Genomic DNA, 72,089 nt, shown 5'->3' with positions numbered 1-72,089 from the left:
AAATCAAAATTTGCATGGTGCATGTACCATTTACAAGTGAACAATACCACACCCTTCATCAAAGTCACTTAAAATGATCTTTTAAACACAATGGCAATGGTAGAAAGTCCATACAATGCACCATTTTTGAATTTTGCAATTTCCCTCCAAAAAAGTCATGGATATGCAAGTGATTATGTGATGAGATTTTATGTAATGTGATGCATGATTTGGAAATTAGAGGTCAAGAGAAGAATATTGCAAAAAGAACCACTCAATTTGGAGCTTTGGTTCAAAAGTTATGCTCATTTGAAGTTTCAAGTATACTTTGCCATGATTTGATCATAACTCCTTAACCATTCATTAGAAAATCATGATCTTGGACTTTTTGGAAATGGGAGAGAAATATCTTCAACTTTCATGTTGGACAAAATTTCATTTGAAGCAACTTTGATGTTGGAAAGTTGAGTTGAAGTTGGTCCAAAAACTTGCCATTTTTGGAAACTTTCAAATTACAGGTCACTTTCCATTTTGGGAAACTTTTGATCTGGCTTCAAAATCTTCAATGTAGATGTTTGACATGTTGAATAAACCTCTTTTGGACATGAATGAAGTGTCTCAAACCATTTCTCCATCTCCTAGCCCTCAATTGACTTGCAGTTGACTTTTATGGGCCTCAGATGACTTGGTCATGCACTGTGGACTTTGAGCCTTCAACACTTGGTCAAGTTGCTTCAAAATGAACCTTGGATCATGTAAGCTCTTTAGAACAACCATAGGGCCTATATCTCATGGAAAACCCCTTGCTCTCTTGCACAGATGGACTCTCTTGATCAGTTTTGACTGATGATATGCAATGGACTATGCAATGTGAATGCAATGTTAATGACCTAAAAATGAAATGAATGTACAAATGGGGGGTGAAAATTTGAGGTGCTACAGCTGCCCCTATTCAATCAACTGGGAACCTGAACGGATGAGAGCAACGGATGTCAGACCTTCAAGGTACACAGGGATTGAATACCAAAGAACCGTAGAAATTTGCACTCCGCGGTGATCCAAGAAAAGACTGTTCACCAATGGCAACTTCCACCGGGATCTGATATTTATCACCGAAACAGACAAGACGTTTACCAACGACTTCACTGGGGACTTTGATTTTTATCAATGAAAAGATACAGCCAGACGTCAACGGACGAATGGGAAAAATTCAACGTTTATCGATACCAACGGAGAGGTGACCAGACATCAACGGATGAATGGGAAGACTCGACCATACGTCAACAGACGAACGGGAGAAGCTCGACGTTTATCGACATCAACGGAGAGGTGACCAGACATCAACGGATGAATGGGAAGACTCGACCAGACATCAACGGACGAACGGGAGAAGCTCGATGTTTATCGACACCAACGGAGAGGTGACCGGACATCAACGGATGAATGGGAGAAAGAGATACAACCAAACGTCAACGGACGAATGGGAAAAACTCGACGTTTACCGAAACCAACGGAGAGGTGACCAGACATCAACGGATGAATGGGAATACTCGACCAGACGTCAACGGACGAACGGGAGAAGCTCGACGTTTATCGACACCAACAGAGAGGTGACCAGACATCAACAGATGAATGGGAAGACTCGACCAAACGTCAACGGACGAATGGGAGAAGCTCCACGTTTATCGACACCAACGGAGAGGTGACCAGACATCAACGGATGAATGGGAAATGATACAACTAGACGCCAACGGACGAATAGGAAAAACTCAACGTTTACCGACACCAACGGACAGGTGACCAAACATCAACGGATGAATGGGAATACTCGACCAGACGTCAATTGACGAACGGGAGAAGCTCGACGTTTATCGACACCAACGGAGAGGTGACTAGACATCAACGGATGAATGGGAAGTGATACAACTAGACGCCAACAGACGAATAGGAAAAACTTAACGTTTACCGACACCAACAGAGAGGTGACCAGACATCAACGGATGAATGGGAGAAGCTCGACGTTTATCGACACCAACGGAGAGGTGACCAGACATCAACGGATGAATGGGAAAAGAAAGGGGTGAGGTGTTATCGGTTAGTTGGTAACAAGATCGGGAAGAATGAATATCAAAGACCGGTGTACGTGCGAAATATATCAATCAACCAAAACATCTGAGAAAAACCTGAAGAGGCATATTTCGACTCAGGAAAATCTGACTCCACAGGGGACCAAGGTCGCAAAAGGGAGCAGGAAGGAAGGAACACCAAGGATACCGGGTTGTAGGCATAAAACAAGTGACCGACCAAAGCGTGAATTGGTTTGTGTTCCAAAACACTCATCATCCTGAAGAGAGCGAAAGCAATCTTATTAAAGGATGGACATTCGATTCCACAAGGAATACAAATCTTACTCAGTTGGGGAAACAAACAAAGGGTTCAACCAAAGAGCGCATGAGATATATTATCTATAGCCGTCAAAACGTAGATAATATACTCGCATGGAAGATCATCCATAACCGGGTTGTAGGTTGTCAAAGGATAAATCAACCGAAAAGAAAGGCATCAAGATACCAGACTAAGTATGTAAAGATGACCAATCAAAAGGGGAAACCACAAACATTACCGGCAAATGGTGAATGGAAGAGGACCCACCGAGGATAAAATGGCTTACTCAGAGCAATTATCCAAAAGAAAGGGGAAGACCCGCTGGGGATAAGATTACTTAATCAAAGCAAACATCCAAAAGGGAAAAGGACTATCAATATCGAAAACTGGATAATGATAACCGCAAAGAGGGGATTACATCTACCGGTTCGTAGGTAGAAAACCACGGAAAAGTAACCGTCATCGACTAGGATGAGCACAAGGGTTGACTCCACAAAGGGGAGAAAAGAGGGTTTACATCTACCGGGTAGTAGGTAGAAAACCACAAAGATAAGACTTACAACTACCGGTTAGTGGGTAGAAGCCAACAACTTCCGCTGAGGATAAGATGAATGAGTGCCGGTTAGTGAGCAACTATTCATTTATACCACAGGGAGGCACAAGAGACAGCCAATAGGAAGCCAATTTAGGATCGATCCAAAAAGGCAGACTGAATCAAGACTCATCCTAATGAGGAAAGAACTCAATAGGGAAAACCCATCCCATTATGTGCGTAGGGAGGGAACGGAAACAACCGTAATCCACGAGGATATAACTCAGTGGGGAGTGCAGAAGGAAATGGTAGACACTTTCTGCCTAAGGGGTCGACTCTATATGGAGAGATCAGACACACCCACATCTGCTTGCAAGATGCTACCAATCTTGTGGGGAGTAGCATTGTTGGGGATACCCACTCAACTAAGGAGTCACTTGTTGGGAAAACACCAACCTCTCTACCCTGCTGGGGAACCCAGTTCTGAAATCGATCCAATGGCACGATGCTAAACTCTTCCGACAACCCATTCTCGGATGGTCACCACGGCCTAGGGCTAACTTATGTTTGCAATGCTGATGCATGAGTTTTTTTTAGCGCAATGCTCCATGATCATTGAAATGCTACGCACTAATGTTTAATATGCTATGCTTATCTAAATGTTGAATGCATAAAAACACGTCTCCTCCAGAGACAACACCGGGGAGCTCAAGGAACTCTGCTGAGGATTTCAATACCACGTCAATTTCCACCCTGCTGGGGAAAGATAACCCTTGCTGGGGATGATCTCCATCGAACCCGCTCTGCCTGGGGACTACCCTGCTAAGGGAAGCGAACAATGCTTATCTCTACTGGGGATAATTTTCACCGAACCTGATCCGCTTGGGGACTTCGCTGGGGGAAAACCATCAATACAAACCTCCGCTAGGAAGACTACCCATCTCAGCCTTGGAAAACAAACACAACTCTGCTGGGGAAATGCGCTTAGAACCTGCTGGATGAGAAACAATCTACCCACAGACAACTCCGCTGGGGACATAGCAAACTTTCAAGCTCGTTGGGGAGACACCGATCTCGAATCTGCTGTGGAGATAACACTCCCAAATCCACTGGGGAGATACGACTTATTTGACACAGAACACCCTTCGATTCGACGAACACTGACCTTCACCATCCAACCACCGTGTCAACTTTCCACTTTTAAGAGCTCCCAGACTCATCTGGTCTTTTCTGATTCATCACTTAGTATTCTCGTCTTTTCTTTGCTTTGAGACGAATGATCTCCTCAGATCCGGGCTAACTCTCTAATCTTCAGACTTTGAAGAGTCTTCTTGATTACTCTCTAGGATCGTCGTCCTTCTTTCGCCGTCTTTTCACCGTTCTTCTATCCCTTGCCCCTGATTGGACTCTGCAGGGATCTTTTGTCAAAAGGTTTTCCATCACAAACTGCAAGTGAATGAAGATATCTAACAGCACCTGCACAAGAGATCGTTAGATAAAAGCGTGCCCCAGGCGTGCCAACATTTCAACACCTAGGTCACTCAAACTTCCGAATAAGATTTCCAGATTCCAATCTTATAAGCATGCATCGGAAGGGACCTCTATGTTTCAAAATGCAAATATTCTTATAAAAAATAAACAGATGTTTTCGCAATCAAAGCGGTAATGAAGACAAAATCAAAATTATTTGACTGAACATGCATTTATTGACTGAAAAAAGGTGGCTCAAAACCGAGCAACACACAGGAAGCAATCCCTGAAAAGAGGTGATCGCGCACAAAAGGAAAATCTATCCTAATGGCAATGTGAAACCGTGATCTCATCGGGTTTCAACTCGGTTACACCCCATATGTCCTCAAGACTTTCCGCACTTTCTGTCTTCTGAACAAGACGCTTCCGATCGATCTCTGTCGGAGATTATCCAAGTCATATCCCAAGCACAAACGATCATGTTGGACGCAGTTGTTCATTTCAATCCCTCTTTTGCCTGGACCGCCTTTTCGGGTTTTCAGTCCACCGGGATACCCTTTTTTGCCCAAGTCGCCCTTGTGGGGTTTTCGACTTGCCGGGTGTACGGTTTTTTCTTTTTTTATCCCTAACTTTTGCCCGAACCTTTTCCTTCTTTTTTTTTGGTTCGCCGGGATGCCCTTTTTTGCCTGGACTTTTTATTCTTTTCGTCCAGCGGGTCTCTTTTTTACGAAGTATCTTTTAACTGCGTCCGCATTCACAAGGGATGGAAAATCTTCGTCATCCATGGTCGTTGACAACAAAGCTCTGTCAAGGAACGCCTTCTTGACCACGGATGGACATTCATAACCGTATATCCACCGCCCCTACGATCGTTGAGGAGGAAGGATCCTTTTCAACAACGCGTCTCCCACATGATACGCACGAAGTTGCACTTTTCACCCACAAGTGTCGCATCCTGCGAAAAATCAACCGACGAAGCTCAAATAAAAACACAACACAGAGCCGCCACTGCGCGTTATTTATCCCAAGATAGGGAAAGGAAACGCTCAGAGAAACCTGGAAAGGAAATGGTCTTGCGACCAAAGAGAAAGGGTAAGGGAGTCGGTTACGCAAGGGGAAGGTATTAGCACCCCTCACGTCCGTCGTACTCGACGGGATCCACGTTCTAAAATAAGAATAGGTTGCTAAACATCACACACACACGGGGAACGCAGGTGGGGTTAGGAGAAGGGAGCTCGATAAGGTATCGCACCTTATGCCTACATATCTTGTCTGGAACAAGAATCAGAGCCACTGTAGTTCGGCTTACGCACGCCAAACAACACAAAACAACAAACAAGCAAGGGTGGCAAACATGGAGCCCGACTACCACTGGATGGAATTACGTCGGCATCCGAACCAAAACGCACATAAAACGGCAAACGTGGAGCCCGACAGCCAATTACTGGGCTTACGTCGGCATCCGAACCAAAACACAATCAGATAACAAGTAAACACACGCAAAAAAGAAAAAGGTTGCCCGGAGTGGTCTCGCACGACCACCTGCCTACATACCTTGTCTGGAACAAGGATCAGGGCGATGTAGTTCCCCTACGCAGGGAAAAAGGACTAGCCTAACCAGATAACAGAGGGAGACACAACACTAGGGAGACTACGACTCGAGCCTAGATGTTGTCATGCAAAGTCGCCCTAAGTTCAGGTTTCTATCCTACTTGCATAAGCAAGCCTATCCTAACCAGGAAATAAGCAAGCACACAAGTAAACAACATACAAGCATACATCAGATGAGAACAAGCATCTCAAACAAGCATGTCAATCAGATATCCACACAGCACACTCTATAACCAAACAAGGGGGCTCAATCAATAGGTTTGACTGCCTCAGCAAGTCGTCTGTACGGGCTGTGTTTGCTCTTAACCTTGCCATTACGAGGCTAAGGTGAAGCAGATGATGGGTGAAGTGAGGATCAGACCTCACAGCTCTTATCCCTAACCAGGGAGAGCTTCTGACAAATGAGCATGGGTCCAGAATAGGGGAACCCTTCTATACTCAGAGACTCTGACACAATGTGCACTGCACAAGATCTTGGGCTTGGATCTCAATGCTACAACCATGTAATGGGAGCAAGGAGAAGACTCACAGAATAGTGGGGGGTAGACTGCATACCCCTACCTTCCACCAATTGCCTTATTTAAAGGACTTTCACCTGCTTGGCACGAAAAATAAACAACCACAATCATTGCCTCTTAAGGAGGACTTCAGACATTTATTTGCCCGACCCGGTAACAGCCGGGTCTCCAGACTACATGAAGTTAGGAAGTTATACCTCAATGCAAGTTGCTTAAGCAAAGCAAAGCAAAAGTTCACAAGGAACTGAGCAACTAAAAGTACCTGGAAACAGTCAAACACAGTTAGTACCCAGACAGACAAAACTAAACAGCAAAAGTTTAATCAGTTAATCTATACAGATCAATGCACAACAAAGCAAGCTCAAAGTTCAAGCCCAAACTTCACAACCTACAAAACAATGTTATGTTAGTGTACAAACATCAAACAACATCAATTGCATTTAACTTGATTCATTCTCCATGTGCATTATGCTTTTGATCCTGAAAAATCAAGCAAACATTAGCAACAAGACCACTAGGCTAAGCCTAGGGTCCAAAGGCAAGAAAAATTCCTAAACAGCAAGGTATTTACCAACCAAAGTCAAATTAATATCAAACAAGAGCAAACACCATTAGTCTCATGTCCATATCATTCATTATGTTCATTTTATGCACAAAATAAGGCAAACTAGCTCAAATGAAGCACCAAACATGCAAACAGAACTATTGCATTCAAATCCATATCAAAACAAATCCAAAAATTCTCAAATAAATTACACCTAAACAGGACCTAATCCAAGTATGGCACACCAAATTTCAGCTTAATTGGGCAAATAGAACCATGTCAATGAAAATCAACAAAAACAGACACAATTATATGCTCCAAATCACAACATCAACACATGCTTCCACTTCAAAAATTCATAACTCAATGAAAACAAAAAAGAAATGGATGAGACCAAAACAGGGATGTCACATTATGTGTCTATTACAAGCATATCAAATTTCATGATCATCCAATACCATATGAGCATTTCACATTAAATCTACCAACATGTATCACATGAGCTTGTAAATTTGACCAACAGAAATGAAAAATCACAATCAATTTGAAAATGCAATGTAAAATTCCACAAAAATTCATATAGCATCTTAACATGTTAATGATTCACCATGCAAAATTTCATTTCATTCTACCAAGCCTAGGTCACTCAATTAAATCCAGCAAGTTGACACAATGAGGTGTGACACAAATTGTCACACCTAAGTTCAATAATTCATAACTCAATGATCAGGTATCAAAAATTCATGAAATTTACATGTGAATAAACATCAACCAGTCTACAATTGTCACAAAAATTGTCAAGAATTTATTTGTAACCATGAGCATTTCACATTGGATTTGGTAAAATGTATCAAAAATGAATACATGTGAAACAAGCCTATGTCAAACAATAATCCTACCATGCACAACTTTGACCAATAAGTCAAAAAAATCCTAAAGTCAACAAGGAAGTCAAAGAAACAATCCTCATATTTTTCTGAATTTTCTATAATTTTCTATGAATTTTTGAACATGATTATGATTTTTTTAGAATTTTTATGAATTAAATTAAAATGATTAAAAGTTCCAATGGCAGATCTGTAATTAGTTACAGGCGGGGGCGGTAAACGCCTTATTCAAAAATTCAAATGGAATTATGGATCAAACAGTAACAGGCCAGCAAACTCCATCGTCTTCCTCGCACAACTCAACCTCCAAGTCCAAAATCGGTTTTGCTCAAAACTCAACCAAATCTCACAAATGAATAACCGTTGGAAAGGTCTCACTCTCAGGATCTCAATTATGTCTATGATTTAACCTACAAGTTCCTAAATCTCACGGATCGATCGACTAAAGTTTCACATTCAAAGCTTCGAGTTCAGATTTCTCCACCTACGGTTATCCATTTCTAAAACCAACAGCACCACTACGATCTATGATAAACAAGCTACAAAACGCCTATAACCAATTGAAAAATCGTGTTACTCGAATACTAACCTCAATTCGAAGGCAGTCACGATCCGTGGAGTTTCGATGCTTAATTCCTTGAAACAGATGGCCTAGAAGCTACAAGAAGTTGCATACAAAGCTCAGGTTCGAGAGAGATTGCTCCTACCGCGCCAAATCTTGATTCACCATGGATGAGGCTATGTTGGACAGTCACGATTCCGAGCTTTTTCCAATCCAAACTCCACAAACAGTTTGAGAAGATGATGAGAGGAGTTCAATGCAAAAAGAATTCTCAAGATTGATCAAGAATTGATGATGAATTTTGGATTTGAAGTTTTGGTGTTCTTGAGGAAATTGAGAGAATTGGAAAGGTTTCAGATCTGGTTTTGGTGAATGTGAAAATCTGTTATGCTTAGAAAGTGATTAAGATTATATACCAATGCTTAATTACCACCTAAACATGTTTAATCAACCAAATGCATTTGTTAGTGAAAGTGGTTATTTCCAAGTGAGGGCAAAAAAGGAATTTCACATGCCAGCTCATTGCCACCTATTTGACAGCTCACACACTCTCTAAATGACATGTGTGAGCTGTTGCAACTTGGTGCACTCTCATTGGTTGTGTATTTTTGAAATTCACATGTGAATGCCACTTTGTCCATTTTTGCCATTTCATTTTTCAAGCCAATTCTCAAATTACAAGCCTTTACCATGAAATGATAATTCCAACAAATTTCAAATGCCATTTATAAGGTGTTGCAAAAATCCCCACTCAAAAATTCCAATTATTTCACAAGTTGGACAATATTGCCCTTGGTCCATTTAACTGTCCAGTTGAAATTTGACTTTTTGCATTGACCATTTTTGGAAAAATACAATTATGCACCATGAAAGTACATGTCAAATGGAGTTTGTGCATATAAAGAACTTGCAATTTGGACAAACCATGTGGAAGTTATGGCCTCCTGATTATGGGTCATTTTTGAATTTCACTGAGCCATAACTTTCCAACCATACATGGGATTTTCAAGTTCTTGGACTTTTTGGAAAGGTGAGAACAAGATCTACAACTTTCATGTTGAACAAATTTTCATTTGAAGCATTCTTGGACACGTGGTCTTGAGGTCAAAAACTTTCCATTTTTGGAAACTTCTATTACAAGTCACTTTCTATTTTTGGCAGTTTTTGTCTTGACTTGATTTTATTCATTCTTAAGCTTTGCAATGTCATTTAACACTTGTTCCAACATGAATGAAGTGTATCCAACTCATTTCCACCTCCAAATCCATCAAATCATGTACAGTTGACCACAGTTGACTTTTTCAACTGATAGATGAATTTGGCAATGCATAGATCAATCTGAGCTCCAATCTTCAACTGAAATGGCTCAAGGGTGACACCCTAGCCTCAATAAGCTCAATATAATCAAAGAATGAACCCCATAACCATCATAAACCCCATCTCCTGATTATGCCCTGATTGGCCCAATGCAACTGATTAGGGTTGACCAGTGGTCAAAACCCTAATCTCAAGGAATGAGCTTCAATCTCTTGCATCTTCTGATGATATCAAACCATGATGATGATGATGTATCATTGCAATCAAGATGAAGACCAACATCCTTTGAGAATCATGAAACCCTTATTTGAACTGCCCCATCCTCAGATGGCCAATGATCAGTCAATAAACCCTAGGCTTGCACTTTGACTTCCTCATCTTCTGAACAAGACTTGGGAGAATAGCTTGCACAATGTAACCACATGATATGCAATATGCAATGCCTAATGACCTAAAATGATATGTACAATGATAATGCTAGTCCCAAGAGAGGAGGGCAAATTTTGAGGTGTTACAGCTGCCCCTATTCAATCCACTGTGAACCTGTCGATACGAAATAGCCTCGGCTTTCGGATGATCAGGGTGAAGAGTGATTGAATATCAAGAACAGACGAACAATTTGCACTCTGATGGGATAATAATTAACAACGCCTGTCAGCATCGGCGAAGAAACAAATTCAAAACGTCGACCTGGATACCAAAATAAATGGTAACACAGGGATAACCATGGCCTGAACACCACATATCCGCTCGGGATTATTATTCTCTTCTTTTTTCCTTTTCTTGAACCCCAAGGTTTTCTCTATTTTTTTTCTATTATTATTTTTTTTTATTTTCTTGGACCCCGAAATTTTCTGCACTAACGATCCTCGGATCTCTGCATTTGAACCCCGCTCTCCTTTTTCATTTTCTTGAACCCCGGAATTTTCTCTTCTTTTTCATTTTCTTGGCCTGAACACCACTTTGGTTTGGACACCTCTTCGGTCTGGATACCACTTCGGTCTGGATACCGGGAAACTGGCCGGATTGCCGCAAGCTGCATCGATCTAATCATCATGAGCTTCTTCGATCTGGAAATCGGAAATTGGCCGGAGTGCCACAAGTTCTTCGTCCTGATGGTTGAGAACCTCTTCGATCTGGAAATCGGAAACTTCTTCGATCTGGAAATCGGAAACTGGCCGGAATGCCACAAGTTCTTCGTCCTGATTGTGGAGAACCTCTTCGATCTGGAAATCGGAAACTTCTTCGATCTGGAAATCGGAAACTTCTTCGATCTGGAAATCGGAAACTTCTTCGATCTGGAAATCGGAAACTTCTTCGATCTGGAAATCGGAAACTGGCCGGATTGCCGCAAGTTCTTCGTCCTGATTGTGGAGAACCTCTTCGATCTGGAAATCGGAAACTGGCCGGAGTGCCACAACGACCCATGCTGAGGATAACAAGCCCTGAGCCGACTGCTCTCTATTCAACCCTGGCAAACAAACACTTCGCGTTTAGCTGGGGATTATCTTCTTTCTTGTTTTTCTTTTTGGACCCCGAAACTTTCTTGATTAACATTCCCATCTCTGCTCGACAGAAACTTACCCTCCAGTATCGTACTACTGGGGAATATCCTTGATTAAAACCATGATGCTAGACTCCTCGGAGTAACACCTTCACTGTCTGATAAAACCAATCCTCAAGCGGTAACCACGGCTTGAATCGCGCTGATCGCGTAACGTCTTCTGATATTATTTCCATCTCTGTCCGACGGAAACATTTCCTCCAATATCGCACTACTGGGGAACATTGCTGATCTGACGTCATGATGCTGAACTCCTCGGAGTAACATCTTCGCTTTCTGGATGAAACCAAACCTTCAAGCGGTAACCACGGCTTGAATCGCGCTGATCGCGTAACCTTTCCATCTCTGCTCGACGGAAAAACTCCTCCAGTATCGCACTACTGGGGAAATACCTTTGATCAAATCATGAGGCCAAACTCCTCGGAGTAACACCTCTACTTCTGGTAAAACCACCTCTCAAACGGTAACCACGGCTTGAGACTAGCTTATGCTTGCAATGATGAATGATCGATTTTTCTCTGCGTAATGCTCCATAATTATGGAAATGCTACGCGATTTTATTTTTTCTATGCAATATGCTATGCTTATTTACATGATGAAGGCATAAAAATCATCCCCCTCAAGGGACTCTTCTGAGGAGCACGAGACACTCTGCTGAGGAACTCGTCAATACTCCGATTCCACCCTGCTGGGGAAATAACACTGCTGCTGGGAAAAAGGCAACCCTTGCTGGGGAAGAACCTCCTTTGCACCCAATCCGCTCGAGAACCTGCTGGGGATAAGCACCACCAACACTCTGTGGGGATACAATAGCTCTTGACTTGCTGGGGATATCAATCCCGACTCTGCTTGGAGAACCCTCACAGATACCTGTCGACTTTACTGGGAAAATGCTCACAGATACTCTGCTGGGAAAATAGCCACCTCCAGGCCTGGCAACTGGGGAAGCATCGATCTGACACCTGCTAGGGATAACCATCCTGACCCTGCTAGGGAATGCATACTACTCCGCTGGGGACAACCCACGCAATCCATAGGTAGAATCAGCTCAGCTGGGGTCGCTGATATCTGTCCACTACGGGCACTTACTCAATCCTCTGGTAGGATGAACACTGCTGGAGATATATTTCTTTGAAAAAGACCCGCTCCACTCGGGGATAACAACCTTCTGGCCTGGCTGCTGAGGAAACACCATTGTAAACCTGCCGGAGATAACCATCCTGACTCGGCTGGAGAAATCCACAGACCTTAGATCTGCTGGGGAGTTAGTCCTCATAACTCTGCTTGGGGACCTCGCTGGGAAATGAGAAAAGTAGGTACAGAACACCCATCGACTCGTCGAACCACGGTATCCACCTCCAATCTTGTATCAGCTTTCCACTTTTGAGAATTCCCAGACTCGTCTGGACATTTTCTGCTCCATCATCTTGTATTCCCAATCGCTCCGTGCTCGACGAGAAACGTACTCCTGGGATTTACACAAACTTTTCAATCTTCCGACTTTGAAGAGTCTTCTTGATTAATTCCAAAGGTCGTCGGACGTCTCGACGTCGCCTCTTCCTACCGTCCTTCATGCACTCGTCCCTGATCAGACTCTGCGGGGAATTACATACTTTCAAGTCTTCCGACTTTGAAGAGTCTTCTTGATTATCATCAAGGATCATCGTACGTCTCAACGTCTCTTCGTCATCCCTTCATTCATTCGTCCCTGAGCGAACTCTCTGGGGATCTGTTTTATCAACAGCTTTCACATCACAACCTGCAAGTGAGTGAAGAATACCTAACAGTACCTGCAAAACAGATCGTTAGATAAAACCGTGCCCCAGGCGTGTCAAGATTTCAACACTTGGGTCACTCAACCTTCCGAATAAGATTTCAAGCTTTCAATCTTATAAACATGCATTGGAAGGGACCTGTATGTCTTAAAATGCAAAATTCTTTATCAAAAATATCTGGATGTTTTTGCAATCAAAGCGGTAATGAAAACAAAAAACAAAATTATTTGACTGAATATGCATTTTATTGATTGGAAAAAGTGTGGCTCATATTGAGCAATACAAAGGAAGCAATTCCTGAAAAGAGGTAATTGCGCACAAAAGGAAAAATCTATCCTAATGGCAATGTGAAACCCGTGATCTCATCGAGTTCCAACTCGGTTACACCCCATATGTCCTCAGACTCTCCATGCTTTCTGCCTTCTGAACAAGACGTTTCTGACTGATCCCTACCGGGTATTATCCATGATGCTTTAATCAAAGCACAAACGATCATGCTAGACGCAGTTGTTCGTTTCAATCCCTCTTCTGCCTGGACCGCCCTTTCGGGTTTTCAATCCACCGGGATACCCCTTTTTGCCCAAGTCGCCTTTCCAGGTTTTCGACTTGCCGGGTGTACAATTTTTCATTTTATCCCTAATTTTTGCCCGAACCTTTCTTCTGTTTTTGGTTCGCCGGGATGCCCATTTTTGCCTGGACTATTTTGTTCTTTTCGTCCAGCGGGTCAATTTATACGAAGTATTTTTTAACTGCGTCCGCATTCACAGGGGATGGAAAATCTTCGCCATCCGTGGTCGTTAGCAACAAGGCTCCGCCAGAGAAAACCTTCTTGACCACGAACGGACCTTCATAATTCGGTGTCCATTTGCCCCTACAATCGTTTTGAGGAGGAAGGATCCTTTTCAGCACCATATCACCTACGTGATATACCCGAGGTCGCACCTTTCTGTCAAAAGCACGCTTCATCCGTTGCTGGTACCACTGCCCATGACAGATGGCTGCCAGCCTCCTTTCCTCAATCAGGCTCAACTCTTCGTACCGGGTCCTTACCCATTCAGCCTCTTGCAACTTCACGTCCATCAGGACTCTCAAAGAGGGAATCTGAACCTCAACAGATAATACCGCCTCCATTCCATATACCAATGAGAAAGGAGTTGCCCCAGTAGACACACCGAAGATCAATACCCAGGATACCAGTTTCCTACTCAATCACACCGTCGTTGGTGTATTCAAACGTTATCCGGGCAACAAAATCTTATTCTCCTTAACCTCCCCATCAGACATCAGAATCCGTTCGGATTCAGGGTCAGGCCCCTCCTCCGGGATCGGCTACACTCAATCTTTCGATCAGAGCACCTCGAGATGTCCTCATCAGGGAACTCAAACTTCATCGGTTGATAATCCTCAATGGGTTGCAGAGAGATGTAATCAGGCAATACACCCCTTGATTGCTTTCTGAGAGTATCCCAAATCGTATCGACATTCTTTTGCCCTCTCACAACCCATCCGGTCGATGCTGGCTTCTCAAACACATACTCGATCGGATCCATCTCGGAAATCCACAAAGCGGTATGAACCAGCATAAACTGTCTCAGTCGGCGAGCAGCCTATGCCAAAGTACAACAAGTTTTCTCGAACAGTGAATGTATTGTTTCACAGTCGGTAAACTTTTTGCTAAGGTAAATTGCATGCTCTTTTCGACAAGACTCGTCATGCTGACCCGATACACCTCATAGACCCCTCGAAGGCCGTCAAGTACAAAATTGATGGTTGTTCATTCCACAGGAGGTATCGGAATCAGAGGTTCCTGCAACTTAATCTTTCATTTTTTCAATGCCCCTTGGCACTCATTATTTCACCTGACCGTTTGATCTCCTTTTTTTTTTCAACAGCTTGAATATAGGTTCACACGTGGCTGTTAGATGAGATATGAACCATGACAGGTAGTTCAATCTTTCTAGGAAACCACGAACCTCTTTTTCTGTTTTTCCTCGGTTCAGGCACATTTTTTTTATTTTTTTTTTTTGCAGGATCAACCTCGATTCCTCTCTTACAATGAACCCCATCGGCTTACCGGCCCCACACTCTGATAGTGCACTGATTCGAATTCAACCTCAGTTTGAATTGTCTCAACTGGTCAAACGACTTGCCCCCAGTCTGCCAGATGCCCCTCTCCTGTTTGGGACTTTGCTATCATGTCATAGCATAACATTCAATTTCATGATGAGTCATATCATGAAACAAAGTCACCATGGCCCTCAGATACAGGCATTGGCGTTCTGCTTCTCTAGAGGACAGTCTTCTCTCCATGGTAGCTTGTGCACAACGATACCGATATTCGACCCTGGCATATCCTGACATGACCAGGTGAAGGCATCCACATGCTCTTTTAACATGGCTACCATTCTGCTCTCGACTCGCCTCTGAAGCGGCTCCAATTTTCACTTCCTTTCTGACCTCGGCGGTGCTTGGAATAACAATCTCGCATCGCCCCTCGAGCGGCTGAATCACCTTCTCCTCTTGTTTCGACAACCTGGCTAATTCCAGCAAATCACAGTCTTCTTCGTCTTCTTCTTTGGCATGATTGCTCGGTTTGTCGAAGTCATATGAGGTGTAACCGAATCGTTATCAACGAGATCCGGAGAATTATTTTTCGACTTTGGGACGAGACAAATCAAAAAGGAAAAATGAAAATAAACATTGCCATTTTTATTTGTTTTTAAACTGCAAAAATAAATGAAAAACAGGGAACACCGCTTTTTGACTGAAAAACATCCATTTATTAATGATGCAGAAAATGCAAATTTAAACATGAGGTGGCCCTTACAATGAACCATTACGTGTCGGGCAACACGTATGGCTTTCATGCAGATAAAATCAAAACAGAAATCATTACTCTTCCGGACGAGTGACAGTGCTGATCCTTTTTTAAGCCTTCCAGCTTCCTGGTACGCACGGTTTTATCCAACCATCAAACCTGCAGTTACCATCAGTCTCTTCACCCACTGTATAGGCGTGACCCGAATCTTCAGCAATTGCACTCACCATCGCCTGACCATGTGCCGGTATGGGATTGGCATTAACGTTGGGAGATGGAGCAAAGTTAATAGCCTTGGAATCCACCAGGTCTTGGACTACGTGCTTAAAAGCTTTGCAGTCCTCTACACTGTGCCCGGGAGCACCCGAATGGAATTCACATTTGACATTTTCATCAAAATTGGCTGGCCTCTGATCAGGTCTCATAGGCGCCAAAGTCCTCAACTGTACCAGCCCCATATCTTTCAACTTTTTCAATAGGACAGAGTATGTCACAGGCGGCCTGTCAAAATGCCGATCACTCATCCTCCTCCTGACTGGATATCCTGCCCTCTGAGACCTCTGCTGAAATGGCTGACGCTGCTGTTACTGTTGTGCAGGCTGATTGTCAGCAGGAATAGTTACCGCAGCGGTGTGCTGGAAGTAACGATCCCTACTGGGTCCTCTCTGAGCGTAGACCGCACTGGTATTACCCTCATTCTTGCGCTGACCGTTCCCGAATGGCTTCTTTGATGTTGATGACGAGGCAATACCTTGTATCTTTCCCATTTTCAGCCAACTTTCGATTCTCTCCCCTGCCACCACAATGTCAGCAAAGTTGGTTACCGGACAACCAACCATCCTTTCAGCAAAAACCCCTTGCAGGGTACCCATGAAGAGATCAGACATCTCTCTGTCCACTAGAGGAGGTTGCACTCTGGCAGCCAACTCTCTCCATCTTTGAGCATATTCTTTAAACCCCTCGTTACTTTTCTGAGACATACCCTGCAGCTGGGTACGACTCGGAGCCATATCAGCATTGAACTGATACTGTTTAAAGAATGCATCTCCCAGATCCTGCCAGCTCTTGATGTCAGCAGATTTCAACTTGGTGTACCACTCCAAGGATCCTCCAGACAGACTGTCCTGGAAGAAGTACATCCACAGTTTTTGATCTGTAGTGTATGCAGAGATCTTGCGGACGAAAGCCTGAAGGTGAGTCTCTGGGCAGGAACTTCCATTGTATTTGTCAAATGCAGGCGCTTTGAACTTTGGTGGGATCACAATCCCCTCGACCAGCCCCATATTCGACATGTTGATCATCCCTGGAGTAGCATGGCTTTCCAGAGCCCTTACCTTCTCTGCCAGAAACTGAATCTCTTTGCTTTGTGGTTGGACACCATACTGACCGAATGGCTCATTGTGCATCGAGAACTGATCAGCCTCTCTGTCTTCCTCCCTATCTTCATCGAAGCCATAGAATGGAGGGAACATATTATCCTTCAGATTCTGCCCCGGTTGGCCACCAGCACCAGCATTATTCACCACACCAATGGTTGTCCTCTTTCCGCCGTCGCGAGAACCACCCAGCCCCTGGTTGGAGACTCCATCCAGGTTAACCCCACTGTTAGCAGCTGAAGCCCGCTCGAGCTTTTCAACTTTGTCAGCCAAAGCTTTCTGATCAACTACAAAACCCTGCATGATGTTGATCAGCTCAGTCATCTTGTCCTTCAGCTCGAGGAGATCAGTACTTGGGAGATCCATCAGTCGAGGAGTGTTGCGCCTGGTATAATATCTGTGAGGACGGGTTGAGTGCAAAGGGATGACTCTACGAGCGCGAGCAATGATTCCTGCAAAACAGCAAACAGGTTAATATGCATGAATGCAACGTCTATCCATATGAGGAAGCTTCTGTCCTTTGATTCTGATTTCATCGAGACAGACAACATTTTGACATCCATATTCTGAAATTCAAGATGTCTCTCAACCAGATTCTCAATCAATAATACTCCCCATATGGCTAGGCGTGAGTTTGATGCAGATGAATGCAAAATGAGAATGATGCATGAATGCAATGCACTGGGCCATCCTCCAAGTCATCTGATCATCTGTTGCTCTGAATCTGATCTCTGAACTGATCATAACCATCTGAGGAGTGTACCATCATCAATCAGACCCACAGGTTCCGAAATAAACGGAAGAAAGATACATCATCATCATCACTGTCACCAATCTCTGAGCAGATACCCATCATCATCTGAATCGGCCCGGGGAATCCCGAAATAAACGGATCCCCACTGATAAACAACTCGGCCCGGGGAATCCTGAAATAAACGGATCCCCACTGATAAATAACTCGGACAGCCCTCCGGCGTCTCTGAAATAAACGGCCATAAATCCGACTTATAAATAGGACTCTGATCCACGGAACAAAAGGTCACCATCTGAGTCACCATCTGAACATGCATCTGAAAGAATCACCCTCCCCTCACAGGTAAATTCTAATCAGGTCATCCTAAGGCAGATAATAGTCTCGACAATCGGGCAGAGATACTCAATGGGTTTGCCCTTCCGGGTGTGCCATTGTAGCTCCCTTAAGACCGTCTAAACCAAAGATCCGGGAAATGATCGGTCACCAGAGTCAACAACTCAGACGGAGTAACTCAAACAAAGTGGAATACCCACAGAGAAGAGCACTACCAAATGAGTCTCGTCCGGCTTGTGGTACATCATGCTGCCAGGCACATATTAACCTAACACGAAAGAGGCGACATGAGACCACACTAGTCCTAGGTGTATACTCGGGCCTGGGTTTTAGCCCCACTCGGAACACCCACCCCACACAGAGGAACCACCTGCACAGAGGATGGCAACAACATGATAGTATGATGCATGCAGACATTAATGCAAATATAGATACACACTGGTTAGCATAATAAATGCAATAAATAACACACAATAAGCAACCCAAACTAATCCTAAAACGCTAGGAAGGACTCGCTTAGGGACGATGGACCAGCACAGGTCAACATGTATAATCCCCAGCAGAGTCGCCAGCTGTCGCATCCTGCGAAAAATCAACCGGCGAAGCTCAAATAAAAACACAACACAGAGCCGCCACTGCGCGTTATTTATCCCAAGATAGGGAAAGGAAACGCTCAGAGAAACCTGGAAAGGAAATGGTCTTGCGACCAAAGAGAAAGGGTAAGGGAGTCGGTTACGCAAGGGGAAGGTATTAGCACCCCTCACGTCCGTCGTACTCGACGGGATCCACGTTCTAAAATAAGAATAGGTTGCTAAACATCACACACACACGGGGAACGCAGGTGGGGTTAGGAGAAGGGAGCTCGATAAGGTATCGCACCTTATGCCTACATATCTTGTCTGGAACAAGAATCAGAGCCACTGTAGTTCGGCTTACGCACGCCAAACAACACAAAACAACAAACAAGCAAGGGTGGCAAACATGGAGCCCGACTACCACTGGATGGAATTACGTCGGCATCCGAACCAAAACGCACATAAAACGGCAAACGTGGAGCCCGACAGCCAATTACTGGGCTTACGTCGGCATCCGAACCAAAACACAATCAGATAACAAGTAAACACACGCAAAAAAGAAAAAGGTTGCCCGGAGTGGTCTCGCACGACCACCTGCCTACATACCTTGTCTGGAACAAGGATCAGGGCGATGTAGTTCCCCTACGCAGGGAAAAAGGACTAGCCTAACCAGATAACAGAGGGAGACTACGACTCGAGCCTAGATGTTGTCATGCAAAGTCGCCCTAAGTTCAGGTTTCTATCCTACTTGCATAAGCAAGCCTATCCTAACCAGGAAATAAGCAAGCACACAAGTAAACAACATACAAGCATACATCAGATGAGAACAAGCATCTCAAACAAGCATGTCAATCAGATATCCACACAGCACACTCTATAACCAAACAAGGGGGCTCAATCAATAGGTTTGACTGCCTCAGCAAGTCGTCTGTACGGGCTGTGTTTGCTCTTAACCTTGCCATTACGAGGCTAAGGTGAAGCAGATGATGGGTGAAGTGAGGATCAGACCTCACAGCTCTTATCCCTAACCAGGGAGAGCTTCTGACAAATGAGCATGGGTCCAGAATAGGGGAACCCTTCTATACTCAGAGACTCTGACACAATGTGCACTGCACAAGATCTTGGGCTTGGATCTCAATGCTACAACCATGTAATGGGAGCAAGGAGAAGACTCACAGAATAGTGGGGGGTAGACTGCATACCCCTACCTTCCACCAATTGCCTTATTTAAAGGACTTTCACCTGCTTGGCACGAAAAATAAACAACCACAATCATTGCCTCTTAAGGAGGACTTCAGACATTTATTTGCCCGACCCGGTAACAGCCGGGTCTCCAGACTACATGAAGTTAGGAAGTTATACCTCAATGCAAGTTGCTTAAGCAAAGCAAAGCAAAAGTTCACAAGGAACTGAGCAACTAAAAGTACCTGGAAACAGTCAAACACAGTTAGTACCCAGACAGACAAAACTAAACAGCAAAAGTTTAATCAGTTAATCTATACAGATCAATGCACAACAAAGCAAGCTCAAAGTTCAAGCCCAAACTTCACAACCTACAAAACAATGTTATGTTAGTGTACAAACATCAAACAACGTCAATTGCATTTAACTTGATTCATTCTCCATGTGCATTATGCTTTTGATCCTGAAAAATCAAGCAAACATTAGCAACAAGACCACTAGGCTAAGCCTAGGGTCCAAAGGCAAGAAAAATTCCTAAACAGCAAGGTATTTACCAACCAAAGTCAAATTAATATCAAACAAGAGCAAACACCATTAGTCTCATGTCCATATCATTCATTATGTTCATTTTATGCACAAAATAAGGCAAACTAGCTCAAATGAAGCACCAAACATGCAAACAGAACTATTGCATTCAAATCCATATCAAAACAAATCCAAAAATTCTCAAATAAATTACACCTAAACAGGACCTAATCCAGGTATGGCACACCAAATTTCAGCTTAATTGGGCAAATAGAACCATGTCAATGAAAATCAACAAAAACAGACACAATTATATGCTCCAAATCACAACATCAACACATGCTTCCACTTCAAAAATTCATAACTCAATGAAAACAAAAAAGAAATGGATGAGACCAAAACAGGGATGTCACATTATGTGTCTATTACAAGCATATCAAATTTCATGATCATCCAATACCATATGAGCATTTCACATTAAATCTACCAACATGTATCACATGAGCTTGTAAATTTGACCAACAGAAATGAAAATCACAATCAATTTGAAAATGCAATGTAAAATTCCACAAAAATTCATATAGCATCTTAACATGTTAATGATTCACCATGCAAAATTTCATTTCATTCTACCAAGCCTAGGTCACTCAATTAAATCAAGCAAGTTGACACAATGAGGTGTGACACAAATTGTCACACCTAAGTTCAATAATTCATAACTCAATGATCAGGTATCAAAAATTCATGAAATTTACATGTGAATAAACATCAACCAGTCTACAATTGTCACAAAAATTGTCAAGAATTTATTTGTAACCATGAGCATTTCACATTGGATTTGGTAAAATGTATCAAAAATGAATACATGTGAAACAAGCCTATGTCAAACAATAATCCTACCATGCACAACTTTGACCAATAAGTCAAAAAAATCCTAAAGTCAACAAGGAAGTCAAAGAAACAATCCTCATATTTTTCTGAATTTTCTATAATTTTCTATGAATTTTTGAACATGATTATGATTTTTTTAGAATTTTTATGAATTAAATTAAAATGATTAAAAGTTCCAATGGCAGATCTGTAATTAGTTACAGGCGGGGGCGGTAAACGCCTTATTCAAAAATTCAAATGGAATTATGGATCAAACAGTAACAGGCCAGCAAACTCCATCGTCTTCCTCGCACAACTCAACCTCCAAGTCCAAAATCGGTTTTGCTCAAAACTCAACCAAATCTCACAAATGAATAACCGTTGGAAAGGTCTCACTCTCAGGATCTCAATTATGTCTATGATTTAACCTACAAGTTCCTAAATCTCACGGATCGATCGACTAAAGTTTCACATTCAAAGCTTCGAGTTCAGATTTCTCCACCTACGGTTATCCATTTCTAAAACCAACAGCACCACTACGATCTATGATAAACAAGCTACAAAACGCCTATAACCAATTGAAAAATCGTGTTACTCGAATACTAACCTCAATTTGAAGGCAGTCACGATCCGTGGAGTTTCGATGCTTAATTCCTTGAAACAGATGGCCTAGAAGCTACAAGAAGTTGCATACAAAGCTCAGGTTCGAGAGAGATTGCTCCTACCGCGCCAAATCTTGATTCACCATGGATGAGGCTATGTTGGACAGTCACGATTCCGAGCTTTTTCCAATCCAAACTCCACAAACAGTTTGAGAAGATGATGAGAGGAGTTCAATGCAAAAAGAATTCTCAAGATTGATCAAGAATTGATGATGAATTTTGGATTTGAAGTTTTGGTGTTCTTGAGGAAATTGAGAGAATTGGAAAGGTTTCAGATCTGGTTTTGGTGAATGTGAAAATCTGTTATGCTTAGAAAGTGATTAAGATTATATACCAATGCTTAATTACCACCTAAACATGTTTAATCAACCAAATGCATTTGTTAGTGAAAGTGGTTATTTCCAAGTGAGGGCAAAAAAGGAATTTCACATGCCAGCTCATTGCCACCTATTTGACAGCTCACACACTCTCTAAATGACATGTGTGAGCTGTTGCAACTTGGTGCACTCTCATTGGTTGTGTATTTTTGAAATTCACATGTGAATGCCACTTTGTCCATTTTTGCCATTTCATTTTTCAAGCCAATTCTCAAATTACAAACCTTTACCATGAAATGATAATTCCAACAAATTTCAAATGCCATTTATGAGGTGTTGCAAAAATCCCCACTCAAAAATTCCAATTATTTCACAAGTTGGACAATTTTGCCCTTGGTCCATTTAACTGTCCAGTTGAAATTTGACTTTTTGCATTGACCATTTTTGGAAAAATCCAATTATGCACCATGAAAGTACATGTCAAATGGAGTTTGTGCATATAAAGAACTTGCAATTTGGACAAACCATGTGGAAGTTATGGCCTCCTGATTATGGGTCATTTTTGAATTTCACTGAGCCATAACTTTCCAACCATACATGGGATTTTCAAGTTCTTGGACTTTTTGGAAAGGTGAGAACAAGATCTACAACTTTCATGTTGAACAAAGTTTCATTTGAAGCATTCTTGGACACGTGGTCTTGAGGTCAAAAACTTTCCATTTTTGGAAACTTCTATTACAAGTCACTTTCTATTTTTGGCAGTTTTTGTCCTGACTTGATTTTATTCATTCTTAAGCTTTGCAATGTCATTTAACACTTGTTCCAACACGAATGAAGTGTATCCAACTCATTTCCACCTCCAAATCCATCAAATCATGTACAGTTGACCACAATTGACTTTTTCAACTGATAGATGAATTTGGCAATGCATAGATCAATCTGAGCTCCAATCTTCAACTGAAATGGCTCAAGGATGACACCCTAGCCTCAATAAGCTCAATATAATCAAAGAATGAACCCCATAACCATCATAAACCCCATCTCCTGATTATGCCCTGATTGGCCCAATGCAACTGATTAGGGTTGAGCAGTGGTCAAAACCCTAATCTCAAGGAATGAGCTTCAATCTCTTGCATCTTCTGATGATATCAAACCATGATGATGATGATGTATCATTGCAATCAAGATGAAGACCAACATCCTTTGAGAACCATGAAACCCTTATTTGAACTGCCCCATCCTCAGATGGCCAATGATCAGTCAATAAACCCTAGGCTTGCACTTTGACTTCCTCATCTTCTGAACAAGACTTGGGAGAATAGCTTGCACAATGTAACCACATGATATGCAATATGCAATGCCTAATGACCTAAAATGATATGTACAATGATAATGCTAGTCCCAAGAGAGGAGGGCAAATTTTGAGGTGTTACAACAAGCACGTTTCATTCACTGGGTACAACTGCTCATGACAAATAACTGCCAGCCCCTTTTTTTCAATCGGGCTCCCTTCATACCGAGTCCTTATCCACTCGGCCTTTTCTAATTTTACGCCCACCAGGACTCTCCAGGATGGGATCTAGACCTCAGCAGATAATACCGCTTCTATCCCATACACGAGCGAGAACGGCGTTGCCCCAGTAGACGTACGCACCGAAGATCGATACCCATGATACAAGCTTCGTACTCAGCCCCCATTGTTGGTGTCTTCAATTGTCAGTCGGGCAGCATAAGGAATATGGGATCCCCTTTGGCGTAACCAAAGCAGCACTAACTCATTCACATTAACCCCATCAGACATCAGAATCCGTTCGGGTTCAGGGTCAGGCCCCTCCTCCGGGATCGGTTTCTCACAATCTTTTGATTTGAGCACCTCGAGATGTCCTCATCAGGGAACTCAAACGTCCTTGGTTGATAATCCTCAATGGATTGCTGGGCGAGATAATCAGACAATACACTCCCCTTGATTGCCTTCTGAGAGGTATACTGACTATCGTATTCAGTTAAAATCATTTGCCATCTCGCAACCCGTCCGGTCAATGCTGACTTCTCAAACGCATACTTGATCAGATCCATCTTGAAATCTACAAAGTGGTATGAACCAGCATATACTGTCTCAGTCGGCGAGCAGCCTATGCCAAAGTACAGCAAGTTCTCTCGAGCAGTGAATGTATTGTTTCACAGTCGATGATCCTTTTGCTAAGGTAAATTGCATGCTCTTTTCGACCAGACTCGTCATGCTGACACAATACGCACCTCATAGACACCTCGGGGGCTGTCAAGTACAGAATTAACGACCGTCTCTCCATAGGAGGCATCAGAATCAGAGGTTCCTGCAACTTATTCTTTTATCTTTCAATGCCCCTTGGCAATCATTATCCACCTGACCGTTTGATCTTTTTTTTCAACAGTTTGAATGGGTTCCCACGTGGCTGTCAGATGAGATATGAACCGTGAAATGCAGTTCAATCTATCTAAGAAACCACAAACCTTCTTTTTTGTTCTCGGTTCAGGCATTTCTTGTATTGCTTTTTTCTTTTTCTTTTCTTTCTTTTCTTTCTTTTCTTTCTTTTATTTCTTTTTAGCAGGATCAACCTCGATTCCTCTTATCCGCTCACAATAAGCCTCAGCATCTTACCGGACAGCACTCCACAAGTGCACTGATTCAGACTCAACCTCAGTCTGAGTTGTCTCGATCCGGTCAAACAACTTGGCCCGGTCTACCGGATGCCCTTCTCCTGTTTGGGACTTTGCTATCATGTCATCAACATAGCATTTGATTCCACGATGAATCATATCATGAAACAAAGTCACTCTGATACGTGGCACCGGCGTTCTGCTTCACTAGAGGATAGTCTTCTTTCAATGGTAGCTTGTGCACAACGACATCGGTATCCGACCCTGGCATATCCTGATACGACCAGGTGAAGATATCAACATGCTCTTTCAATAGTGCTACCATTCTGCTCTTGACATTCGCCTCTGAAGCGGCCCTAACTTTCATTTTCTGACCTCGGCGGTGCCTAGAATAACAATCTCGACTCACTCCTCGTGCGGTTGAATCACATTCTCCTCTTGTTTCAACAACCTAGCTAATTCCAGTAGATCACAATCTTCTTCGCCTTCTTCTTCAGCATGATAGATCGGATTATCGAAATCATACAGAGGTGTAACCGAATTGTTACCAATGAGATCAGGAGAATAGTCTCTTTTGAGGTCGGAACAAGATGAATCAAAAAGGAAAGAAAATGAAAAATAACATTGCCATTTTTATTATTTTTTAAACTGCAAAAATAAATGAAAAACAGGGAACACCGCTTTTAATCACAAAAACATCTATTTATTAATGATGCAAAATGTTACATAATGAAACACATGAGATGGCCCTTACAATGGACTATTACGCTTCGGGCAAAACGTATGGCTTTCATGCAAACAGAATTGAAAAACAGAAATACTACTCTTCATGACGAGTGACAATGATGATCTTTGAGGCCTTCCAGTTCCCTGGTACGCACGACTTTATCCACGACTCAAGCTCGCGGTCACAGTCAATCTCTTCACCCACTTTACAGGCGTGACCTGGATCCAGCATTCCGGCACTGACGAATGTGAACGATCGACAATGTCCTCTGTTTTGTCTAGACGACTCTTGATCTGGCTGATAGCCAACCCCGAACATATCTGTTTTCCCCACAATGTCTATGATCCTTCCCCAGCCTAGGGCTTCTCCGTTCTTCACCACTTCCATGGCCTGTTTGTAAGAAGAAATGGACAGCTTCTTCTCTTTCTCAGCTAGAATGGCATCCTCTATCTTGACGGTTTCAACTGCCTGACTTGGTGTTTCAAATTTTTCACCGTCCATTTCTGCTTCCATCATTCTCTGGATCGTTTCCCCCATTACTACACACCCATTTGTGGCGACGGCCGCACAACAGTTATCAACACTAGGGAAAGCTCCTCTCTTCATCAGATGTTTTGGGACCACAGACATGAGAGTTTTTAAATGATCCCCATCAGTCACCTCTATTCCTCTCTTGTCCTTTGACATCACCTTCACCCCCATGGGACCTGGCACGGGGTTAGCGTTAACATTCAGTGTTGGCGCCCAACTGATGGCCTTAGAATCCACCATGTCCTGGACGGCATGCTTAAAAGCTCTACAACCCTCAATGTTATGTCCTGGTGCCCCAGAATGGTACTCGCACCTGGCATTCTCATCGTAGTTTGCAGGCCTCCGATGCAGTTCTACAGGAACCAATATCCTTGGCCGAACTAACCCAAGATCCCTCAACCTCTTGAACAGAAGGGTATAAGTCACGGGCGGCTTATCAAACTGACGATCCGTTGTCCCCTTCTTCACTTGGCCCTTAGCTTTCGGTGCCTTCTGTTGAGGTGGTGGTTGTTGCTGTGGTACCGATGGATTACCAACAGGAATGGTTATAGTGGCAGCATAAGGGTGGTAACGATCCTTACCGCGTTCTTTTTCGGCCTGCACACCACCTGATTCAACCTCCTTCTTGGGCTGACCATTGCCAGAGGGCTTCTGTACTACGGATGACGGAGCCTTTCCCTGAACTTTCTCCTTTATCATCCAGCTTTCAATCCTCTCCAACCTCTCAGCAATTGCTTTCTACCCCGAGACGAGCCCCTGCACGACTTTGAACAACTCCCCCATCATCTCTTTCAATTCGAGAATGTCGGCGTTAGACGGATCCATCAGTCTGAGTTTGTTGAGTTTGGCAGGATGTCTGGACGGAAGAGCTATGCGCACCGGTTAGATACTGACACCTACAAAACAGAAAACAGGTTAATATGACTCACGCATGCAATGTCTATCCGTACTAGGAATATTCTGTCCTTTGATTCTAGCTTCATTGAGACGGATAATATTTCATCAACAACATTCTGACATCCGGATGTCTCTCGACCAGAATCTCAATCAAAAAATGGACCCTGAGTACGGATAGACATGGGTTAAATGCAGATGAATGCGAATGAGAATGATGCAAATGCATGCAGGCAGGTCACTGTGCCATCTTCCAAGTCATCTGAGGATCAACTGTACTGGACCGGTCTCTGAATTGATTACAATCATCTGAGGGCCCGAGTAACCATAAATCCAACTTGGGGAGTTCCGAAATAAACGGAACCGGGGGATATATCACTATCATCACAGGAAATCCACTAAACGGATGACAACCAGATCCTCTGAACAAGTATCTTCAAATTCAACCCGGGGATCCGAAATAAACGGAACCCGCTGATAGATATCACGGACAGAACTCCGGCGTCAGAGATAGATGTCCATAAGTCCAACTGAACCATAGTCACCATCAGATCAAGAGTCACCAACGGTACCTGTAATGATTCATTCCCTCCCCACTCACGGGTGTCATCTAGGCCAGGGTAAGGTCAAGAGAAACGCAGGATAAACAACCCTTTCAAGAATATCATCCTGTACACACCCGATGTATGCACCGATAATACCCCATCAGAGTTTGAACTGCTCGTGATATCATGTTCCGCTAAGTGGCGCAATACCACCCACTTCCCATGAATCACTCTATTCCTATGTGTCCTATAGTTCACTCATAGCCTGGGTATTGGGCCTTTTACCTCTTGTGATCCCCACCCAACAGAGAAACAGATACACAGCCAGCACAATGATAATATGATGCATGCAAACACATAATGCATATATACAATCACATCATAATCATAAATGCAATAAATAAAGCAATAAAAGCAACCAACACTATCCTAGAGAGCGCTAGGATTGACTCGCTTAGGGAAGATGGACCAGCAGGAGGTCAACTTCTCTAATTATCCCCAGCAGAGTCGCCAACTGTCGCATTACGCGAAAAACCGGCGGGAAAACGAAACAACAGAGCCGCCACCGTGCGTTATTTATCCCAAAAGAGGGAAAGGAAACGCTCGAAGTAAACCTGGAAAGGAATGGTCTCGCGACCAGAGAAAGATGGGATCGGGAGTCGGTTATGCGAAGGGAAGGTATTAGCACCCCTACGCATCTGTCGTACTCGACGGGATCCACACTCAGAAAGAATAGAAGAAAGGTTGCTAAAGACTGCTCAAACACTGCACACACACTGGAAACAAACATAGAAAGGACGGAAGAAAAGGACTCGGCAGGATATCGCATCCTGGGCCTACGTAGTTTGTCAGACACAAACATCAGAGTCGACGTAGTTCGGGGACGGGGGGAAACGTGCTCGCTAGGATGTCGCATCCTATGCATACGTATCTTCTCTGACCAGAGAAAAATCAGAGCACTCGTAGCTCGGCTAACGCACGCCAAACAAAACACAAACAGGAAACCGACTGCCAATCGTTGGACTTACGTCAGACTCCACACAAACAGGCAAACCTGGAAACCGAATGCCAATCGCTGGACTTACATCAGACTCCGAACCCACAAACACACACACAGGAAACCGACTGCCAATCGCTGGACTTATGTCAGACTCCAACAAGCAAACAAGACACAGGAAACCAACTGCCAATCGTTGGACTTATGTCAGACTCCAACACACACAAAAGGGTTGCAAAAGAAAAAGGGCGCCCGGAGAGATCAGCTCATCTCCTGCCTATGTACCTCATCTGGTATGAGGATCAGGGCGACGTAGTTCCCCTAAACAGGGAAATAACTTCTATCCTAACCAGAGACAAAGGGAGGATAACAATCTACTAGGGAGACTACGACTCGAGCCTAGAAGTTGTCATGCATAAGATCCCTATGTTGAGGTTTCTATCCTAACTTGTACAGGAAGCAAGCTATCCTAAATAGCACAATCAAACAAGTACAAGCACAATAAAGCAAGCACACACACTATATGCAAACAATTGGCTCACACAAGGCTAGGCTGTAGAAACAAGCCAACTGGAATGGGGTCTTTTTAGCTCTTAACCCTAACATTGAGAGTTAGGATGAAGCAGATGAAATAGGAAGTGAGGGTAAGACCTCACAGCTCTTATCCCTGGCCTGGGAGAGCATGAATCAAATAGAAAGTGTGGGAGTTCAAAATGTAGGAACTCTTCTCCACACGACTGACACAACAAGATCTTGGGTTCTTATTCACAATGCATCAACACATGGTGTGAGCAAAGTGAATGACACAACTGAATAGCAGGGGATGGATTGCACATCCCTTTTATCTGCCAATTGCCTCTTGAGAGGTCTTTACCTGCTTGGCACAAAATTAAACATCCACAAGCATTGCCTCTTAAGGAGGGCTTCAGACAGATGCCTACCAATAACAGTAGGTCTTCCAGACTACATGAAGATTAAGGAATTATACCTCAGTGGTATGCCAAACACAAGCAAGCAAAGCAAAGTTCAAATGAACTTAAAGCAACTTAGGTACCTGTGGAAACAGCTAAACCAATCAGTACAAAATCCAGACAAGCAATCAACAGTCAATATTCAACAGACAACCCAATATACAATACATAAGCCATAAACACAAGTGAATTGTCCTCAAAGCCTACAAAACAAGCAAGTGTTAGCCAACAACAACAAATGATCAAGCTCAAATTAAGGAGCAACATCAATCAAGGAGATGCACACTTGAACCTGAAATCACAACTCAAATGTAAGTAACAAACCACTAGGTCAAAGCCTAGGGTCAAAGATGAAGAAAAAATTCAAAACAGGAGCTGAAATTAAACACAATGGAACTTCAAACACATATTAACAAGTCCTAAAAAGGCTCACATCAAAATCAATCATCAAATGCATTTCATGATCAAAAGAAGTCAAAGGCAAAATCAAAGTTCATATATGATCATCATGAATGAAAATTCCAAATCAAAACAGAAATGATTCAAATAATTCTGGAAAAATTCATGAACATTCAACACATCTAACATGATCAACATACAAAAAATCAGAAGCATCAAAGATCATTTAGCATGGAAATTAAATTCCACAAGTTAGGCAATCAAAGGTGTGACACAAATTGTCACACCATGCAAACACATTCATAAAACAGGAATGGAGCATGGGAAAAATGTCAAACCAAAACCAAAACATCCATCAATGTGTCTAGAATCAACATGTAAAATTTCAAGTCCATTGGATTAAAATCAAGCATTTCATAATGAGATAAGCAAGGCAAGGTCACAAGTGGACACATGATCAAAGATTATAGCACCAAATAAAATCCAGCCATGCACAACTTTTGAAATCATCATCATAAAAAACTAGACATTCTAAGGATCACTATGCAAAAAACCAGGTATTTTTTGGATCAATTTTCAATTTGTTATGCATTTTACAAGTTGATGAAAAAATGTGAAATAAAAATGGCATAGCATGGCAAAAGTGAAAAATAAATTCCAAAAAACGTCTGAAGCAGGAATCGAAGTGAGGACCATGGATTAAATGAGTTCTGAACACGCGTTACAGCAAGAACCCTAGCAAAAATCCAGATTCCATCGCTACCATGCAGATCCATCACTAATGATGAAGATCTTCATCTTCTTCATGAAGATGAAGATGAAGATGATGAACATTCATGCACAATTTTCCAGAATTTCCATAAACGTCCAGAATTTCAAAAACTTTATACCAAAACGAAGCTCATGCAAAGGAGATAATAGATCAAGCATCAATTCATCCTAATTCAACATGATTCATGCAAATCGAAGCAAATAAAGTTTGACATGTGAAACTTCAATCAAGCATATCTCTCTCAATTTTTATCCAAATCGCACGAAATTTATATCAAAACGATCAGCAAAGCAAGATCTACAAGAATATGTACATAAATTGTAGAATTAAAAGGTTCGAAAATTGACCTCTTGAAGAACATAATCTTTGAAATGCACGATCCAAAGCTCCAAATGATCCAAATCCAATCCACAATGCTTGTGATGATGTTTGATGAAGAAAAGGAAGCTTGAGAACGTGTAGATCTAGCTTAATAATCAACTTCCATCTTTGAGTTTTTGGCTTCAACTCCTTGGTTCTTGCACGAATTCTTCAATCAAATACTTGATTCACACTCTATTCAACTCAATGATCATGAATCTTTAACAAAAACAAGGTGTTATGTTGAAGAATTTTGAAATTTGATTTGAAGAAAATTTTGGAGGGAGAGAGAATTTGGATCTTGAAATGTGAAATTGTGATTAACCCCCTTCAATTCTGTTATGATTAGAGTATATATATGTTTTACTAATCACCTTGCTAATCCATGTTTAGTTTGGTTAAGTGAAATAAGGTGTTTTGCCAAAAATCAAAATTTGCATGGTGCATGTACCATTTACACGTGAACAATACCACACCCTTCATCAAAGTCACTTAAAATGATCTTTTAAACACAATGGCAATGGTAGAAAGTTCATACAATGCACCATTTTTGAATTTTGCAATTTCCCTCCAAAAAAGTCATGGATATGCAAGTGATTATGTGATGAGATTTTATGTAATGTGATGCATGATTTGGAAATTAGAGGTAAAGAGAAGAATATTGCAAAAAGAACCACTCAATTTGGAGCTTTGGTTCAAAAGTTATGCTCATTTGAAGTTTCAAGTATACTTTGCCATGATTTGATCATAACTCCTTAACCATTCATTAGAAATTCATGATCTTGGACTTTTTGGAAATGGAAGAGAAAGATATTCAACTTTCATGTTGGACAAAATTTCATTTGAAGCCTCTTTGATGTTGGAAAGTTGAGTTGAAGTTGGTCCAAAAACTTGCCATTTTTGGAAACTTTCAAATTACATGTCACTTTCCATTTTGGGAAACTTTTGATCTGGCTTCAAAATCTTCAATGTAGATGTTTGACATGTTGAATAACCCTCTTTTAGACATGAATGAAGTGTCTCAAACCATTTCTCCATCTCCTAGCCCTCAGTTGACTTGCAGTTGACTTTTATGGGCCTTAGATGACTTGGTCATGCACTGTGGACTTTGAGCCTTCAACACTTGGTCAAGTTGCTTCAAAATGAACCTTGGATCATGTAATCTCTTTAGAACAACCATAAGGCCTATATCTCATGGAAAAACCCTTGCTCTCTTGCACAAATGGATTCTCTTGATCAGTTTTGACTGATGATATGCAATGGACTATGCAATGTGAATGCAATGTTAATGACCTAAAAATGAAATGAATGTACAAATGGGGGGTGAAAATTTGAGGTGCTACAGCTGCCCCTATTCAATCAACTGGGAACCTGAACGGATGAGAGCAACGACTGTCAGACCTCAAGGTACACAGGGATTGAATACCAAAGAACCGTAGAAATTTGCACTCCGCGGTGATCCAAGAAAAGACTGTTCACCAATGGCAACTTCCAACGGGATCTGACATTTATCACCGAAACAGACAAGACGTTTACCAACGACTTCACTGGGGACTTTGATTTTTGTCAATGAAAAGATACAGCCAGACGTCAACGGACGAATGGGAAAAACTCAACGTTTATCGATACCAACGGAGAGGTGACCAGACATCAACGGATGAATGGGAAGACTCGACCATACGTCAACAGACGAACGGGAGAAGCTCGACGTTTACCGACACCAACGGAGAGGTGACCAGACATCAACGGATGAATGGGAACACTCGACCAGACGTCAACGGACGAACGGGAGAAGCTCGACGTTTATCGACACCAACGGAGAGGTGACCAGACATCAACGGATGAATGGGAGAAAGAGATACAACCAAACGTCAACGGACGAATGGAAAAAACTCGACGTTTACCGAAACCAACGGAGAGGTGACCAAACATCAACGGATGAATGGGAATACTCGACCAGACGTCGACGGATGAACGAGAGAAGCTCGACGTTTATCGACACCAACGGAGAGGTGACCAGACATCAACGGATGAATGGGAAGACTCGACCAAACGTCAACGGACGAACGAGAGAAGCTCGACGTTTATCGACACCAACGGAGAGGTGACCATACATCAACGGATGAATGGGAGAAAAAGATACAACCAAACATCAACGGACGAATGGGAAAAACTCGACGTTTATCGAAACCAACAGAGAGGTGACCAGACATCAACGGATGAATGGGAATACTCGACCAGACGTGAACGGACGAACGGGAGAAGCTCGACGTTTATCGACACCAACAGAGAGGTGACCAGACATCAACGGATGAATGGGAAGACTCGACCAAACGTCAACGGACGAACGGGAGAAGCTCGACGTTTATTGACACCAACGGAGAGGTGACCAGAGATCAACGGATGAATGGGAAATGATACAACTAGACGCCAACGGACGAATAGGAAAAACTCAACGTTTACCGACACTAACGGAGAGGTGACCAAACATGAACGGATGAATGGGAATATTCGACCAGACGTCAACGGACGAACGGGAGAAGCTCGACGTTTATCGACACCAACGGAGAGGTGACCAGACATCAACGGATGAATGGGAAGTGATACAACTAGACGCCAACGGACGAATAGGAAAAACTTAACGTTTACCGACACCAACAGAGAGGTGACCAGACATCAACGTATGAATGGGAGAAGCTCGAAGTTTATCGACACCAACGGAGAGGTGACCAGACATCAACGGATGAATGGGAAAAGAAAGGGGTGAGGTGTCACCGGTTAGTAGGTAACAAGATCGGGAAGAATGAATATCTAAGACCGGTGTACGAGCGAAATATATCAATCAACCAAAACATCTAAGGAAAACCTGAAGAGGCATATTTCGACTCAGGAAAATCTGACTCCACAGGGGACCAAGGTCGCAAAAGGGAGCAGGAAGGAAGGAACACCAAGGATACCGGGTTGTAGGCATAAAACAGGTGACCGACCAAAGCGTGAATTGGTTTGTGTTCCAAAACACTCATCATCCTGAAGAGAGCGAAAGCAATCTAGTTAAAGGATGGACATTCGATTCCACAAGGAATACGAATCTTACTCAGTTGGGGAAACAAACAAAGGGTTCAACCAAAGAGCGCATGAGATATATTATCTATAGTCGTCAAAACGTAGATAATATACTCGCATGGAAGATCATCCATAACCGGTTTGTAGGTTGTCAAAGGATAAATCAACCGAAAAGAAAGGCATCAAGATACCAGACTAAGTATGTAAAGATGACCAATCAAAAGGGGAAACCACAAACATTACCGGCAAACGGTGAATGGAAGAGGACCCACCGAGGATAAAATGGCTTACTCAGAGCAATTATCCAAAAGAAAGGGGAAGACCCGCTGGGGATAAGATTACTTAATCAAAGCAAACATCCAAAAGGGAAAAGGACTATCAATATCGAAAACTGGATAATGATAACCGCAAAGAGGGGATTACATCTACCAGTTCGTAGGTAGAAAACCACGGAAAAGTAACCGTCATCGACTAGGATGAGCACAAGGGTTGACTCCACAAAGGGGAGAAAAGAGGGTTTACATCTACCGGGTAGTAGGTAGAAGACCACAAAGATAAGACTTACAACTATCGGTTAGTGGGTAGAAGCCAACAACTTCCGCTGAGGATAAGATGAATGAGTGCCGGTTAGTGAGCAACTATTCATTTATACCACAGGGAGGCACAAGAGACAGCCAATAGGAAGCCAATTTAGGATCGATCCAAAAAGGCAGACTGAATCAAGACTCATCCTAATGAGGAAAGAACTCAATAGGGAAAACCCATCCCATTATGTGCGTAGGGAGGGAACGGAAACAACCGTCATCCACGAGGATATAACTCAGTGGGGAGTGCAGAAGGAAATGGTAGACACTTTCTGCCTAAGGGGTCGACTCTATATGGAGAGATCAGACACACCCACATCTGCTTGCAAGATGCTACCAATCTTGTGGGGAGTAGCATTGCTGGGGCAACCCACTCAACTAAGGAGTCACTTGTTGGGAAATTAGGAGGCATCCCCCACGGGAATCCGGCTGGCATGGCCGTTGGAGCAAAGTGTGCATTGGCTGCAGGCATAGTTGAGGAGACAATCTCAGAGATGACTGTCCTCTGGGGAGGAGTTGAAGGCGTCGGAGAAGACTGGCTCTGGGCAGCCAAGAATGATTCCATCAAGGCACTCAATCTGGCCACTTCCTCTTTCAGCTCGCGGTTCTCTTGTTCCAGATGATCCATCAGTCTTAAAATGTTGGCTCTGGTGTAGTACCGATGAGTCAGCTTGTCTTTGAAATAAATGAAGAACACAGAGTTAGACCACAGGACAAGAGGTCGGGAACAAAACCTGCTTATGCACATGATGCATGCAATGCTTGTGCATATGATTTTTTTATTTATTTCAAAGGAACTCTAGGGTTTTATTTGCAAATTTTGGAAATATTAAACATTTATCACATATGGAAATATCTCATCAAATAATATCAGGGAAAAGAAGTACATCATTGTCAATCATATGCAAGAGAAAAGGAAAATAATCATCCTATGGATCCCTAGAAACAAACATCTAAAGCTCGGGACACAGGAAGATAGGATGCACGAAGCCTCTTCACCTCCCTCTCATAGGCTGCCTCCATATCCGCCTTCTCTTTGGCGAGTCGGTCGTACTTCCTCTTCCAAAACTTGGAAGACTGAGGAAGTAGAGAAGTCCATGGATCATTAGGATCATCAATAACTTGATGCTCGAGGAACTCAATCAAAGCATCCTTCTCCTTGATCTGCTGAAGCAACTCTTCCCTTTCACGGATCCAGGCACGTGAACGGTCTTCGTCTCTCAACTCCTCTACTCCTTGGTTAGGGAGGGTTGAAGGCCCAACCATAACCAAAGGTGTAGGTCTCGGATACTCGTAGGGCATGAGATACTCAGACGCTCTCTTCCTAACCCAAGTAGTGTAAGGCTCCATAGCGACACAATTCTTAGGACCCAGCTCCTTCCTTCCTTTCCTATGAATCTTGCGCCAAGCGCGGACCATTCTGCCCTTCAAGCCTTGGGGATCTTTACCCTCCTGAAAGAACACACCCTCTAACAGAATGTTATTGGGTTTATCCTTTAGGGGGAACCCAAGCTGACGACGTGCTAAAACAGGGTTGTAGTTAATCCCACCACATGTACCAAGAAGAGGTACATTGGAGAATTCACCACAAGAGTCAATAATCTGCACACCATGATACACACGGTTATACCAAGAGATATCATCATTAGTGAGAGACATGAGTCTCGTGGACCACCGTAGACATCCCTTGTTCTCCTTGAAGGCGATCGTCTGCGGTAAGTGAGAAATAAACCACTTATACAACAGAGGCAAACAGCACACAATGGCGCCACCACCCTTTGCATTCCTCATATGCAAAGAGAAATAGGTATCACCCAACAGAGTCGGAACAGGATTAAGAGTAGAAAAGATCCTAATAGCGTTCACATCCACAAACTTGTCGATGTTGGGGAACAATAGCAACCCATAGATGAGAAGTACAAATATGGCTTCAAAGGCATCCTCACTCATGGCCTTCCCATAGATAGTAGCTTGAGCAATGAGGAACTCAAAAGGGAGACCTTGAATTCCACCTTTGATAGTCATATGAGCACCAACCAGAGATTCATCTATGTGTAACATGTCAGCTATCTCTTGAGAAGTAGGAATACTCTCCAAGCCACTGAACGGAAACTGGTCTAGAATAGGTATACCCACGAGATAGGCATACTCCTCAAGTGTAGGTAAAAGCTGGAAGTCCGGAAATGTGAAGCAACGGTACAAGGGATCATAAAACTGCACCAATACACTCATCAACCCTTCGTCCACCTGAGTAGTCAGAAGAGGAAGAAGCTTCCCAAAACGGGTTTTGAAACCCAAGGGATCTAATACATAGGATGTCAGATTCCTTAACTCTTTCAAATCTGGTTGTCTGAAACTGTACTTCTTTGCATTCCTTCTTTGTCTTTCCATGTCTGAAAATTTTGCAAATAAACCCCTTAAGTTCCTTGACAATTTTCTTATTATTTTGATGATGTGGATGCAAATGGGTGCATGAATGCATGAATGCAACAATCACACTCAAGGATCAAGCAAAGCACACCAAACAAAGGTCATGGGATGGATCATGTTATCCTTAATATCAATCATCCATTTTGGTGGATTATGGTTTACACCTTATCAACACCCAAGTTCCATTGATATTAAGGACACATGAACGGATCAACCATGAATCAAGGGTTTGTTGCGAGTCACGAGCATGGAGTCTCGGTTAAGAACCACCCAAAAGGAATGTACTAGGGTTTAAACCTGCCAAACATGTTCTACAAGAGGTTCCCATAGCCATCATCCCATCTTTCGGATATTATCGGATAAACGGCTACTCGTATTCCAAAAATATTCTCAAGAGAGACTCTTATGAGTGTAGTATCGCATAACATTCGTATCAAACCTTACATTTGAACGACTTTCGTACTACATCCTAAGAATAGGCCAAGATGGGCTTGGTAAACTAAGGTCCTTGGCTTCTAAGGTCTATATTGGAAAGAGTAATGTCTAACCACAACTACTTGTGTGACATTATTGATCCCAACATGACCTCCACCAAATGAATAGACTTGCAAGTCAACTTGCTAAGGAATAACTCCACACAAGTCAACAAGACTACGCCATTCTCCTATCCTAAGTGCACTCGAGTCCGGGTATAGAACTCATCTCACAAAGATCACCAAGCATACAAGGAATTAATATCAAGCAATTCAATCATTACATACAATACAGTAATCCTAAATTGCACAAAAATATGTCACAAGACAATATAATTCAATATAACAAGCATGAAAAGTAGGCAAAACCCACTAGGCAAATGTTCCCCAGCAGAGTCGCCACTTTTCTGTAGCGGGGTATTCGTTACCATTAGAGATATTGACTAAATCCAAGGTAAATCATACAAGTCGAGTCGCCACCGCACTTCTATTTATCCAAAGGAATGGTTAGAAAGCGAACAAAAACCTAATAGTTTTAACAAAAACTAGTAAAAGAAACAGAGATCTGGGTAAGGGGGTTGGTTATGCAATGGGAAGGTGTTAGGCACCCAAAACATCCTAGGTACTCATAGGAAGCCCTTTTCATACTTGTTGTGAAGGTTGTTTGTTTTTTGTGAAAAATTTGTGCAAACATGATTGAAGAGATGAGAGGAGAATATACAAGTTTATTTATATTTTGTGTTTGGATGCATAAACCCATTGCCTACGTACCATCTTAAAAAAGATTAGGATCAAAACCTCGTAGTTCGGGGTAAAAAATTCAAAATGAGTTGGTGAATTGATTGGTCCAAAAGCCTTAAGGTCTTTTGTTATCAAAGGGAGAAAACTCAACCAAACCACAAATCCACCATGTGAGGATAGCTTCAACATGCTAGTGAGGGGTTAACCCTATAATAAGCATGGAAGACTTATTGTCCCTCACTAAGGATATAGGTGAGTATTATATCTACCACAAGGATAACTCAAACCTAATAGCTAAAGGTTATGGGAAATTTGATTAAGAAAGTGGCCATTGAAACTACAAAAGACATTTGAATGGGTTATATTTACCAATTAGAAGTATATACAAAAATGGTCAAAGTTGACTTAAAGATTCAATTCAAAATAAGTATTGTGAAAAGAAAGTTTGAAAATCAAAAGCATAAGGCTTAGGTTTCTAATATTTGAAAACAATAGTTGAATGTTTGCACAAAAGGTTTTGGCATGGGTTAGAGTGGAGAGAAGAAGAAGAAGGGCTAAATCCTAAGTAAAGCAAAAAAAGAGGGGAAGAAGAAACAAAACCACAATGGAGTTCCTCTCTTGAGATCATATTGATGATCCAAGTAACTCTCATCCTTTGGAATAAGCAATCACACAAAGCTCAAGCAATCATCAAACAAGTCTCTTAAGAGATCCTCAATGTATCTTGTGTCTTTCACTTTGGATGAACATGGCAATGGTCCTCCAATTTAAGCTCAAATGGAAACTCCTAGCACAAAAGCACACACATCAAAAGTTCCATGAAGTAAAACAAGAATGGACAAGAGTGAGTTTAGAGATTTGGTCCTTCTAATCCATCTTCATCATTAAAATCCTTTTACTCCAACTTTGCATAAGGAAAGTCCTAGAATCTAAGTCTAATTCTCCATTTCTTTGCATAGGGAAAGTCCTAGAATCTAAGTCCAATTCTCCATTTGGTTCACAACAATCAAAACAAAACACAAGCACAATAGTATATACACAATTATGTGCTCAAGTGAGCAAAAGGCAAATGGCATTAACATAAACATGTGCTCAAGTGAGCGAAGAGAAAAACAAATGGATAATATGCACAAGAATAGTAAATTGCATAAAAGTAAAGAGCAAAAAGTAAATGTTAATTGTCAATAGTTAGTGTTAGTAGTTAGTGTGCCATAAGGCAAATTTAGCGATATGTTAAGCAATCGTAATTGGACTTATGTAGAAGTCACAACTAGTTGAGGCCGGTCAATAATAATGTAGGCAACAACACAAGTTAGAAGTCTTGATTAGTGAACCAAGTTCCAACAACTTGTCATGCCAAAAAGAAGAAGAGAATTGATCTTGTATTGGTTTAAGCCTTTTGCATGATTTAGGAAACAACCTATCCTTAATGCAAAGCCATTCATTTGATCAATTGATCAAGATGGATTAGATTTGAATCAAAGAAGGTTAAGTCTCCCTAGTCAATGCTAACTTATCAACCTTCAACTCATTGATCAAAAAGAAAAAGAGGAAGAAGAAGAGAGAGATGAATGATGGAAAAGGAAAATGGAAAAAATAAAGTGCATAAGGTGAAATAAAATGTACCAATCCATGTGTGTTGACCAAATGACATTAAAAGTCAAAGTCAAACAATGAGAAATCAGAAATGAGATGAAGATTGGAGATCAAACAATAAGCAAAATATTTTTGGCATTTTAAATATTAAAATAAACTTGAATTAAAAAAAAAAAGGCCAAACTTCAAAATCACTTCAAATCAACCTTGAAAGGTCCAAGTGATTTATCCCAAGTTCAACAAGGTCAAACAAAGTTTGACAAAAAATTTCAGCATTTTTAAAAGTCAGAAACTATTTTTAATCAATTAAAAATGAATAAAAATAACCTAATTGAACTAAAATCTCAAATAAATCTCAAATCAATTAAAAAATTGATGAGAATATTTTTCATAGATCCATCATCATTCAAATAGGTTAGAAAAATATTTTTGTATTTTTTGAATATCAAAAACTATTTAAAATGAATTAAAAATAACCAGAAAAGAGAAAATTCACAAAAAAATATCAAATGACAAAATAAAAAATATTAAAAATCAAAATTAGAAACTAGAATTTATTTGGGGAAGAATGCAATTGGTCCCATAATTTTTGGATAAAAAATGAAAGAGATATTGATTTTTGAAATAAAATGGAATTAAAGAAAATAAAATGGAAATAAAACAGAAAATAGAAATTGGAAAAAGCGTGGACCGTTTGATCTGAGCTCATTAATTGAGCTGGCAGATCATGAGGTCATGAAGCGCGCGCCTACCATAAGCCTTGGTCAACTGAAGCGCACTGTGCCATAAAACGAGTCATAACATTGGACGCACGGGATTGAATCTGGAAACGTGAATGAACGATCCAGATTAGATCTGGAGTTGGGACGGCCACCGGAGCCACCGTCTTCTCCGGTGAGACCTCCAGTTCCGGTGAGAATTGCAGACATGGCAATCTCAACCAAATGGAGCGATCTATATACCAATCGAAAGAGGAAGTGATGTACATCACTCCTATACCATGCACTTCCACTCTAGATCCCTATAAATGGAGAAATCGAAGCTGGAAGTATGATGGTGTTCATCATGAACTTCATGTTTTTGCAAAATTGAAAGCACAAATCAAATGCCTCTATTGAGAGGACTTCAGCCAGACCAAGAAACACAAGAAATAAGCAAGGATCAAAGAGTTTCGAAAAGGAAAAGTTCTGTTATCCACCTTTGAAATGCAGGTATTAAGAGCACGATTCTTCACAACCAATGCTTGCAATGAGATCTAGTGATGAAGAGGAAGCAAGGCTGAGGAATTATAGGTCTGAAAATCAACCAAGGAAGTTGAAATTCAGATCTGAATTTTTTAGAGAAAAGTGAAAATTCCTTTAGTGATGGTTATGGAGAGAATTCTGCAGCATTTCAGGTTGAACCATGGTCCCTTTTTGAATGGCATAGGGTCTCTATTTATAGAGAGAGTGGCAAGGAATTGATGAACAAAGCCGTGTGCATGAGATTGGATAATCCTTGCATGGGCTTGCATGATCATGCACAAGGCCCAAAAACAATGCCAATTGCAAGCTGAACTCAGATGCCAAAGGTTTGGACGTGTAGTTTGCTTTGAATTTGCTTGTGCATCAAGATTTCAACATGAATTCCACAATTGAACCTAAACCTTCACCTCTTCGAAAATACTATTTAGAAAATCCAAACATAAGCATGTGGGTAATGGTTGGAAAGGTTTTTGTATAAGGAACAAATGTTATGTTGGGCAAATGCAATGTTATGATGCCATGAGGAATCTTAGGGCCAAAATTGGGGTCTTACACCGTCTACCTCATTTTCCTTGTTCTTTTCCTTCTTAATCTTCTTCTCATACTTCTCCAATAAAATGAGCTCTTACTCATGCTCTTAAAGCTTTCCAAACAAAGTACTTATATCTAATGTCAAGAGGTTATTAGGTTTCGTGATTTTGGTGACCTTCGGTTTCCATTCCTATTAAGACATCTTAAAATTTTGTTAGTAGCAGTTCCATTGGAAACTAGCTTACCAAGTGTATTCAAACAATTAGCAAGATGAGTGAACCTCTTTTGCATATCGGTTATGGTTTCACCATGCTTCATATGAAAGAGTTCAAAATCTTGCTTCAAAGTATTGATTCTAGCTTGTTTAACTTCATTTGTGCCCTCATGGGCAACTTGCAATGAGTCCCATATAGCTTTAGCGGTTGTACAATGAGAAACACGGTAATATTCATCAACTCCTAAAGCAAATATAAGAATATTCCTTGCTTTCCAATCACATAACCACTTTTTCTCATCATTTGCGTTCCACTGTGCTTGCGATTTAGGTACAACAACACCATATGCATTGGTCATAGTAATTTCAAAAGAACCATTTTGAATGGCGTTCCATACATTTCTATCAATAGACTTGATATGTACATGCATACAATCCTTCCAATAACCATATTTTTCTCCATTGAAAGCAAACACTCTATTATACACCCCTTTAAGTTCATGAGCCATTATCTAATAAGAGATTTCAAAGCAAAAGATAAACGGGTGCTCGTGATACCACTTGATAGACAGGGGAAACAATCTAGAGGGGGATGGGGGTGGGGGTGAATAGACCGTAAATAAAATTTTCTTTGATTAAAAATTTGGTTTAGAAAAATATTTTCTATGGAAAGCAAAAGCGCTTCTGGATCAATACTCGTCTATCCCAAACCGTTATTAGAAAAATCGGATATGCGTATTAAACCGTAATTAAATGAAATTACCACACCACAATGATGAGAAAACAAATCAATAGGTTTTTTAAAATAACATTTGAACAATTTTACACTTCGATAATCAACTTCCAATGAAATTAAGAAATAAAAATTGACTACAAAAATTTATCAAACACTGGTGTTCAATGAACACCAAGATGATTTTTTCTTTGTGTTGTTGATGTGAAAAACAATTGCAATTTTATAGATTACAATTATCTTACGAAACAATTTAAATTATTTCAACATAAACAGAATTATCAGTATATGAAATTGCACACTCAATGAATTCACAAATTGTAAAGAAAGTTAGAGAGAGATGTTATACCCCAAAATTTTCCCTCCCCTTTTCATTTTCATCTTACTTTTGGTTGATGATTCATTTTTAATGCATTGGGATCATAACACATTTATTTTACCATTTGCATTAAGCATCTTGGATTCAGAGGTTCTTGTTATCATGATTGACATGAAACTAGGATTTTCCCAAGAATCAAGCTTAGGTGTCTTGGTTGATGTGCTCAAGTAGAGAAGCTCACTTTGTGAACCAGGGTTCACAAAACCCTAATTTGTTAACTTTTGACACTTAAGGATTATAGGTGTTGCTTTAGGGTTTTTATTCATTAATGCTTAGGTGTTGCTTTAGGGTTTCGATTCATTAGTGCTTAGGTGTTGCTTTAGGGTTTTGATTCATTGGTGCTTAGTTATTGCTTCAGGTTTTTGATTCATTAGTGTTTGGATGTTGCATTTAGAGTTTTGTTTAATCAGTATTCACAAGGGCCAATCGTGAAAGTGTGCATTGCATTCAAGGCATGGACAATCAAAGTTCAGGACATTACAAATTGATACCCAAAGTTCATATTCAAGATCATGATTAAAAAAGCAAAGTAAATTCAAGTTGTTTACACAAGGGTAATTCCAAGGTCACAATTTGAAGGAAGAAGTCATTAAGGGGCAAACCATACACAAGTTCTTTGCTTAATTACAAATCAGTACACCAATACACAAATCCAAGTCATTACATACAAAATTTCATTTTTTGACCTATAATTGACTTTGGTCACCTGTTGACCTTTTGGTCAACCAGTTGACCAAAGTCAACTCACCAACCTTTACCTAAAGTCCTAAAGTCTATTCTCCATTCTTTACATTGATCCAAACTTCTTCAAGCATACATGTTCTCCAAGCATACATCCAAGCATTGTGGCAAACCCATCGTGTACCAATCATGCATCATACAAAGAAAAACCCAACAATGCATTAAGTCACTTCATCAATAACATTCACCTGTCAATTCTAGCAGGGCAACATGCCCACAATCCAATTCAGAATCTTTATACAAACCAATTGATTTTTACTAACTTGCAACCAATAGGTTTTTACCTACAAACATACTTCCTTGAAATTCACTTGCAATGCTATAGCAGTCCTCAAATTAACAATAACAATTCAACATTTTTTTAAAACACATAATTAACTTAGCATTTCCCTGTTTTCTAACTCAGCCTAGTTTCACATGCTAACAGTTAACTAATTAAACTTATTACTAACATCCAACCTAGAGCTAAAGCATAATAGAATCTGCATAACTTCATTCATACATTGACATAACATGAACTGACATTTCCACTAATAAGCATTTAATAGTTTTCTTTTTTAAAATAATTAACCTACACTAACTCACAATTAGCATTTTGCCATAACATTCCTACTAAACTAGTTCTAACCAAAGCCCAATTGTTAATTGAATCACTAATACACTAAGCTCTCGTTCCAAAAATGCTAACATCTTCTTAACGATTCATAACTTTTAACCTGTGAAGCACGGGTATTCCATTTTAGATGAAGTACCTGTAAGACCCTAATTTGGCCCTAAGATTCCTTATGACATCTCATCATATGCATTGACTTTGGGATCACACCTTGCCATCCTCCTTACCTCTCATTCATTGGGTTTGCATTGGGAGAGGTCACCAAGCACATTTTATTGTATCATACTTTTTTTTCATTATTTACTAACCAAAATACCAAAAATATGTCAATGTATAATTTGTTGCTTTTGTAGGTAGTGTGTGCATCCATCAATGCCTCATCAAGCTCATACCTAGGGTTTGAGACCCTCAATGCAAGATACTAATCAAGAGATGGTTTACATTGATTCTATACATCATATATGGATCCCCATGGTATTCACATACCATTTTGATTAAGAAAACATCAAGAGTTTGAAGCTTGTTTGCCTTGGAAGCCCTAATTCATCTGGGTATCTTATGTGACTTCCTCCACAAGTTTCTTCAACATTTGATCAAATATTTCAAGTAATACTTGATATTACATCATCTTATGTGTATATGATCCTCCATGAGTCCCAAATATCCAGAGAATGTCAACTTTGCAAGTTGGTTCATGGTGGTTGATCAGAGAAAGTCAACTGGTCAAAACTGGGGTTCCCTAGACCCTATCTCCTACAATTTTTGTCATATGAAAATTATTCAAAGATAAACTTTACTTATTATAACATTCCAAATAACTTTTATGTTTAAGTAAAGAGCTAGTTTTGCTTGTAAAGTCATTTTTTATGGTGAAATATTATAGGTCATTTTGTTTGAACCCTAGTTAGGAGGTCAACTTCCAAGGACCGTAATTTTCTCAATTCCTATGCAATGAAATCCATTCAAGTTCCATGATCAAATTCAAGATGTCCTTTTCAACTTTGATGTTTGTAAGAAGTTAAAATTCAACTTGCAAATGCATGTGCCAAGAGGAAACATTATAGGTCATTTCTGCCCATTACCATTGAACAAGTGATTTTCCTCAACTTCTAAAATGCATAACTCCTTCATGCCAAATCCAAATAAGGTCAAATTTGTGACCTAATTGAATATTTTTGAAAGGGTGACAACTTTTATGCAGGAAAGTTTCCCATTTGAAGTCCATAGAAAAAGTTATTCAAGGTGGAAGAAGTGAACATTTGACTTGGTACTTAGAAAATTTTCAAATATGTTTGATTTTTCAAACCTCCACCTCAAAATTAATCATTATCCAAGCTTCAAATGGAAAAGTGTTCAACATAAACATTGTTCCCCTTGATCTCACCTTTCCAAAAATTCCAAGATCGCCTCATTTGGCTAAGGAATGAAGGACTTTCGCATGGGTTCTTCTCAAAGGACCATTTGGATGGATTTCACCTTCACATTTCAAATTCAAATGCATGGCCACATGACATGATTTCAGCATTGCACACAAGCATTTTTGAACCTGAATACATCACTTGATGGTCCTATCACACGCCCATGCAAGGATGCAATGCAAATTGCTAAATTTGGGAAAATTTGGAAGTGTGTGGAAATGAATCATATTGGCTATAAATACAACCCTCATGACTCAGAATTGAGGACCTCATGCCCAAGCTTTGAACCTGCAATTCAAACCCTCACCATTAAAGGATAATCTTGAAGGTTTTCATTTGAAAATAGAGCTTCAAATCTCATTTTGTTTTGAGATCGAAACTCCAAGAGTCCAAGCTTTTCTTTGATCCTAATCACCTCCTACAAGCTTCTGAAACCAAGCCAAGGACAACTGGAATCAAGATCAAGCAAGGTTGAAGCTCCTTCGAAGGTAATTTTTTAGAATTTTCATCTCTTCGATTCTCTCTAAATTCTTCACTATTCTTTGAGATTTCTGGTTGGATGAAGTCCTACCAATGTAGGCAACAAGATTGAGTTACTTTGAGGTCAAATCGAAGCAAATCAGATCATGCACCTCAAATATAAAATCCATTTATCTTTCAATATACTTGGAATTGAAAAAAATGGGGGTCAAATTCAAGCTCCTGAGCATTTTTCCTTTGAAATAATGTCCTTGCTTTTCATTTTCATGGTGGTTGGTGGTGGACCAGTCCGATGAGGTCCACCGGAGAAGACAACCAAAGCCCTAGCTCCGGTGGTGTGGTGGCTTGCTCATATCCATCAGATCTTCCCTCCATGTTCTAATCCTGATCATCCAATGTGATCATCACTTATGCCACGCGTTTGACTCAAGTGTTGGTGGAATGCGCGCTTCTGGACATCAGATATGCCACCTCAATTAATGAGGGAGATATGATGGCCTTTGTTTTTTTTTTGTTTTTTTTTTAATTTCTGATTTTATGTTTAATTGTTTTATTTTGTTTAATTCATAATAATTATATTTTTAATCTAAAAAATATGGGACTTTCACCAAAAATCTTTAAATATTTTCTTCTTTCATTTTTTGAATTAAAATTATTTTTTGGTTTCATTTTGATATTTTTCATGAATTAAATGTTTTTGTACATATTTTTAATTGTTTAAAAATACTTCTGACTTTTCAAAAATCATGAAATTTTTTGTCTAAGGTCCTTTGACCTTGTTTGACCTAGGATAAATCTCTTGGCCATTTATTTGGTGTTTTGAAGAGGTTTTAGGTTTTGTCCAAACTAAATTGTATTTTAATGCATTTTTAATTGATTAATTGTGTAAAATTATGTTTAGCCATTTTTATGGTCTTGTAATGTTTGACTATTTGTTTGGGCCTTGGTCAAGGTTGATTTGACTTTTGTTGGATTAAAATCATTGGATTTAGGGGATTGATGAAATGTATATTTCATCTCCCAAAATGAATGAATGATTTTAATTTGATAAAATTCCTCCCATGACCAATTTGTGTTTCTCTCATCCCCCCCCCCCCCCCCCCCCCTTCATCTTCATCCCTATTCTTTCTCATTCCTTTCATTGACCAATGAAATCTCAAATGTCCTAAGGCTAATTGGTTCATCAATGACCTTGTGTCAGATGAATCAATACAAGTATGGATGAGATAGGTCCATCCCTCTTGATCTTTTCTTTTACTGTGTGGTATGTTTTAGGAGTTTGGTTCATTATACTGAATCTCTAACATGCATTAACACCTAAATCTTTATTGCCCAGTCTCAGATAGTTGTGACTTCTACATAAGTCCAATTACGATTGCTTTACATAGAGCTAAATTTGACCCTAAAGGCATATCATTCTAGTAAGTGAGATTGTAAGTCTCCTGCCCTTCATGGTATTGTATGGAAACATGACTTTTTTTCCTTTCTATGAAAGATGTCTTGGTTTAAGGATCCATGCTTGTGAATGGATGATTGAGTGTTCTCCAAAGAATGACTTAATCAATTAAAAAGCAAAACACCATTAACACTTAACTAACATTTGACTAACTCTTATTAATATTGCTTTAGTTTCAAGTCATTTACTTTATGCAATTTAGTTTTCAGTCATTTATCATTCATTGTCATTTACATTTCATTTAATTTGTTTATGTTTATGCCATTTTCACTTTACTCATTTGAGTCATATCTTGTGATTGTATATATTTGTTTGTGCATCTTGATTTTGTTTGTGGTCTTAGAACCTTAAAACACTTAATAAACAACAAAAACCCTAAAAAAGTTTGATGGACTGTTGATCTTGATATGAACTTTTGGACTTAGAACTAGGCAACATTCCATATGCAAAAGGACTTGGCCAATGCCAACATTTTTGAGAGCGAGTTATTGTGAACTAAGTCGTCATTTGGTGCAAGTCTTGGGATTGGTTTGAATTCATCTGCTACTTTATCTTGGTGCTAATTGTTATTTTAATCTTGTGTTTGATGCTTTGTTCTGAGTTATAAAGGGATATTTCATCTGATTTATGAGAAGACAAAGAAGACTGCTAGCTATGGGATTTGCTTGCTTGGATGTGGCTATCTTTATTTGATGCCTTGATCTTCATGATGTCTGATATTGTTAATTGCTTGATGATTATTGCTTGATTCTGAGTCCAAGTGAAAATGGATTTCTATTTGACATTCTTGTTTGTTGGATTACATCCCATTGGCTAGATCTTTTTCAACTCTTAACTTTTAATTTTATGCTTAGGATAGCCTCTTCATCTCCTCATACTTCTTAAAGTTCAAAATCTCTCCCCCTTTTCAAAAACTTTCTTTGCTTATGGTTTCAAACTTAGACCTTATTTCAAGTAGAAACTTTGGCCTTATGCCATTGAATTTTTGAACTTTTTTTTCCTAAATCAAATTTGTAAATAAATCTAATCATATTGACTTAATGTTTCAAAAGACAAAAGAACTAACAACCTCATTCAAACCTTTGGCCCTTTTGTGCCCTTCTCAATTAAATTTCTGCTAAAAGTAACTCACTCATTTTGAAATTGTTACCACGAACTACGAGATTTTGATCCCTCATTTTTATGTTGGTACGTAGGCATAAGTCCGAAGGTATTGTCAAAGACAAAAATATAATCAACGAATTCTTTTCTCATCCCCACACTATATTTTTCTCAAATATCTTTTATACCAAAAACACATACACGCATAAAAAAAGGGCTCCCTAGGAGTACCTAGGACACTTTAGATGCTAACATCTTCCCTTTGTGCAACTAATCCCCTTACCTGTAATCTCCGACATTTTATTAATTTTGATTTGAAAACTTCTTATCTTTGGATTTTTGTTCGTATTTTTCCCTTTTCCTTTGGAAACAATAAAAGTGCGGTGGTGACTCTGGTGGTATTGACGTTAAGCTTATCCATGATTTGATGGTCATGAATTTACCGCTACAGTACCAATACCGGGTATGTACCGGGTACCGGTACGCGTACGGTACGCACCGAAGTCGTATCAATTTTTGTTTGTTTTTTATTTAAGTTGGTACAGCAAACAGTGCATATTTGGTACCAAGTATCCAACTTTTTTTATTTTTTTTTAATGGTATAATTTGAGCTTTTTTTCTAAATAAAAATTAGATTAATTATTCTATTTAGAAATAAAAAAGTTCTTTCACAACCAAATTCTTCATCTTCTATGGAGAGAAATTGGAGCACAATTAGATTTATTCACTTATTGAAAAGAAATAGGCTCAATTCAAAGAGGACTGAGGATTTAGTTTTTGTTCATACAAATCTTTGTCTTCTTATATTAAGGTTTATAATGTTGGAACAACAAAAATGTGGGATATTGACGGAGTTGAATAAGATTTATTTGATGTAGTTGATATTTTTGAAGTTGTTAGTCTTTCTCTCGATAAACCTGAACTAAAAACCGTTCTTTTTAATGATATTGGAGAAAAAAATATTGATATTCAACCATGATTTTGTGATTTATGAATACTTTTTAAGTGTGATTTATTTATGTTATTGCGTAGATATTAACTTTTTTTAAGAAAATTGTTTTGTAATTATAATGTTTTGTTGTTATTTAAACAATATAACTCTTTTGTTATTTTTGTAATTCTATTTAAGAAAATTATAGTAACGTACCCGTATCTTAGTTTTTCTAAAAATTCCGTACTCCGTACCAGTACCCGTACCGGGTTCATACCCTTACCTATGCAACGCAGCTTTTAACCAATTTCAAAATCAACTAACACTCTAACAAGTCAATTAACATGCTGCTACACATATTCACTAATTACCATTCCATTTCACTAACCATACAATAACAACTCAACTCTCATAACTTCAATAACTTCTAAATTCAATTATAACAGTTCATTTATTACTTTTCTTTTCCATTAAACGCAATTCATTACAGTGCATTAACATGAGTAACTTCACTAACTAATTCAACAGTAGAAACTAACATCTAATAGAGTCATTTTTTTTAACAGATCCAAGGTCCTAATCAACTCATTAACAAAGATTACTAACATAATTGAGAAATTTAACCCTTTTCCTCCTCACTGCAACTAACTTTAACAGAATCACTAATAGCTTCAAATAAAGTTTCAGTTAACTCAATTCCAACTAACCTCAAGTTTTAAAAATAACTAAATTGAATCAATTAACATAGTTTTAACGTCTAACCAAATTGAATAAATGAAATCTAATTGAGCCTAACGGAATTAACGGATCTAATTTATACAAGTCCATCACATCCCCAATCATTGGAGATACACATCACTTCTCAAAACTACTCTCAGATTTCTCCATCTTCTTTCACTCTCGAATTTCTCTATATCTCTGAGTTCTTCATCAATTGCAATCAATCTCACGCGCATCAAAATGGTAACAACAACAATCACAAGAACAAAGCAAGCATACTCGTTTCCTACAGACTAAAGAAATTATAGAAGAAGAATGAAGAATTGGGGAAGGGAAGAAGTTGTAGATTCAAGAATTACCAGAATATTGATGGCTTCTCTTTGAATTTCATCTTCATCTTCATATTCGGACTGCAATTCGTATAGGAATTCCTCATCTCTAGCAGGTGAGCATCTTCTTCTTCATTTTACTCTGAACTAGTTACCAACATGTAATTGGAGGTTTGAGGAACCAAAGCCCTAAGAATTTAGGTTTGGTTTCCTCCTGGTTAGTGTTTAATTTTAGTTTTAGGTTTTAAGGTTCATGTGATAAATGGTCCGGTTTAGGTGATAGGGTAAGAATTAGAAGAAGTCGAGGTTGGATTTGGACAGTGCTCAGTGAGACGAAGAGGATGATGTGAGTATTTGTTGATTTGAGTCTTCGTCATCGCCGGTGGCGAATTCTGGCGCGATGGAGTTGACAGTTCCAGCCAGATTCATTTGAGAGGGAAGTGTGTTTTAATTGGTCGGAGCATTGAGGTGTGTCCTTGCTTACGTTGCCTTGGTTTGGATCTGGTTGGGCCTTTGGCCCAACATTTTACTACATACACCCTCAATTCTATGGCACACCCCCACTGCATAGGTTGAATTGTTTTGAGCTTGAGGTTCCAAAGCCCATCCATTTCACTTACAACACCCTAACTCCACATGATACACCCTCTACTGCTAGTTTTTTCTTCTTCTTTTAAATCTTTGGTTTTGTTTTAATTGACTGCATTTACTACATTTTAGTACTTCCTTTACCTTGGTATTTTGTATGGAAAAATACTTAGAAAATAAATAACAAGCTATGATTTTTTGTTCTATTTGTTTTTGGCATTTAATTCATATTTTGTGAAAATTAACAAAAATAGTGCACTGTTTAGAATTTAATCTCTAGTTTTTAGGATTAATTTTCTAAGTAGATTTTAATCATGTTCATCTTAAATTCTAGGTTTTAATTTTAGAAATTGAAGCATGATACATTGATTTTCCCTTAGAACATAGGTTTAGAATCATTGTGCCTGAGTTTCAACTGGATTATATCCTGTTTAATTAAGTTGATCGAAGTCTTCTTTGATCAACTAAATCCTTTGACATGTTCATATTCCCTCTGTCTAGTCAAGTGATCAAAAGTCTCTTGATCAATTAATAAGACTAGTTCCATGTACTAGAGTTGCTTTGGATCTCTCAAGACTTCACACTCAAGTCATTCAAGTCAATCCAAGTCAAACATAACATTGCAGACAGACTGAAGAATGGATTAATGTCCAACCACAACAAAGGTTCTTCTTCAACAACTTGTTAGTTATGATGCAAATTTCGCGCTACGAGCCTTAAGTAATAGTAAAGGGGTGAGATGGAGCATTCTTATCCTCATTCTGAATATCTTTGAGTACGGGACGAATGACCCAGTTGCGAAGAGTATTCACCTCTAATCATAGACTTTAGTGCAATTTAAATCGGATAATTGACAAGTCTTCTTCCATACAGATGCTGCAGGCAAACTGGATATCATGACCTTGGCCTTCGGACTTTCTCCTTTTCTTTCATTTTTCATTAAGACTAAAACCATTTTTCTAAATAAATTCAAAAATACTTAAAAATACGATCTGAATTGTGTGCCACGAGTCTTAAGCAGTGGAGAAGGAATGAGAGGGAGGAGCATACAAGTAACATTTAACTGCTAGAATATGATCCAAGCGCATCCATTCTACCGCAAACAAACAAACACTTAAGTCTCTCGCGAGTATACAGGCACTGCTTAACTTCTAGAACACAAACGTTAACATTGTTCACTAAAAATAACCAACACATCTGTATTTCCTACCATGAACTGCAGAGCTTTGATTTCCTTATTACACTATCAGGATACGTAGGAACAGGACTAAAATCCTCAGCGAGCACACTAATTATTAAATCTTTTTCCTCTTTTGCAAGTAACCTTTAGGTAGTAACACCCATTTGAACAAAGAACAATCAAAATGGTTCGTGTTGAATATAACATATGTGAGGGGTGCTAATACCTTCCCTTTGCATAACCGATTTCTTTATCCTTTTTCTCTTCCACTGGTTTTTATCAATGTTTTCCCTTTCCTTCAGGAATAAATAAACTTTGATGGCAACTTTGTTATATCTTCGAGCGTGCGACGCGCTCAGGTATCTTTCGCGGCGCGACTACTGGCGACTCTGTTAGGGACCCCATAAGCAAGTCAAGCCCAGTTTATTTTGCTTTATTTATATGTTTGGGTGTTTACCTTTATCTCTTTACTTGCTTTATCTTTATGTCATTTATCACATACTTTATTGCTTTAAATCTTCATATTCTGCATACTCCGGATATTTTTGTCGTACTCTCTGTTGGGTTGGGTTAATGCTACATGAGAAAAAAGCTCTATACCCGAGCTTTAGTACAAACACAAGATTGTATTATGGAAATAGTCGTGATTGACCTATTTGGAGTTAGTCCTCGAGTATGGTCAACATGAGACGCCACACCTAGAGGAGATTCTTTTGGGAGCATTATTGTCCGACGAGTCATTCGTCTTAGGGAATGGTATCTCAAAATGTGTCCTTGACTCTAGGGATCTTTTTAGGGTTACCTTGGAAGAATAGTACACACATGTGAGAGGATATTATTTTTTTTTGGAAACCGAGGCCCTACATATCTTTGTTCTCGTGTAACGTCAGACCTTTGAACCTACATCAAGAAGTATGGACAAATTTTCTGGAATATGATAAAGATATTGCAGTTTGCCTCTTTATTTTGGGGGGATTTATCTTTATTGCCTTATTTCATTTATTGCCTTATCATGATTGCACCAAACTTTTGAACCTGCATCGGGCAGTATAAGAAGACTATCAAGAGCATATTGCGCTTTTAACCTACATTATTGCATAGTATTATTGCATCATCGTGTATATGCTGAACTTTTTGAAGTTGAATTATTGCATCATCGAACCTTTGAATATGTGATGTTTCATCTCATTTCATCATATCATCAAAAAATGATTTAACATATGCATTTCCCTGGGGGACAAAAATCCTTTTTGCATACCTTCATGCATCATCATGCATTCCATGAAATAAAACAAAGATAACTCATTATCACTTGGACTTTTGCCCATAATTTTCTACTGTCAACCTGACTTCCCGACACCGTTACAACACTCGCAATAACCATAGGTTGGTAATGGACCAACTAGAGCAAAACCAGGCTGCAATGAGAGAAGATATGCTCACCGTGAGGGCCCAAATGCGTCAACTTATTAAAGTTATGCAAGCTATGGATATAGGACAAGAAGGTTTGAGACATGCCATTCTGAGGGTTGTTGTTGTGAATCCTCCTGTAAATCTGCCAATTGTGACTCAGCTACCTCCCGAGGGAGGTCCTGTGAATCAAAATGCTGGTCCTACATTCAACATCCCTATCAACGGGGGAGCTCAACCCTAGATAGATGACCATCAGGATGTTTTCTTTATTCTAAAAGTTGACTCAGTTTATGATGCCTTTGGACCATCAACTACTGAGGTGGAGACGAAATTTTGTGTCCTGGAGGAAACGATAAAGGCCATTTAGGGTTCCAGTGCCTTAGGGTTTGATGCTTCCGACATGTGTTTGGTGCCAGGTGTTAAAATTCATGTAAAGTTCAAGGTCCATGACTTTGAAAAATATAAAGGGGTTAGTTATCCAAGGACCCATATCTGATCTTATTGCAGAAAGATGGCTTCTTATTTTGATGATGAAAAACTACTGATGCATTGCTTTTAAGATAGCTTCAGTGGAGTGTCTCTTGAATGGTACATGCAACTTAAGTGCACTTACATCAGAACATGTAGAGAGTTGGTAGAGGCTTTTCTCAAACACTATTAGTACAATACTGACATGGCTCATAATCGGACCCAACTTCAGAGCTTGACCCAGAAAACTTATGAATCATTCAAAGACTATGCACAAAGATGTAGAGAGTTGGCTGCCAGGGTTTAACCTCCTTTGCTGGAGTGAGAGCTCATAGACATGTTTATGACTACTCTCCAAGGTCCTTACTTGGACAGGATGGTTGGAAGCGCTTCCTCCGATTTTTCAGATTTGGTTGTCGTAGGGGAACAAATTGAGAATTGCCTAAAGAGAGGTAAGATTCAAAGTGTCGCCACTACTTTTGATGGAGTGAAAAAACCTATTTAGGCTCCCCAAAGAAGAAGATAGAGGGAGAAAAAAGTGTTGTCATGGAAAATGTTCATTCTCAGTTTCAAGTGCTCATGGCTCTCGTGCCATACTACTCGTATACTACTACAAATCGTTACCAATATCCTCTAGTCCAACACCAAGCACCAACAGGGTATCAACAACCTCATCAAGCTCAGATTTTGCAAAATCAGTAAGCCTAAGGCCGAGGATATCATAATCAGCACATACCTCAGAATAATCTAGAACGAAGGAATGCTTCTCTAGATCCGATTCCTGTGACATACAGTCAACTCTTGCCATATCTAATTCAGAGCTCAATGGTGATTGCCAAACCTCTGAAGCCTCCTCCGCAACCATTCCCATCTAGGTATGACCTTAATGTGCAATATGGATATCATGTGGGGTCAACAGGACACTTGACCGAGGACTGCAACACTTCCAAAGATAGAGTACAACAGCTGATTAATCAGAAGTACTTAACTCTACAAGGAGGGAACCTGTTGGTGAACGAAAATCCCTTGTCCAAGTAAGTGTCGAGGTTGTAGAGGCGTCCCTTAGAATAACCAATCCAACATGAGAGTGTCTCCTCAAGACTGACAATCATTAGACCTTTCAATCATTTTCATTTGATTTTTTTTTATTTTTCAATGTATTATACACTTGTAAAACTCACTTATTTTCAGTTGATAACAATAATGAAATGAATATGCATGTTTTGAATCAATCCATTCATGTTCTCTCTTTTTTATTCATCGATATCAAACTCTTGTTTAGGCCAAATCGAAAGGAGGAGGATGAAATCAAATACACGAGACTATTGGTTGTATGCTTTTGAATAAAACCTTGTTGGAGATGTAAGGCAATGTTTCAATCCCCAAACACCGGAGGTATAATGAAGATAATCCCTAGTTAACCCCTTTGAGCCAAGGAGTAGGAGTTTCTTTCTGTATGAAAAACCCACAATCTTTACTAAGGGTAGGGTGGTCTTCAGTTAGGTAGACCTTGCGTTCAAATTTCAAAAGGAAGCATCCCATTTGAGGATCAAGCACATCTCATCCCTCACGCGAGGTCGATAATCACAAATCCATGACGGTTGTCTGTCACTAACAAAAGAAACGAGGCAGTTATGACTCTTTCAACAAATTAAACAAACAAATGTCACACGATTTGTGTCCAGCAAAATCAGAAATGCAAAAAAAAAATCAATTAAAAAAGAGGAAAAGGAAAGCCCGTTAAGTCGAAAACTCGAAAACAAATGACTTAGGCAAAAATTAGGGCATCCCGGTGGACCACAAACTTAAAAAATCAGTCTATGCAAAAATTAGGGAAAGCAAAAAACGAAAAGGAAAAAAAGAGGAATCAAAAGAAAAATCCCCAGCAAAAACAAATTCGTGTGGCTTCAAAAAAAAATGTTGGACAACTACTGTTGTACCCCAAATTTTCCCTCTCTTTTTGCTTTTCATCTGACTTATGACCTGAGACTCACTCATGACTCATTCATGTGCATCATTCATTCATGATTAATACATGCTAACAAGCATCATAGATTCAAGGTTTATGGCTATTAAAAATCAGGGTTTTGGCTTGAAGATTGTGGTATTATTCATCATGTGGGTGGGAACCCTACATGCTTGATTCTTTGGGACCTTAACTCATGAGGCCTACACCTTGACATTCATCTAGGAATCCAAACACTAGTTCTTGACTATGCTCATGTGGGATCTTGTTGCTTGACTTCTGTGCATGAATTGGGCTTTTAAACCCTAATTGTGGACCCATGGTTTGAGATGTTGCTTATGGAATTTTGTGCTTGGCTTAAAACCTTAATCAGGGATAATTGGTGTTCAAGGGCCTTACTTGGGTCACTTTTGGATTTGGGATTCATCAAAACCCTAGTCATTGATATTGGCAGGTCATAAATCATGTGGTTTACTTTGGGGAGTGGAAACCCTAGATTCTGACTATGGAATCATCATCAGTGGGGTATACATTCAAGATTGAGGTTTCATCTGATTCATCTGGTCCATTATGGATGGATCATGGGCTTGGAAGATTCATGGTCCTGATTCATTGGCTAAGATTTATTCAAGGCTGGTTTGATTCTTAGCATGAAGTATTCAACTATCCATAAAAAAAAATATTTTTTTTACAACTGTTGACTTTTGGTCAAATGTTGACTTTTGATCAACTGTTGACTTTTTGGTCAACCAATTGACCAAAGTCAACCATGTACCCTTAAGTCCGTAATCACATAATCCAAGATTCATTTTCACATCATTTCCACTCCAAACCATGTCCATTACAAAGTCCATTTTTATCTTGATTTTTTTTGTTAACCATCACATGACAATGAACCAAGCCCATTTCAATTTGACCAAAAAAGACTTCATACAATATTCAATTCCAAAAATCACCTTCAAAATTCATTCAAACAAAATTCAACCACAAACCATCTCATTTCGATTTGATTTTTAATCTGTTCATAGTCACAATTTTCCAATTTTGAAATTACAATACATAGATCACTTGATTCAATATAATAACCATTTTCAACACCTTTCATTTCCAACCAATACATCCTTAATCCATTTCAATTCCAAATATCATTTAATTTACACATTCAGATGCATGTTTCCATTCAATTCAAATGCATTGTATTATAATTCATATTTCATCCAAATTCCAAGATCACATTCATTTCTTCATTCCAATTTCAAACTATACAACTATCATAATACATACATTACATATTCCAAGTGTACAACTAGAACTTAGTTAATATTTGGGCCTTGATTAATTAAGCTTATTCCAAAATCAGATTTTTATAATTAGGTTTATTAATAGAATTTTAGGATTTAAGTTTGAACTAGTAGATTTTGAAATTAGGATTTATTTAGAATTAGTGTTTTCTCTTAGTTTTTTTTTGAATAATTAGGATTACCTAGGTTCTAATTGGTTCTAGTTGGTTTTAAGAATCAACTCAATATACCAATATTCTTGCAAAATATCTACTTTACCCCTTAGGAGTTTATTCTACTATTGTTAGCCAAATAAATGCATGCTCCCTTAGGGATTTGACTTAGAATTTGGATTAGTTTTTTACTAACTATTACATGTTCCCTTAGAATAATTTGTAACAAGTTCTAACCATTAGATTAGGATTAACCTAGTTTTTAAAATCAAATCAAACCCTCGATTCAAGTTGATCAAAATCAATTTTGATCAACTAAATCCTTTGATATTGTATAATCCCACAGTCTAATTTGAGTGACCAGAAGACCATTGATCACTTCATAAGACTTTTCCTGTCAACTGTGGAGCTCGAAGCCTCAAGTCAGACTCTCAATCAAGACATTCTCAGTCATACCAAGCAGCGGATTATACAAGATAAATCAAAGGTCAACACTTGGTAAATACGATTTAAATTGTATGATACGAGCCTTAAATAATAAGGAATGATGAGACGATGTTTCTCCCATCCTTGTCTGGAGTGACTCTGCGTACAGGGCGTAGGCCCTAGCTATTCAGAGCATTCACCCTTATTCATAGACTTTAGTGTAATACGAATCGAGTAAACTATCAAGTCTTCTTCATGAAAAACAACATCAACACAAGAAACAACAACAATGACTCTTCTCTAACAACTTGAAAGTTAAGATGAGAATTACATGTCACAAGCCTTAAGTAGTAAAGAAGGGATGAGACTGGAGCTTTCCTACCTTCATTCTGGATATCTTTGGGTGCGGGACATTTGGCCCATTGCTCATCGTATCCACCTTTACTCATAGACTTTAGTGTGGTTCTTACCAAGTAACTATCAAGTCTCTTCTATTCAATCAATCATCTTCTTTTGCCTCATCAATCATCTTGCTTTCAACCCTAGTGGACTGAACTACAAAAACTCTGATTTCTTTATTGCACTATAAGGATACATAGGCAGAAGAATTCAGATTCTTTGCGAGCTACCTTATTTATTAATCTTTCATCCATTACTCATTCAATCAATGCCATCTTTTTGAGATCAAATATCACTTTTCCTTGGATTCCATGCACATCCTTTTAGGATGGCTAATGAATAGTCCGCCTTGTGAACCAAGAGTTGTTTGGCTTATACCTAAACATTTAATCCACTTTGTTTTTGGTTATGATAGGAGTGGGTATGCCTAGTTTTCTCCACATCCTAGTCAATACCTCTTTCGCTCTTTGGTTTAGAGTTTATTCCTTCATGGATTCAAGATACCATTATTCTTTGATCTCGAATTATTTGTTTCCCAACCAATGATATATTGTTCCTTGTATTCAACAATACTATTTTGGGGGTCTCATACTCACCCTTTTAGGATATTTGTCCATCTTGTGAATTAAGAGTTGTTTGGCTTGTACCCAAACATTTAATTCATTCCTTTTTGGTAAGACAATACAGTGGGTATACCTCTGTTCCTCCACATCTTAGTCTGTACCTTTTCACTCTTGGGTTCAAAGCCAGTTTTCCTTATGGGTTCCCATATTACCATTTTGTTGGTACAAGTTACATTGTTCATCACTTCGACCATACCTTTTCAGTTGTTTGTCTTGTCAGACCTTGTTGCTTAAACAAACATTGTTTTGTTCTCTCTCTCTCTCTCTCTCTCTCTCTCTCTCTCTCTCTATGTTTTCGTGGTTCTACGAACTATGATTGCTCTGATTTTCTCATTACATGATGAGAATACGCAGGCACAAAGATGCGAATCCTTGGCGACCATACTCCTAATTATTCCTTCTTCCGCCCTAAGGCACCACTCATATCTTTCATGATTCATTACCTACCTTCGATCATAAACCGTTCACTCCAGTGACATATTGTTTCTTTGAAATCAAATACACTTTCTTTGGATACCCATACATACCCTTTTAGGGCGCCTAATGAAAAATCCGCGTTTGTACCTAGAGTTGTTTGGCTTGTTCCCAGACATTTAAGTCCTTCTTTTTCTGCCCAACCATACAGTGATACCATGTCTCAGACCTCTCACTTGTGGTTCATGCCACCTTGCCCTCTATGGTACAAATTCCATTTCTCCTATGGATTCCAATACACCCTAATTTTGATTTTAAACTATACCTATTTCAGTCACTCGTTACCAAATATTCAATTATGTGACTTTGGCCACTTCACTCAATTCATCCCCATGATACATTCATATTCTACCTTCATTCACTTCATGTGATATATCCTATTCTTTAAGAAAATACATTATATCTTTGAGCTCCCTCTTGTACCCTTTTGTGAACCAAGAGCAGATTTGTTTGTCTTGTCAGACCTTGTAGCTTAGACAAACATATCCTTACTTACTTGCAGCCGTATTCAGACAACCCTTCCTTTTCGGTTATTCCAATACAGTGATACCATGCCTAGGCTCCTCACTTGTTGGTTCATACCAGTTTTACTCTTGGGTTCATCCTTTCACCCCTCGTTGGAGTTCAAGTCATACAATCCTTTGGTTTAGACCATACTTTGATCACAATTCTTTTCACCTCCCACCACTAGTTCTTTGAACTACGGAGCTCTGAATTCCTCATTGGACTATAATGATACGTAGGCATGAGGGTCCAAATCCTCATGGTGTACCATGGATGTTAGGGGTGTTAATACATTCTCTTCGTATAACCGACTTTCTTACCCATCATATCTCTTTCCCTCGACTTTTATCGATATTTTCCCTTTCCTTCAGGAATAAATAAAGTTCGATGGCGACTCTATTGTATGTTTGAGCGTGTGATACATTCAGGTATATTTCCGCTAGCTTTAGCTGGCGACTCTGCTAAGGATGTGTTTCTTGGAGCATTTCCTAGTCACTAAAAGGAGTCGAACCTAGTTTTGATCATTTTCTTAGCTTGCTTAGAGTGTTTATCTTTGCGCTTTACTTGCTTTATCATTATATTCATTTAATTTATACTAGATATTATCTGTTATACTCTTTGTTGGGTTGAGTTATTGATACATGATAGCAATGTGACTAGAGTCGTGTTTTACCTTCATGGAGTTATTTTGCGATCATGGTTGACACGAGATGTCACACCTAGAGTAGATCCTTGTGTGTGTGTGCATGTGTGTGTGTGTACGTGCGTGTGTGTGTGCATGTGTGTGCTTGTGTGTGTGCGTGTGCGTGTGTGCCTGTGTGTGTATGTGTGTTTTCCAAAACAGTATGTGTCGACCCATAAGAGCATTTTAGTTTTTATGTGTCGACCTAACACAACCTAGGCATCAACCTTAAGAAAAAATAGACTTTGACTTTGCCAAAGTCTCATCATGCATCGATCTCAAGTGGGCATGTGTCAACCTAAACATGTTATATCAACCTAAGGAGCTCGTGTGTCGACACATAGAAGACAAGAACTTTGGTTTTGTAAACCTTCAGTATGTGTCGACCTATAGCTTAGATGTGTCTACCTCTAACCTAGTTTTTCACATAAAAACTCAATTTTAATTTGTAAAAATATTTTTAACCTCATTTTAAGTATCCTAAGATGAAAATGCATATCTAGACATAAAGGCTAAGGTCCAATATTCACAAACAATAAATGTCCTAGTTTTGACATCATTCAAAACATTTCTAAAAGAATAGTGCACTCACATACTCCCCATGTAGTTGATGAATTTCCATGATGAATTTCCATATGAATTACTTTAAGTACTAGATGCAAAAACTGACATTAATGTAACTAAACCCCTGCAGTTGTATCCCAATTTTTGATTTCCTCTTTATTTCCAGTAATAGTTCTATTAATCCAACTCTCGTATCATCCATCTGTTCTTTCAATTGCTCCACGCCTGTCTTCAATTCTTGCATCAAATCGTCTTGAGTACTGGATTATGCTGAAATGAACAAACAATTTATGTAGTTGTGGACGGTGGAACTGACTCATGACTGGTATATTATGCTATAGAACGATGATCTAGGAAGTGTAACTTATGGATGCAGTTAGTAATTAGTAAACTACCAATGTTTTCTTGGTTTAATTGGTACTCATTTGATCTTTTATTCTATAAATACTTGAATTTTAGGATTGTCTCTTTCATGTTTGGGTTTGTACATTTTTCTGTTATGAGATTTTCTTTCATGAAAGAACACTTATTTACCTAAAGCTCACTAAAAATGAGTATATTGTATCAAAAAGCTCTCACTATATTAAACCAATAAGCATTGAATTATTTATGATTGTAGAGGAATTCAGTTGTGAGGTTGACACCAATGGTAAAGTACTAATACATGGAGTGGCCATAACAATAGAGAAGATGATATCAATGCACACTCAGGTGTTTGAAATGTAAACTCAAAACCTTTTCCCACTAGGACATTTCTTTTTCAAGTTTTAGCTACTGGGCCATGTTGATCTACATCAATATTCAGGTAATTTTGGCACTGACGAGATTCTTGAAGAAGTGGTTATGAAAGGAAAATTAGGTAATGACTAAGTTTTGTCCAATTAGAATTCTTATTTTGGTTCCACCATAAACTATTCAGAATTTCAGATGCAGAAAGAAAAATGTGATTTTGAGCATCAGTATCATGTATATTTGGTATCCTAATGTTACTTATTTTTTTAGAATCTATTACATCCTTAGACGGTCTTTTGACATTCTCTTTGTGTAGAAGACAAGAAACAGTCATGGCATGACTAATTAATCAATTTTGTGAACATGTAAGAGTGCTTGAATATAATTAATTGTTTAGCAGAGCTAATTTTGAATTGAATTCTCTGTAAAATTTACTTCTTCCAACAACCAAATTTTGTGGGATATTGGTCAAAAGGACAATTATTCACTACTTCTATCAAATGATAGTAGAAGATTTTCTATTTTGTCACCTCATAGACTGTACCAGAGCTACTAAAAGTTACAACTAGGGGTTTAACTACTCATAATAGTAAAGAAAAACAAAACAGAAAGTGTAGACATTAAAACTTAAGGGAAGAAAAAATGTCTTCAATCACTTAGGGTTCATGAAAGTCTTGATCCACCACGAAAATCTGATTTCTCCAAGCTTGTAAACATGTTTTTGCACTAAATATTCGCCCAACCCTTGGAAATTCGTGTTTTTCGGCTAAATAGGTGAAATTTGGGCTTTTCAGATATGGGATGTATCATATGCATACATAATTCTCCTTTACGCGTATGAAACATTTTTCCACTTCATCATATGTGTATGGCTCAGGGTAAGGCGTATAGCCTAGCTAGAGCCATACACGTAAGGCTCTGACCTACACATGGGGGCGCCAAGTGGTTGTCCACATATGCGTATGGGCAGACATGTGTTTTTTTCTCCTCCCATGGTGTTACGCGCATGCTTCCTGGTGGTGTTGGGCGATCATAAGTGTATGAGACCCCTCATACGCGTATGGGCATGAGATGCTCATTTTCTTCTCTTTTTCTCCTGCTCATATATTTTTGTCTGGATTATCCTCTGAACAAATTTCTCTTATTTCTTCAGACCTGAAAACATATGAAACACTATCTTCAGCACATAAAATAACTCAGAAAAAATCAAACCTCGACAAATCTATAGCTAATAGAAATCTACGAAAAATAGACTGGAACTACTACCAACTAACAGTAATTCACATGCTTTTTGACATACAAATAATGATAAAAATCTAACATAAATAGTAACTAATCACAACCCCAAACTTAGCTTGTTTCTTGCTCTCAAGAAACTTTTAGCACAAAAATAACATGTCACTAGTCATCAACTAAACAAAGAATTTAAACTCATACCTCTGAGATCTTCCATGATTCTCCTTTGTTGCCCATTTCTTTTTTTCCTGATCATCGAGGTTGAATGGTCTACCACACCTACACTTGGTGGTACAATTTCTCTTGTCAACTCTGTAGCGGTAAATTCATGACCATCAAGCTATGGGTAAGATAGACGTTAATTAAACCAGAGTCGCCACCGCGCTTTTATTGTTTCCAAAGGAAAAGGGAAAAGTACGAACAAAACCCAAAGATAAGAAGTTTTCAAATCAAAACTAATAAAATTCCAAAGATTATAGGTAAGGGGTTGGTTACACAAAGGGAAGTAGCACCCAAAGTGTCCTAGGTACTCCTAGGGAGGACTTTCTTGTGTGCATATGTGTTTTTGTACAAAATGATGTTTGCAATAAATAGAATGAGGGGATGAGAAAAGAATTCATTAATTATATTTTTATGTTTGATAAGACCTTTATACTTGTGCCTACGTACCAACATAAAAATGAGGGATCAAAACCTCGTAGTTCGTGGTAACAATTTCAAAGTGGATGCATTGCTTTTAACAAAAATTTAGGTTTAACAAAGGCACAAAAGGCCTAAAAAGGTTTGAATGAATGTTAGTTCTTTTTGTCTTTTGAAATTTTTAGTCAAGTATAGTTAGGTTCATTTACAAGTTTGATTAAGAAAAGATTTTAAAAATTCAATGGCATAAGGCCAAAGTTTCTAATTTGCAAAATGGTCTAAGTTTAGAAAACAAACACAAGCAAAGAAGATTTTAAAAGGGAGGGAGAGATTTGAAATTAAATAAATGGGGAAGAGATGAAGAGACTAATCCTAAGCAAAAATTTAAAAGTTGAGAGTTGAAAAGATCTGACCAATGGGCTGCAATCCAATAGACAAGAATGTCATATAGAAACCCAAATTTCCCTTGGACTTTAGAATCAAGCAATATCAATACACAAATAGCAAGATGAAGAGCAAGACATCAAATAAAGATAGCCACATCCCAGTTTAGCAACTCCATGATCTTTCTTCATAATTCCCCATGTATCAGATGGCTTCAAAGAGGAGCATTAAACATTGGTTCAAAATAATAGCTTCAATATGATCATGTTGCAGATGAACTCAAATGGATATTCCATATTTGCATCAGATGAAAGTTTTCTTCACAAGCACTTGGTTTCAGAAAAGTTGGCATTGGCCAAGTCCTTTGCATAGGGAGTGTTGCCTAATTCTAAGTCCAATGTCTTAGATCAATCCAACAATCCACACAAAATGTTTTTTTAGGGTTTTTGTTCTTATTATGTAAATTAAGGCCACAAGACCACAAACACAAACAAGCATATATAAACACAATATATTCACAAGATAAGGCTCAAATGAGCAAAGTGAAAATGATATTAAGTAAACAAATTGAATGGTATGAATAATGGCAAATGAATAAAGACTTAAAATTAAAGTGCATAAAAGTAAATGGCTTGAAATTAAATGTTAATTGTTAGTTGATTAGAAGTTAGTATTGCTTTTGCTTTGGTTTTATTTAAGTCATTCTTTGGAGAACACTCAACTCACTTATCACAAGCATGGATCCTTGAACCAAGACATCTCCCAAAGGAAGGAAAAAATGCCAAAGTTTCCATACAATACCATGAAAGAGGGGAGACTTACAATCTCACTTACTAGAATGCTATGCCTTTTGTGTCAACAATTTTGCGCCATGTTAAGCAATCGTAATTGAACTTATGTAGAAGTCACAACTATTTGAGGTCGGGCAATATAGATTTTGGTGTTAATGCATGTTAGAGACATAGTATAATGGACTATGCTAATAAAACATACCAAACACAAAAAGAATATGCAAAAAGGTGGACCTAATCTCATTCATACTCATGTTGAGTTTGCAATCAACTAGTCTGAGGATCTAGAGATATCATAGGTTCATGACATAAATGAATAAAGAAGGGGAATGAGATGAAGAGGGAGGGGAAATGGAATCAACACAAATTGGTCAAAGGAGGTCTTTTACCAAATTAAGATCATTCATTCATTTTGGAGATGAAATGTATATTTTGTCAATCCCCTAAATCAAAAGATTTTAACTCAATAAAGTTAAATCGACCTTGACCAAGACCCAACAACACAAGTCAAACTCAACAAGTCAAAATTAGAAACTCAACACAATTTATTTTGCATTTAAATAATTAAAATCAACTAAAATATGCATTAAATTAAATTATGGTTTATCAAATTCCTAAAACCTCATCAAAACACCAAAGAAATGACCATGACATTTATCATAGGTAAAACAAGGTCAAAGGACCTTGGAGAAAAAATTTCATCATTTTTGGAAACTTAAAACTATTTTTAAACAATTAAAAATATTTATAAAATCAATTAAATCATGAAAAATATTAATAATGATCCAAACAATAATTTTAATTCGGAAAATGAAAGAGGAAATTATTTAAATTTTTTTGGTGAAACTCTCGTATTTTTTATATCAATATTAAAATTAATATGAATTAATAAAAATAAAACAAATAAAATGAAAATCAAATAATCAGAAAAAACGTGGACCACTTGATCTCCCTCATTAGTTGAGGTGGCAAATCAAGTGGTCACAAGCACGCAATCCACGATGGACTCTAGTCAGCGCGCCACAAACTTGGTAATTCAAACCAACGCTTATGATTAAATCATTTCAAAAGGACCATGTGGCTCTGAACACGCCAACTCACCACCAGAGCTACAACTCCGGTCTCCTTATCAGGCGAGCCTCGTCGGACTGGTTCAGTCATAACCATCACCAAAATTAAAAAGAAGGACATGATTTTAAAGTAAAAATGGCACTAAGCTCGAATCTGGCCTTAATTCATTCCTAACTCCAAGTATATTGAGAGATACAAGAAGTTGAAATTTGAGGTGCACGATCCGAGTTGCTTCGATTTTACCTCAAAGCAACTCAATCTTGTTGCCTACATTGGTAGGACTTCAGACAACCAAGGATCCAAGTGAATTATGGAGAATTGAGTGAGAATCGAAGAGATGAAATTTTATGGAAAATACCTTCAATGCAGGTCTGAATTCAACTGTTCTTGCTTTGATTTGTGCTTGATCTTGCTCAGAATGCTTGCAGAAGTAGATTAGAATGATCAAAAGGTCTTGGATCCCTGGAGTTTTGAATCTCAAAACAGTGAGATTCAAACTCAATTTCCAATGGAAATTCTTAGGTTTATCCTCTCAAATGGAAGGGTTTGGTGTTTGGGATCAAAGTTGGCACAAAGGGGTCCTCATTTCTGATGTGTAGGGTCTCTATTTATAGCTAATTCAAATGATATTTGCACCCTTGAAGTGAACTTCCAAATTTAGCAATGTGTGATGCATGGGTGTATGGGCGTGTACAGGCCCATGAAATCATTCCTTTTGGTCCATAATTGAGTGTACACAAGTCTGATATCATGTTGGAATTCTAGGCAAATATGCATGGAAGTTTGAAGTCCAATCTTGCCAAATGATGATGCAATGTTCAAGTCATGCGGAGCCTATTCAAATCTTGTCCAAAATGGATGAAATTGGACTTTTTGGAAAGGTTAGATCAAGAGGAACAACTTTCATGTTGAACACTTTTCCATTTGAATCTTTTATCATGATTAATTTTGAGGTGGAAGTTTGGAAAATTAAACATATCAAAAAATTTCCTAAGTGTCAAGCCATATGTTCACTTATTCCACCTTGGCTAACTTTTATGTGAGCTTCAAATGAGAAACATTACTTCATAAAATCTGTAGCTCTCTCAAATTCCTTAAAAATGGTCAAAACTTTGACCTCATTTGGATTTAATATGAAGGAGTTATGCATTTTTGAAGTTGAGGAAAATCACTTGTTCAATGGTATTGGTCCAAAATGACCTATAATGTATCCTCATATCACATGCTCATAAAAGTTGAATTAGCTCTTCCTCCAAACATAAAAGTTTAAGTAGACATCTTGAATTTTATTTTTCAACTTGTAAATATTTCATCTCATAAAACTTTAGCAAGTTATGGCCTTGGGAAGTTGACCTCCAAATTAGGGTTTAGACAAAATGACCTATAATCTTTCACCATAAAAAATGACTTTCAAAGCAAAACTAGATCTAAACCTCAACATGAAAGTTGTTTGTAATATAATTTAGAGTAAATTTTCTATTGGAATAATTTTCATATGACAATCATTGTAGGAGATAGGGTCTAGGGAACCCCAATTTTGATCAGTAGAATTCCTCTGGTCAACCACCATTAACCATCTTGGTAACTTGCAATTACCTTGACTTTTGGGACTCATGGGAGATCATATATGCATAAGATGATGAATTGTGAAGTATCCCTTAAAATATTTGATCACTTGGTGAAGAAACTTGTTGAAGAAATTACACAAGATACCCAGATGAACTAGGGTTTCCAAGGCAAACCAATTCCAAACTCTTGATGAATTCTTGATCAAAATAACATGTGGAGATCATGGAGATCCATATATGATAACTAGAGCCATGTGTAGACCATTCTTGATTGAGCTCTTACCAATGAGGGTCTTAAATCCTAGATATGAACTTCATAGATCAAAGGTGAGCATGTGCCCTAGCTACAAAAGAGTTAGATAAAATGTAAAGACATATTTTGGTATTTTGGTTAGTAAAATTATAAAATACAAAGTATGATACAATCAAATGGTGCTTGGTGATCTCTCCCAATACAAACCCAATGAGTGAGGGGTAAGGAGGATACCAAGATGTTATCCCAATGCCAATGCATATGATGAGATAACATGAGGGATCTTAGGGTCAAAATTGGGGTCTTACAAACTCTTTTCACACTCTCACCAAGTCTCTCAGGTGTTGATGTATATACACTCAAAATTCATAGTACACAAAATCATACCATAGGCTTGTACAAGCTCTATTTCAATTATCAAATGCATAATACAAACACTTTTTGAGGTCTTTTTAAGTTATAATGGGGCTTGGGCTATGGTCGGATATTATATGGATAAATGGGTTGATGGTTCAGGGTCATTGCGATCATTCTTTTCTCCATGTTTAATCCAAAGTATCACTGTTGGAATTTCTCTCAACTTTTTCTTTTTCTTGGGTTATCCAACTTGGCTTCCTCGGTTTTTTGATCATTCTTTTATTTTTTTGGCACCCAACTGATTTCTTCTTTAGGTGAGTGCTATTTTTTTAAAGTTGATTTTTCAACTTTTCTCTTCTTTTTTTCCAGATGCACTCACCTTATTTGCATTGCTTGTTGTACAACTATCCCAAACTTATAGGTTTCTATTCCAACAACAACCCCAAACTTAGAATGAAACACATACCTAAAAGTAAAACACAACAACTCTGAACAGGGTAGGAAAATGTTTAGGCCATGGGCTAATTATGTGGTGAAATCATAAATAATAGGGTACATGCTCAAATTGGGTTAACAAAGGATAAAATTATATATGTGGGATGGTTATAAAGGCTTAAGGTTAATAAAAATAACATGTCTCAGTGTGTGTAAAATCACACAATGGATATCTGAAAAGAGAAAACGCAAGTTCTGGATAGTAAAAAAATACATTAGTGCTCTCTCTTATGATGAATATTGTGTTTAACTTTTTCTGTCCTCACTGTGTTGGTAAGAGTTAATAGTGTCCAGTGTACCTCTTATGTGATGCAGCTTCACACTCATATACAATAACCCTGCATCTTTTTCAGTACAACTCCAAAAAACCACATCGAATCATTTCAGAGATATCAAAGTTGATGGCTATTAACATGTATATGGCATCAAAAACTTTCATCTGGGTGATCTATGTCAACCACTCATACTAGCAATCATCACTTAAAGACGAAAAACATAAAATGAATCAACTGAAACAAAACTGATATAATATTCAAATCATAGTTTGGGACAAAAATAACAAAAACATCAAAACTAAACTAAAAATAAAACAAAAACGGCAAAGGAAAGAAAATAGAACAAATCCTCATCATCTGCTCCTCTGTCTTCCATATGCTGGTCAAAGTTGATCATGGCAGTCGAGTCACCATAATGCACAAAGGCATAGATGTGGGACATTTGGCTTTGCTGATCTCTCTGCCCTGCACTCCTAAAGGGGATCTGATGTTGCTGTAGAGTGGGATGAGTGAATGGTATCTGATGGGGTTAATATTGGACAAGTCCTCCAAGTTGAATTAGGGTCTCAATCCCCGGATAATGGTAGCATTCATAATATGGTACTGGAGGATCCCTTAAGAAATGGTCTTTGAAGTGATGAGTTGCTCCTCACATCTTTACCTGATGAGTGAGATAATGCCTTGGAAGTCCAGTGTGCGCACATAAATCCTGCATGAAGCATAACATACTCATCTAGTCCCTATGTGCCTGAGAGTCCTCACTAGTAAGAGGTACTCCCTCATCTAGTCCATGTGTGCATGAGAGTCCTAATAAGTCTTGGCTTTGGCAGTCTCTAATAGACGCTCCTCTGTCTCTAATACTTGCTCAACCTTGTCATACCCCAAAATCTGCCCTTCCTTTTTCATTTCTACCTAACTTTTGGTTTAAGATTCCATCTGCATATCCATGACATCATAGTACATCCATTTGCATTGAGAAACTCAAAATCATAAATTCAAGGGCCTTGATTACACAAAGCATGTAAGAGAGGCTGAGTCCCCAAGTTAGGTTTCATTTTGATGGCCTTTCTTGTATTAGAACCCTTCATCTTGTTTGTATTCATCATGGAGCATGGGAGAAACCCTAATTTTTGGTTATGTCCCTATCATTCCCTCATGCGTGTGTGATACGGTGAACTGACTTTGTGTTTTTGCTTTGAAAAGCAATGTTGCGGATAGCAAGAGTCGCCACCGACTTTTCTTTTATCCAATAAGGAAAGGCGGAAAAGAACAGGAAAGACCTTGATTATATTTTGAGTTCGGGAGGTACATTATACAAAGGGAAGGTGTTAGCACCCTTTGTATCCATGGTTATCCATGGGCTCTTAATTGCTTAACTCACTTATGTTTTCCTTGTTTGAGAAAGTGTTTGAGAAATATGGTGTGTTTAGAAAATATTTTGAAAGGAGAGTTTAACTTTGTAATGATTCTTGTACGAATGTATACAAAGTATTTATCTCGTTTGATTTTGAAAGATGTTTAGAAAAATATAACACGGCGATGATTCTGGTGCGAATGTATACCAAGTGGTGATTTTCTAAAAGATGTTTTGAAAAGTGTGAGGTGTGAAAAGTATTTTAAGCTGTGAGCAAGCATTTAAGAGTTATACCTAACCAAGGTCTTTATAGGTATTTCCTATCCTTAGGAGGGTAAAACTGTCCTTACTATTGAGAAGTAAGTAGTCTTATCCTTTGGATGTAAAGGGACATCGGGGGGTCATCGATTGGTCATTGAAGGCAACATTTATAAGGATACCTTAGCATTCGAAGGGACGATCATCATTTAATCGTAGGCTACAACGAAGGGTCATCGAGGGACAAAGCCATATATTCGAAGGCAACGTTCGAGGGACAAGGTCATATATTCGAACGCAACATTCGAGGGACTATGATTTATCTTGTAGGGACATTGACCTTTTGATTGAAGGGACTATGACTTATCTGTTTAGGGATGATGATGATTTAAACGAAAGGGTCTTTGCTAAGGGTATCCCCACATTCGCGGGACATGACCGTAATATCGTAAGGCAATAAAGAGAGGGTTACCCTAGAGGTGCAAGTGTGGAAATGATTGGATTCAGATATAATATCTTGAATTAATTTATCTAAGTTCGATTATTTATCTTTCCCTGCAATCCTATTAGCATACATCTAGACAGTTATATTCACAGTACGAAAAAATTAAAGTGCGAAAAATAAGACTACGCTATTACATGGCTTCGGGATGGGGGGTACATAATTTAAAAGGGGATATAAAATATCTAAATCTTAATTAACGAGTACAAAATTAAAAGGGCATACAAAATAATAAAACCTAATTAAACTAAAAAGAAATAAATAAAAA

At 39.2% G+C, this 72,089-nt stretch overlaps 1 protein-coding gene and 1 long non-coding RNA gene across 2 annotated transcripts; both read right to left on the bottom strand.

Annotated features, from left to right (window-relative positions):
• Window positions 1-25,952: 25,952 nt before the first annotated feature.
• On the bottom strand, window positions 25,953-30,216 carry LOC127135526 (uncharacterized). Its single transcript, XM_051062197.1, has 2 exons — window positions 29,876-30,216; window positions 25,953-27,347 (listed from the first exon to the last, which is right to left on the bottom strand). Exon 2 carries the CDS (start codon window positions 27,148-27,150, stop codon window positions 26,014-26,016), a length of 1,137 nt encoding a protein of 378 aa, XP_050918154.1. The 5' UTR covers window positions 27,151-27,347; window positions 29,876-30,216; the 3' UTR covers window positions 25,953-26,013.
• A 13,658-nt stretch (window positions 30,217-43,874) lies between these two features.
• On the bottom strand, window positions 43,875-51,948 carry LOC127075459 (uncharacterized). The gene is made up of 2 exons (XR_007786453.1): window positions 51,197-51,948; window positions 43,875-44,315 (listed from the first exon to the last, which is right to left on the bottom strand). It is a non-coding gene; the product is annotated as an uncharacterized LOC127075459 (long non-coding RNA).
• Between the last annotated feature and the right edge of the window lie 20,141 nt (window positions 51,949-72,089).

The sequence above is a fragment of the Lathyrus oleraceus genome, chromosome 4 (genome assembly GCF_024323335.1).
Source record: "Lathyrus oleraceus cultivar Zhongwan6 chromosome 4, CAAS_Psat_ZW6_1.0, whole genome shotgun sequence".
NCBI classification, from domain to species: Eukaryota; Viridiplantae; Streptophyta; class Magnoliopsida; order Fabales; family Fabaceae; genus Lathyrus; species Lathyrus oleraceus.
The sequence above is the reverse complement of the archived record's forward strand: the minus strand, read 5'-3'. Positions and strand labels throughout refer to the sequence as shown.

What these genes read in the sequence shown, in the direction of transcription:
- LOC127135526 (XM_051062197.1), bottom strand. Translation starts at nt 27,150, where the DNA reads ATGATAAAGGAGAAAGTTCAGGGAAAGGCTCCGTCATCCGTAGTACAG.